General features: G+C 34.2%; 2 protein-coding genes and 2 pseudogenes across 2 annotated transcripts; 3 read left to right on the forward strand and 1 right to left on the reverse strand.

Moving 5' to 3' along the window:
• The first annotated feature begins 22,151 nt into the window (after positions 1–22,151).
• Positions 22,152–23,405, forward strand: LOC120191944 (aspartic proteinase CDR1-like). The gene has a single exon (XM_039194808.1). It carries the CDS (start codon positions 22,161–22,163, stop codon positions 23,403–23,405), a length of 1,245 nt encoding a protein of 414 aa, XP_039050739.1. The 5' UTR covers positions 22,152–22,160.
• A 1,273-nt stretch (positions 23,406–24,678) lies between these two features.
• On the forward strand, positions 24,679–26,416 carry LOC120191878 (annotated as a pseudogene).
• Positions 26,417–27,465: 1,049 nt separating this feature from the next.
• Positions 27,466–30,655, reverse strand: LOC120191705 (annexin D5-like). The gene is made up of 6 exons (XM_039194622.1): positions 30,474–30,655; positions 29,946–30,091; positions 29,542–29,760; positions 28,641–28,856; positions 28,479–28,568; positions 27,466–27,955 (listed from the first exon to the last, which is right to left on the reverse strand). The coding sequence occupies exons 1-6, from the start codon at positions 30,547–30,549 to the stop codon at positions 27,752–27,754; spliced, it is 951 nt and encodes a 316-aa protein (XP_039050553.1). The 5' UTR covers positions 30,550–30,655; the 3' UTR covers positions 27,466–27,751.
• A 14,020-nt stretch (positions 30,656–44,675) lies between these two features.
• On the forward strand, positions 44,676–50,364 carry LOC120192013 (annotated as a pseudogene).
• The last annotated feature ends 21,725 nt before the right edge of the window (positions 50,365–72,089 follow it).

Here is a 72,089-nt window from a genome sequence, read left to right on the forward strand (position 1 = left end):
TAATAATTAATTATATCATTTCTCGATCTAGTTGTAAGATAGGACGGCTGTTTTGGGTCATTCTGAAACCTGTTATGATTCAATTTTTAATTAAAACGTTGCAAATACGGTAATGGTGCGCGTGAATAATGTGGGTGCTTGGTTGTCCATTTAGGTGTCTTTGGCACGTGGTCTAAGATAAGTGTGTGGACTGTGGACCAACCCACCTAACCGTTTTTGTGAGCTTCCTAACCGATTTTAGATTTATTCAAATTTTAAACGTTAGTTTGGTTTAAGTTTTTTAAACGTATTTATTATCAACTTTATATATTTGTCTAGTGAGAGATCAATTGAAATATGAAAGTTATATGCTATTCATCCTTACTAGTTTGGATGGAGAGTTGTAATCAATAATAGATCTATTTTTGATTACTGTTAAAGTATTCTGTCCCCATGAGGAGGTATAACAAAGGGGAATAAAGGTGAGGTGATTTCACTTAGGTCGCATCTTTTCTTGCTCAATAGGTTTTATAGTGGTCTTAGTGTGTGTCAAGTATTTGATCATGATGACTATTCATAATTTAACACGTTGAGTTGATACGGTCAGGTGGCGATAAATTAGACTATGGTAGATCACATATTCCTATTAGAGGTCATATCAACTAGTTACAATTTCTTGAGGGATGTTTAGATATTTGAGATCCTTCCTCTAGAGTCATTCTCTCTGTCTTTCAAAGTTTCCTTGGTGCCAGATGGCTAGGGATGTTTGAGGTCCTCTGGTGGTTATAAGGCACGAGAATGATGTGTGTAGAGGACCTTTAGCAGGGATACAACATTTCTCCCCCTTAATTGAGGCAATGTCATAAAGTTGATCGTTTGTAGGTGTTTAATAAGCCATTTATTTTGGAAACATTGTAATTATTGCTCGTCAAACAGCTCAGAGGTTTTAATGTGTAGTTCCCTGTGTTTGTCACAGTTGAATGTCGTGCTATTTTCACTGTTGGAGGACGTGTCGTTTCGTCTAACTATATAAATCTTTGCTCTCCTCGCATCAATTTCTCATGTGCTTGTTGTCGTAGTGATGAACACAAGTATTGTGAAGAAGGAAAACAATTTTCAACCTAGTGAGGTGGCAGGAGAGCATCAGGTAGGGGCTTTAAAAGTGATAGCTCGAATTTTGCCTCATGAAGAGTACTCGATTGATAAAGCCTTCGTAGAGGTTCAAGGTTTAGAAGATAAGTGAGACGAGCACGAGGGTAGCTTGATTCGCGTGTTTCGAGTTGCATTTTGTTCCCACTTTATCTTGAAGTAGAATTTCCAGTGTTTTGAGCGTTTTTGAGGGGGATTTGTCATTCGACCCCTGTTCTGGATGAAATTTTAAGGTTTTAAAATCCTAGAAGATTTTAAGGAATATTAGAAGCCCTATGTTCTGGATGAGACTGCCATAAATTCTTCTTCGAATTAGGGTATGGGGATTTCCGGAAGGGAAGATTCAATTGGTGTTGTTATTTATTTAAAGGATTCTATTGGGAATCCTCTAACTTAGCTTTTGTACCAATTGTTATAGCAATAAAAATTTCATTCGGCTAAAGATGGTTATGTTATATACTAATTAGTCAAATGATGAGAATAAAGATGATGCTTCAGATGCAACTTGTTAGTTAGAGTTTTTTTCTCATACGTAATTGCTCCAGCTTCAACCATAACATAGCGATAGTCTTCTCCTTCAATGTGCTCTATAGATTTTCATTCGACATATGCATATATAATTGGGATAAGGTCTTTCAAGGTTTATGTCGTTTTTTCATTGAGCGTCAATGATGAACACATCTTATCTAACCCTAGTAGCGCATCATCCAAATCAATCTGCCCAAGAATTGTCTGCATCTTTACCTGCCACAAGATGAATCCAGTGTTACAATCCAACAATAAAATTTTACACTTCATAAACACCATTACTGTGATTGAAATCAAACATGAATGTGCTCTTATACCAACCTTTTATAAGATAACGACAAATATAATTAACATATAGTAAAAGAGATACTAGGGTTTTACATGAAAATCCTAAATGAGAAAAATCACGAGTAGGAGAAATTTACTAATATATATAGAAAAAGAAGAATAAAACGGATTTCTTATCTTAATTTTTAATATCTATTTATGGGAATAATTATTTGATTACAAAAGAAACTTACATAACAAGAAATCTATTCCAACTACATTTTCTACTTTTAATAAAAAAGTAATATAAAAATATAATTATGTCAAAATAAAAGTCAGGTAAAACTCTAACATTAACCTTTTTTATATTCTAAATTATATATGGACAATCTTCAATCTCAATCTTTCTAAGGACAATACCGATAGAAACCGAGTTAGGATACCAACTTAAGGGCAAAAAGTATAATAAACCATAGAAAATGAGAGATATAATATAATTAACTATAGAAAATAAAATGGAGTAAAATCAAAATTAACTTAAACTACGAGCTTTAATTTAATATTTAACCATGAACTGATTTTGCAGTTCAAAATCACTAATTTGAAGTGATTTTAGGTCTACCATGAGCAAGAATGGGATAAACTCCAATGATTGGCAATCTTCAATGTGTAGGCACTGTAAAATATCTAACCAAATAAAATAAAATGAAATAAAAATACACAAAAACATGGGATGTCATATCATCGATTGTCATGTAAAACGTTGCTTGTGTTTTTTCCTTCCCTAATAGAGGATGTTTGGTTCACAAAATATAAGATTATCTTTGAGAATACGATTATTATAATATAATATTATTTTAAAAATGTTATATTATCTTGTTTGGTTTGCTTAGCTATAATATGAGATTACAATATTTATAAGATTATAGTATTTAGTTGGAAGAATATAAGATTACTTGAATGCATATTTTACCAAATTATCTCTGTGATATATGATTTTTTTTCAACAAATTAAACTTTAATATTAAATTAGAAATATTTGAATGAAAATTTATAAAAATATTTTAATTGTTACACTATCTAACTTTTGAGAAAAAATTCATTTAACATATATAATTAGTATATCAAAATTATATTTTTAAATAATTTTCATAAGTATCTTAATATATTACTTTTCAATGTATAATATTCATTTTGTTTAGTAACTCAAAGTTAAATATTGATTTAAATAATATCATTTTTTATAATAATATCATTTTTTAATCTCATAAAATTATAAAATAATTAATATATTAAATATTAAAAACATAAATAATATTGACTATTCGAATTTATTAATATTTTACTAAATTAATATTTTTGTATATTATTATCATGTTATAATTTCGAGTAAAACGCAAAGAATAAGAATATAGAAAAATCCATATGAAAAGAATTCATTATTTCAGGGGTATTATTGTCCAAAGTGACGAGAATTATGTATTACTTAAGAATTTAAAGGTAATGACATTCCTACCATTTCAACAAAAAACTGTTATTATTGATAATAAATTATTATCTAGTAATGATCTTTTTTGTAAACCAAACGTGGGAATACAGTTTCGAGAAAAATTATTTCCCTTGATAATAATTTTTTTCGCGAACCAAACATCTCCATATGATTTCAATGTATTACCTCTTTAAAGTGAATATTCTTTTTGGTCATATTTTAATGTAAATATTAAAATGTAAATATATACAAAATAAAACAACGTAAATATTCTTAAGCACTTAATGAATCTATTGGCATGGTGATTATTAATGAACAGTTAAACAGATTAAACTATCATAGTCGAAAATTTTACACAAAAGAATTTGAATTCATGACCTTTGGGATATTGGGGTATTGGATGGAAGGATAATATCACTTTAATTATTTTTCTTTCTGTCCCATCAAAATGTGTTTCTTTTGGTTTTTAAAAATATTCTATTCAAAATGTTCTATTATAAACGTCAACAAACAACAATACTTATATTTCCTTTTTATCATTGCATGTCCCACTTTTTTACACCTATCAAAATAAATCTAAGACGTGCATAATCAATCTGAGACACAAATTATGTGCATAGTCAATCTGAGGCACAAATTATGGGACATAGGGAGTAGCTAAATTGACATTAATTTATAATGTACGCGTGGAAGGGATTGAAGTTTTTATGAACGATAGACTCGATTAAGATAAATAAATTCTATTTAATTTGAAAAATCGATACAATTCAAATTTTATACATTTGATTTGATTTGAAAAAAATTAAATAAAGTTTGAATGATAAAATATAATTCGTCAATTCGACTAACTCTAAATTTTTTAACTCAAATCAACTTGAGTAACTTGAATACTTACCTCTAATTCCTCATACCTTAGATTTCTTCGTCATTTTAATTCTATTTTTGAACTATTCCTCTAATACTAAAGAATATTTATGTAACTCCAATTCTTATTTTTATCAACAAATTTACTCTTTTTGTAATTTAATCTTCTAATTTTGCATTTTATTAAATTTGCTTTTTACTATATTTTCTTTACAAATTCTTTCTTTCCATCCATTTGTCGATTCCTTTATACTCTAATCAATATTTTCACCTCAAAATAACCTTTTAAAAAAAATAAATTTACAAATATATTTTATAATTTTAGATGACATTTGGTTTATTAAATAACATCATGTGAAAACAATATGAAGAATATATAGGTATATGGTTAGAGAGATCATTAAATTGGATCATTTCATACCATAACTTTATATTATGTTTATAATTATATTTAACAAAAACTCGAAAAATTCGACTCAACTCGAAAAAAATCAAATAAAGTCTGAATCTTGAAATTGGACTCATCAATTCAACTTAAATAAAAAAATTTAATTCAACTCGACTCGATCAAATACTCATACTCAAACTTGCATGTTCATTCGAGACCTCCTTATCACTAACCAAAAAGCCCAATGGACAAGTTATTCCGACAATCCGCATAAAATTGTTGATTTCAGTCATACAAATTCAATTATGATTTAATAAGACCTCCTACCTCAATTTAATTTACCTTCATTGATAATATTTTATATTGAAGGCTATCCAAAATGTTAACAAGAATAAAACAAATAAATTCTCAAAATCTCATTTTCTTATAAAAGAAAAATCTAATTTTGTCCTTGAAAATTTTATAAATTTGTTTTTCTTAGAATTTTATTGATTTACTGCTAACATAAAATCATATGTTGGTCTCTGAAGTATACTTTTTATAAGAGAGAAAGAGAGTTAATATCCCTTATCCAACCATGCATAGTGACTTATATATTGACCCTTAGTGCTAACGTTAGACCTATGGTCATGATGACTATTTGTAAGTTGATAGGTTTTTTAGATATTTCTATCTCATAGAAGATTTGGCTCTGAAAGATCACATGGAATTTCCAGTGATCATGTCAATAGACTATAGTAGTCCGAAGGATATTTCACTTTGGAGGCTTTTGAAACTCTAGAGACCTTGATATGTTAACCAAGCAAAATTTAGTAGAGCACAAAATATGATGTATAACAGTAATTCGAGACACATACATTGTCGACACAATATTGTTAACCAAGCAAAATTTAGTAGATCAAGGTTCAAAGGGATAACCTACTTGCATAAACATTATGAGGTCACTGTGGGAGATTCTTATCCCTAATTCATTCACATGATGTAAACAGTGATGAAAAGAGAGGTATGTTAAGCAATGCGTTTAATGATCATTGTGTTTAGTGTGCCGAACAACATAAGTAACCTATATGAGAGTGAAGTGTGGTTGTTTTAAGGAGACGAATGGAGCATAGTTCTTGTATAACCATGATATGTCCACGACTATATGGACATAACTATGAAAACTAAAAATCTTGTCATTGAGATAATCCCTAATTCGTTCACATGATGTAAACAATGATGAAAAGAGGGATATGTTAAGCAATGCGTTTAATGATCATTGTATTTAGTGTGCCGAACAACATAAGTAACCTATATGAGAGTAAAGTGTGGTTGTTTTAAGGAGACGAATGGAGCATAGTTCTTGTAGAACCATGATATGTCCACGACTATATGGACATAACTATGAAAACTAAAAATCTTGTCATTGAGATAGTTGTATGAGGTATATCATCATTTACATAAACAACATAATAGTTCAATGACATCATGTCTACTGGTCAACTAGTAAAATAATATACTTACACAAGGGAAGGTTCAAGGGTTGATGCCTATCTATCTTATGCAATTATCGATCGTAAATTCTATCACACACAACGATTTATTGTTTTAATTAAATAATCTATTTCATTCATATGGGAGATAGTTGGAAAATGTCTTTTTTTAAAAAAAAAAAATTAGAAGCATATTTTCAATGGGTAAAGGTGAAGGTTTGAATCATAAAATTATATTTTTATATTCTACTCCATAAGATCTTTACAATGATATATCATATAGTCAAAATGCTTGAGCGATGAATGAGAAATTGATGCTCAAAGTAAATTTATTATGAATTATATGTTGAGGAAAATGGAGAGCTTATATCTCACATTGATGGGATACTAAGTGTGCATGTGTATATACATGAACAAATTTGAGTGTTGGAGAATGTGAAAGACATGACTTTGCTTCAGGCATAGGCACATGGGGGTACAAATCGATGTGAATCTAAACCAAATAGGGTCATGGGTATGACTTAGGGTCCGTTTGTTTCATTGAAAACAGTTTTCAAAAAATGAATTCTGGAAAATGAATTACATTTCCAGAAAACATTTTACATTGTTTGGATGTTGCATTGTAAAATGTTTTACACTGTTTGATTAGTTTCTCTGAAAACAATATACGAAATCTGTTTTTTTGTAAAAATGTATATATTTTTATATTTTTCTTTATAAAATTTTGAAATTAAATGTTTTATTTCTATAAGTACACCAAATTAAATTTGTAGATAATATAATAATTTATGTTGATTGTGTTATAAATACACAATTTTAGGTTTGAAGTATTCATGATACTTTATTTATTAGTATTTTTAAAATTAAATTTTAACTTATAATTAATATTATATGTAGGTTTAATTGATATAATCTTGATAATGTATTAAAAATATATTATCAAAGTAAATAATTAAAATTAAATCATTATTAAAACAACAATAGTAGTACATTTTTAATAGTATTACACCACATTAAAAGTTCACTTCTTAACTTTGCGGAAATTTTTGTAATAAGACAAATATAAAAAGATGTTCAAACATGGATGAAAAGAGAAGAATAAAAAAATGAGTTTACTTAATAGGAATGAAATATAGGAAGAAAGAAGGTAAGAGATCATTTTCTATTCTTATGTATTAAAATAATTCATTTGAAGTGTTTAGACAAAAGAAAAATGAAGAAGTTAAAAGTTAAATTTACATTTCATAATGTTCATATGTCACAATTGAACTTCCACGGTTACATTAACTATTCTTCAAATATCGAAACCCATGCTTCACTCCTTAGTATTGTAGCACACTAAATACACAATGGGCCGAAAATTGAGGATCTACTTATACGAAAGCTTCCATACCTCCCGTAAATTAGAGGATGCTGTGGCTGGTTGAGACTTCTCCAAAAGAGTTGCATTTACATTTGGGATGGTGAGACACCGGAGTACCACAACATTGAAGTCCTGAAAATGCACTTCAACTGCACCCTGAAGACAGATAAAAATGATGATGAAACTTTACCAAATACTCCCATCACAACATAGTTTGGTCAAGTATGCATGAATTTACCTTGAGACAAGAAAATATCCCAGGAAGTCAGTGGCCACATCCAAGCTGAAAACAATTAGATGAAACTCAGCAAACAAAACAAGCCAAGATATTAATGACATCTATCTAGACCTATATTCACAAATTCAATATTTCAAGTCATCATTATTAGGAGTCAAATCTATGAGAAGGACTATGTATGCTAGAAATATTAGAACGTTAATAATGTATTAAAAAAATTCATATGCCACTCTAGTAATATGAAAGTACACTTGCCATATTCAAACCAGAGGGACCTGAAAATAAAAGCAATAAAGCATAAGCTACACTGTTTTATGCAGAAATTCATCAAACACAAAACCAGTACGAAATAAAATTTCCCCTGAACAACATAAGGGTGTTTGCCAGTATCCACGGTAACACATAAGTTAACTAATCGAACTATTAGTGTTTCAAAAAAAAGGTTGGAAGTAAAAACCAATGACTTTTTGCATGCATGAATTATTGTTCCACTTTGTTTTTTTTAAGAATATTCAGTAAACACATAGCAACATGGCATTTCACTAGGGACCCTAATAATAACACAAACAATCTATCAAGTCGGTGAGGATGGCAATCAAGATTTTAGAAGTGAAGCCAATATCTTGGAGTGCTATTTTTGAGCCATATAAAATCAATTAGAATTAGGAGCCCACCTCTAACACTCGTTTTCCCTCAAGTGATAGATGATCATTTTGAATCTCGGATTGCAGAGCTTTAACAATCTATCTTCACCACATGTTCGTTATTTGAAAAGATGCTCAAAATGTATTCATCAGAACAAGAAAATCAATATGAGAGCCAAAAATGAAGTATGGTAAAAAGATAAAAGAGAAACATCATTACAAACCTTCATAGATTCCAGGGACTAAATCAGAGTTATGCAATCCAAGAACCTCATCAGTACTCACCCTTCCCTAAAGAATGGAAAACTTAGAGTTTAGCATGTTCGAATTTATAAAGATACTATCAATCTACAAAAGAACTTTGATAAATTTAATGGATTCTTATTCATTTCTAAAACTACTTCAATACAAGCTTCATTCTTGTTCTCTTTAATAAAAAGAGGTTCAAAGGTTCACCTTAAGTAAAGTAAGGCCACCTAAATTGACAGGCTCCATAGTGTAATTCACATAAGAAGAAATATACTTCAAATACAAAATCAACAAATCAAAAAAATGTTTAATCAAAAATCAAGGTTAAAAGTTTAGAAATAGGAACCTCCGAGGAGAGGACTTCGATGGAGGAAGGAGGAGGTTGCAGCGACGGCTCTGATGACTCCAAGAACCCTAAACCCAAACTAGGTTTAACATCAACAGATGAAAACAATTGAAGTTATTAGGAATAACTCTGATTTGCAAGGAAAAACATAAACAAATCGAGGTTACAGATTTATCTGAAAGAAGAAGAACCAAGAAGATAAAAATGAAGATGAAAAGAGAGATTTACCTGAGAAGATGACCGTCCGCCTGAGTCAGTTTCGCCGGTGAGAAGGAGGCCACTAGAAAATCGCGACTGATTTTGGGTGCGGAGACAGGGAAGGGAAAATGTGAAGGAGCGTCTGGAAAATGACTTACCCTTTTTCAAAGGGTAAGTTGTTTTATGGAGTTTAGGGATGGAAGTGAGACGAGACAGATCACGAGTTATTCGAGATTGATTCGATCAAGGCTCGATAAATATTCGCATCGAATGGACTCGACTCGGACTCGAGCTCGAGTTCTTAACGAGCTAAAACGAGCTACTCGATATTCGACTCGAAAAGCTCGTGAGCAGCTCGAAAAATATAATATATTAAGATTTTATTTAAAAAAATAAATTAATAATAATAATAATAATAATATTTATGTATTGATTTTTTTTAAAAAATATAGTAAGATTTCATGTATTTAAGGTTCATGTTCGAGTTTGAGTTTGAGGCTTCAATCGAGTTAAGTTTAAGTTTTTTTTTCATTTCGAGCCTTTTCGAGCTGCTCACGAGCTTCAGTTCAGGATTTTGAGTTCGAGTCGAGCTTGAAAATTTTAAGCTCGTGAGTTTTCGAGTCGAGCTTCATTTCAGAGTTTTCGAGTCGAGTCGAGCTCAGTAATACTCGAGCTCGACTCGGCTCGTTTACACCTCTAATGGAGTTTGGGGAGAAGTTTTACGTTGACCGTAAAATAATTTACTTTGACTCCCCTCTTTTACTTGAACCAAAAATAGGAAAACGGGAAAAATATTTTCCCTAAAATGTTTTCCCCAAACAAACGGAGCCTTAGGCGACCTAAATATTTAAATCGATCGAGCCCTCTGAGGGGCCTACGGGTATTTTAGCCCAATACGAAAATATTTTTAAAGATCATATCTTGTAAAAAATTCTATTTGCAATTAAAAATGACAATCAAATTGAATTTAATCGTTATTTAATTTAGATATTATTTTAGATAATTGTTACCTCAATTCACAAGATGTAAATATTATACATTAATTGACGAATATAGTATGCATTAACGGATGGAAATATTATGCATTAATAAATGGAGAAAATAACCTCAGTGACCAAAAATGCCTTATAATATACGATTTTAACCAACTTTTTTTGGATTTGCCAAAATGACCAACTAAATCGCAATGCGATCGATAATTCGCAACGCGATCTCCGGTATCGCAAATCAGTTTCCAGATTCGCAACACGATTCTGATTATCGCATTGCGATTTTCCAAATTCGCGTTGCGATTTTCCGACTATCGCAATGCGAATATGTAAATCGCAATGCGAATATGTAAATCATAATGCGATTCTGACTGTCGCAACGCGATTCTGACTGTCGCAACACTGAATTTCAAATTCGCAACAGGTTTTAGTTTCGCAACACAAATGTTTTGGGTATATAACTACGCAGCAGAAGCAACTCATAACCTAAATCCCTAAATCACAACTCATTCCATCTCCATCTATCACTCTCTCCGGTGACATCCGTTCCTATATCCAACGACATCCTTCCCCATCCGGCAACAGGTTTTAGTTTCGCAGCTCGTTTGTTTAGTAAATTAATTTACAATAATGAAATCATCTAATGTTGATCATGTTTGGATAGATTTGTGTTTTGGAGGGTCATGGGAGAATGTTCATGGTGTTTTACAATATATGCCTTTACCCATGAATCTTCAACTAAAATTGTCATTAAAAAAGTTAACTTATGAAACTCTAATGTTACGTGTTGCAAATAAATTGAATTTAGAGCCCTTAAGTGGATTTAGGCTATCTTATCAGAGAAAAGGTAAAGTTTATTTGTTAATCGACAATGAAGATGTTGAACGATTCATTGCTTACATTAGTGTTTCGCAAGATGATGTTACATTGTATGTTGTTGAACCTAGAAGTAGTGAAGTTGGGTCAGTAGCGGGTAGTAATCAACTAAGTTTTTCAACCCCAGTTTATGGTGCTCAAAATTTAATGGTTCCACCACAATTTCATCACTAAGCAAATTTTATTTCACCACATTTCCAATACCAAACACAATCTCAAAACCCACAACCTTTCCCTAATCCAAATCCCAATCAACTTTAAGCACCAAATTCCAATTTTCGTATTAACCAGTTAGACGATGATGAGCCAACAGAAAAAACTGTGAGTACTAGTCGGTATTCGAAATTTGATCTTGGTCAATACCCGGACTTTGATCTTGGTCAATACTCGGATTTTGATGATGTTTCAGAAAAAGAAACAGACCCCGCGTGTAATGATTTTGATATTGATCAATACCAGAATTTTGATGATGAAACAGCCGCTGCCGAGGAAGATGTTGTTGATGATAATGAGGAGGAAGTTACGACTGTGAATGAACATGTTGAACATCCATTATGTAATTCATATAACCCTGAAGAAGAAAAAGAAGAAGAAGAAATCCTCGAAGAAAATGCCACGGGAGTATAACTGGAATATGCCAGAATTACTTCAGATACCGGAAGAAGAGTTGGTAAAAATAGCAGTTGATTGTTACACAAAAATTATTCGTATCAAGAAAGATGATTGTTTTGATACAAAGGAAGACTTGAAGATAGCTTTGTATACGAAATGTGTGGAAGATGGCTATCAACTAAAAGTTAACAAATCAAGCAAATATCGTTTCGAAACAAGGTGTATGATTGAAAAAAGCTGTACGTGGTGTATGATTGCAAAGAGGATAAAAGATTGTGAAATGTTTCAAGTTAGGACTTTTATTGATAAACATACATGTTCAAGAACCCAAGTTTTTCCTCACCATAGACAGGCAAACAAAAAGGTGTTGGGTGGTTTTCTGGCTGAGTTAATGTTTTTTAATGGCAGGGTATATTGGGGACATGAAATTATGACTGACATGAATGCTCGGTTCAAGAATATTATCTCATATTCTCAAGCTTGGAGAGCCAAATGTTATGCCTTGGAATTGTTGAGGGGGTCGCCAGAAGCATCATTTGCCCAACTGCCGGCTTATTGTCACAATTTAAAGCTGAAAAATCCTGGGTCGGTAACTCATATCAAAACAGATAGAGATGGACGCTTTGAGTTGCTGTTTATTGCCATTGGTGTTGCGGTTAGTAAATCAATATAATTTTGTTGACTCATTTTTGTTAGTTACATGCATTTCACATTTAAATGATTATATTTCTTGTGTATATGATTTTGTAGATTCGTTCATTTATTCTTGCATGCGCCCATTTATTATAGTTGACGGAGCACATTTAAAAGGTCGATACCTTGGAGAAAACTTATTAGCAGTAGCCATGGATGCTAACAATGGGAACTGCCAATAGCTTAAGGGTTGGCAAAACTGAAATCTCTGATTTATGGACATGGTTTATGGGGCATCTTAGGGATTGCATAGGTCCTATTAGCAATCTGACAATCATATCTGATAGGGCAAACTCAATTGACAACGTTGTTAGAAGGTGTTTCCCAGATGCTTTTCATGGACTTTGTGGTGTTCATTTATATAGAAATCTAAAATCAAGGTCTGCTGGTATAAAAAATCACAAATGGACATACTGGAATTCTGTAAAAGCTTATCGGGAAGTGGATTTTAATAAGCATATAAATTGTTTAAGACGTGTTTTGCCTCAGTGTGCTCAAACACTATAAGATGTCGGGTTTGAAAGATGGTCAAGAGTACATCAACTTAGAGCAAGATATGGTTTCATGACGTCTAATAGTGCAGAATCAATCAACGCTCTAAGTCGTCATTCCCAGAAATTACTCATTACTATGTTAATGGAGTTTTTTCGAGCCTCTATTCAACAGTGGTACTACAAGAAAAGAAACCATGCAGGTATTATTTCTTTAAATTCGTAACTTATCATATATTTTACTAAGTATTATTTATTTAAATTTACAGGAACATTGGAACATCGTGTTACACCATGGACTGAAAAAAAGATAATGAAACTTGTTGTGAAGTCAACGTCATGAAGAGTTGAATCATGTTCAAACACTTTGTTTGAAGTACTGGATAATAACTTAAATGGGCTTGTCGATCTAAATGCAAAGATGTGTAGTTGTATGAAATGGCAAACATCTGGTTATCCGTGTGGACATGTTATAAAAGTTGCTCTTCATCTAAACCAAGATGATTCAAGCGCATACATTATGGATTGCTACACTACAGAAGTATATCGACAGACTTATGCCGAGATTATCTACCCTATTCCATATCCTTCTGAGTGGGATATACCAGATGACTTACAAACAGTTTTTCCACCAGCCATGGACAGAAGGCTACCTGGCCGACCAAAAAGTCACGATCGTATACCGTCTAAGGGTGAAGAGAAGAAGAGATCGACATGTAGTCGGTGCAAGGAAAGTGGGCATACAAGGTTGACATGTGGATTACCAGTGCCATCACAATCATCTTTTCCTCTACCAAAATATGGATCCTCATCAAAATCAAAAGCTCATATGGTGTCAAGAAAAAGGCAATCAAAATCAAAATCGAAATCAAAATCAAAATCTCAATCACAACCGGCTTCACCTTTTGGGACTATTAACTTAGGTGATTTTTAATTGCAAACATTGTATTATGTGTAAACTTTTAACATTTTCAGTTAGACATGTATTAGTAACTTGAGTTGGAACATTGCTATGATCTATTCAGTTGTTATCACTTATTACACATTCATCTGAATTTCGCAACGCGAATTTGACTATTATGTGTATTTTATGTGTAAACTTTTAACATTTTCAGTTAGGCATGTATTAGTAACTTGAGTTTGAACATTGCTATGATATATTCAATTGTTATCACTTATTACACATTCATTTGAATATCGCAACGCGAATTTAACTATCGCAATGCGAATTTGATTATCGCAACTCAAAAATCGCAACACGAATTTGTCTATCGCAACGCTAATTTGACTATCGCAACGCGAATTTGATTATCGCAACGGCTATTTGACTATCGCAACGAGAAAATCGCAACGCGAATTTGATTATCGCAACAGGTATTTGACTATTGCAACGAGAAAATCGCAAAGCGTATTAGACTATCGCAACGCGAATTGACTTTCGCGTTGCGGTTTTGTCTTTCGCATTGCGATTTTGAGTTTAGCGTTGCGAAAGTGTACCTCCAACAGGTCTTTTGCCTTCAATATGATGCAGATTGAAATCAACAAATCAACTTTTACATTTCAATCAATTAAACAAGCACAAATAAGAATTATTTACACATCAATATTAAACAAATCAACTTTTACAAATCAATTTTTATAAATCAATTAAACAAGCAAAAAATGATAATAATTCTTATTTTCCTCATCAATTAAACAAATCAGACTTTTAAGAATCAATTAAACAATCAAAAAAAGTGTACCCCAGACAGTTGTTTATGCACCCATACATCAATTTCATGCAGCTCACTTCAGGATTAACCTGCAGAAACCAAACATTTGCTCAAATAACACTTTCTACACATCTAAAACCAGCAAACAACAAATTATTATTGAATTCTAGGTACTTAACAACACTTGCATTTGACTTACAAATTGTTTATGGACACTTTTATAACGCGGATGCAGGTAGGCAACGTCTCGAATATATCGCTCTAGCCATAAAATGCCGAAACCACAAGCCTACTGCACCTCTATCTCTATCGGTGGGAGGTAGAAACTGTGTACTTCCTGTCGTCAAACGCTCCAAGCACATGCATACGAGAGGACCACAATCCTTTCTGGCTTCCGGCATTTGTTGTGGCACTGTCTCGTCTCTAATAACTGTAACATTGAACTTCTTTGGCTTCTTGTTTCCAGAATAAGTCCAATAATTAATCGCATCCAAGAATTTAGCCAAATGAGAGCTCCATCCCTTAATAATATCTCTCAAATCAAACAATGATATGTAATTTATCATGCTGTCATATACTATTGTCTTCAGGGATGGGAGCTGAAGCTCGACGAGAAGCCAATGAGTACGTTCCAAAATAGGGATAAACACCTGCAATCATAAGTAATAATTCAAATTGCGCACTTATTTATGAACACCTTTAAAATATTTAAAAAAAATAAATACTAACCTTATCGACCTCCCACCATGCAGGATAAAGTTTAGCTTGTCCATTAGCCAACACATATGATTCCTGTCGTTGATTCTTCAAGTGAACTACGTGAAAAGACGTCGACATAATTGTATATCGCGTATTTTTTTATTTTTATTTTTCTTCAATTTCCTTACTATTAGAAGACGTGACACACATGCATCAATATGTTGTTTTACAAAAAAAAGACATATATTAGTGAATTAAATAAATTTAAAAAAAAATTAATCAAAATGAAATATAAGAAGAAATATAAGACTTACCCCCATCGAAATAGCCATTGTATTCAACCCCTAATAACACACCCCACCAAGACCGTTCAATCAACAAATGCATATCATCTTTGAGTTTGTATATGTCAGCGTAACACCCTTGGCTCCGCTCACGTAGATAAAAATCAACTGCGGTCTTAGCCCAAAGGGTATTATCCAGAATTGTTTCCGGTAGTTGTTTCCTCTCCACTTCATCTGCCGGAATGGTACTGGCCGGTAACTTATACGAAAGCCAACAGTCATCCATCATGTCCGGCACGTGAGGGGGTTTCTCAATAATTCGATATATTACGCCGTGTGAATCGGGCTCTAGAATGTTGGGAGGGACCTCTTCAACGATGACAGTGGCCTCTTGAACGGTGGGAGGGGACTCTTGAGGGATGATAGGGGCCTCTTGAACGATAGGGGAGGCCTCTTGAACGATGACAGGTGAATCGGGCTTTTTCTTACGGATTCTTCGCACTATTGGGGTGAACGGAGACTTAATGGCACGTGCACACCGTCTGATGCGTGAACTCCGTCTTGCAAGAAAAACCCGATGTAGAGTATCCACCTTAGCGAGCCGCTAAAAATAAATTAATACATAAATCAGTAAATAAACAGACATGATATTAGACAGTGAAAACAAAGACAAATATATTTCAAACTTGCACGGTATTCACCCAAGTCATTATTCTATCATTGTTCACAAAATGCATCAGATAACATTCCAGAAGTAATCACTTATATAAACATTTAAAAGGACAACAAATAGGTTTAGTGCAGGCTCAATGACAACATAAAGAGTAGTAGTTTATTCTTGAAACTTAAATTTTCAATACTGTGAAGTTAGTATTTGTCTTTGTCTTTTGGTTGAAGTAATGCAATTCATTCAAGTTTCAATTTGCAGAAGAAGAATAGAATCTGAAACTTAAAATCGCAACACGAATGACTATCGCAATGCGAAAATGACTATCGCAACACGAATTTGACTATCGCAACGAGAGAATCGTAATGCGATTTTCATTTCGCATTGCGATTCTTTTGTTGCGATAGTCATTTTCGCGTTGCGATAGTCATTTTCGCGTTGCGATAGTCATTTTCGCGTTGCAATAGTCATTTTCGCGTTGCGAAAGTAAACTATTCTTCTTCTGCAAATTCAAACTTGAATGGGTTGCATTACTTCAACCAAAAGACAACCAAAAACAAATACTAACTTCACAGGGTTAAAGAATAAACAGTTTAGTAGTATTGACAGCAACCGGATGAATTTACTAAGCAATCTAAGTGAAATGGTTAATCTAAGTGAAATTACGAGTAAATTTATCATCAAGTTAAATATGAAAAATATTAAACTTACCTCGTTGCGTAGAGTATGAACCTCATTCTGCAACGATGCTACCATCTCACGTAGAGCGGCTACCTCACCATGTAAAGTAGACACCTCAACACGCCATGCACCATTGTCATCGCGTAAAGTATCGACCTCCTCACGCAAGGCATTGACCTCATCACGTAACTACCCTAACTCATCCCATGGAGGTAGATGTGGAGAACAGGGAGATAAACGTCGTGGCATCTTTGCCAGTCGTCTATCATGAGGTGATGGTGGAGAAGAGGCTCGATGATGTGACATAATAGGTGATGGCTCTCGTTGTGGAGGTGTATAGTCGGGTCGATCAGGTGATGGCTCTGGGTGAGGTGATGGCTCTCGAAGTGGAGGCTGCTCATCATCCGTGTCATCAAAAAAATGCTTACTAGCTTGCCACCAATCAGTGGCAAGCTCAGCTTCCGTGGGTGTCAGCCTCTGTAATGGAGTGTTGGACTCCTAACAATATAAAAGCTCAAACAAAGTTAAACGTGTACTAATAATAACTTGTTTATAAACATATGGTAGTATTTGTGTTAACTTACATTATTTATTGTCGTATACGGTAGTAAATCTTCCCATTGCTGCAAGGTCCATTTCCTCTTCCAGGAAATAGCCCTAGGAATATCATTAGAAGTTTTTAATGCATATGTCTGCATGGGGGGAAAGGCCTCAAATATCCAAATCTACAAACAATATAATAACAAACATTAGTAATTGTTAAATAATAATTAATTATAATTTTGGAAACATTATATAAAAATTCTTACCTTAAAAGCCCAAATAAAGCCTGACAAAGTGTATTTGGAACCATCGCCACGTAAACTTTTTCGATCATCAAAGGCAGACGACAACTTATTCCATGTAGCTTTCCATAGATACGAACCCCACGGAAATAGTTCCCATGCATTTAGGTCCTCTACCAATTTAATTAGATCATTAGGAATAGGTTGTCTGGCCTCTCTGCCTAAAAAACCGGCATGCAAAAGTATTAGAAGGCATACTCGGACAACATCGACGTCATCCATCCGAGTAAAACCATCTTTCTTATTCAATAATCTCGTCAAGTCTTCCACGTGTAAATTCGGCTTCTCCATTGACAGCTCAGGAAAAACCCGGGATAACCATGATAGGCGGGTAATATGTCTAGTGTACCAACCTACATCATCGTGTTCGAAGCTTAGACCGGCGATTAAGCAAAACTCCTCCCGCCCAAAACACGTATACGCCGGTGGAAAATCAAACCATATCTCTTCATCACAACGTTGTATAGTCTCTGGTAGATCGCTAGTAATGGTTTGAAGAAACAGATGGGTCAACATAACATCTCCACCCGGATGTTGTACTTTCAGCCATGGCCCGAAGCAAGTATCCTCAAATATTTTTCTTTGTGCAGGTGAAAGCTTCGACGCAATTGTTTTGGCCAGGCTTAATTTATTTCTTAAGGTCAATTGAGCTGAATAAAATTTCTACAAAAACAATAAACATACCAAGTTAGATATACCAAAAACTACACTGTGAAAATATACCAAGAACAATAAACATAAAGAGTAGTAGTTTATTCTTCAAACTTAAATTTGCAACACTGTGAATTTAGTATTTGTCTTTGTTTTTTTGTTAAAGTAATGCAATTCATTCAAGTTTCAATTTGCAGAAGAAGAATAGTTTCTGAAACTTAAAATCGCAACACGAAAATGAAAATCGCAACACGAAAATGACTATCGCAACGCGAAACTAAAATCGCATTGCGATTCTGTCGTTGCGATTTTCATTTCGCGTTGCGATTCTCGGTTTCAAATACTAAAATTGAAACTTAAATGGATTGCATTACTTCAATCAAAAGACAAAACAAAGACAAATACTAAATTCACAGGGTTTAAAGACTAAACAGTTTAACAGTATTGGCAGCAATCGAATGAATTTAATAAGCAATCTAAATGAAATGGTTAATCTATTATTGAAATTACCAGTAAACTTATCATCAATTTCAATATGAAAAACCTAATAATAATGTACAAATTTCAAAATAAAAATAATTAAAAAAACTAACTATCGGTGGTTGATTTGGTTGATTTTCCATTTCTGACCGTGAATGATTGTGAGGGTGGCTCTGAGATGGAGATAGACGGATTTCGTCGGAGATGGGGACTGATTTCGTCGGAGATGGGAACGGATGTCGCCTTAAAGAGTGAGAGATGGAGATGAGACTGAGTTGTGATTTAGGGTTTTAGGTTATGAGTTGCGATTACGGGATATACTGTGGACGGTTCAGTGTTCCGATATATTAATATTCGTATTTGGAATTTGAAAAAGAAATACGCGTTGCGATAATAATGGCGCTTTGAAAATCGCATTGCGATAGTCAGCATCGCGTTGCGACAGTCAGAATCGCGTTGCGATAGTCAGAATCTCGTTGCGATAGTCAGAATCGCGTTGCGAATCTGGAAACTGATTTGCGATACCAGAGATCGCGTTGCGAATAATCGATCGCATTGTAATTTAGTTGGTCATTTTGGCAAATCCAAACAAAGTTGGTTAAAATCGTATATTATGAGGCATTTTTGGTCACTGAGGTTATTTTCTCTAATAAATGAGAATATTATGCATTAATGATTTCTTGATTCTCAAATATTAACCGATCTATTATTCAAACTTTCCAATAATTCTTTAGTGTGGATTTCCTATTTAAACCGTGTAAACCTTCGGGGGTGTTTGGATCAAGGAATGTAGGATTCCCATGGGAATGGAATCCACATTCCCATGTTTGGTTGGCTGGGAATCTCATTTCCGGTAATGTTTTATTACTAATAGTAGATTTTTTGGGTATATTACTGGGAATATCATTACCTCCCTTTCCTTAGATATTGTTGGATTACCGGCATTTTGGACTAAAATGCCCTTAAATTTTTTTTCTTCAAAAATATCATTCTTCTGTCATTGAATAATAAAATTTTTTCGAATATTAAATTACAAATTTATCCTTAAAATATTTTAGATTTACAAAAAAAAAATCTTTAATTAAAATTTTATATGAAGTTCAGGGGTTAAAATAAAATTTTACCCTTTCATTAAACATTTTTATATTTTCAATTTTATAAAAAAAATATAAATTTTATAAATTTAATTTTTTTAAAGAAAATATATAAATATTATATAAATATTTTCCAACTTGTTAAAAAAATAAATATATAATAAGGACAATTTTGTCAAATATACATTCCAATAATCTTTTATTCGTCTAACCAAACACGGTAATCTTACATTACTGCTAAACAAACCAAACACAAAATAAAACATTCCCAGTAATCATATTCTCTGGTAATCTTATATTCTGTGAACCAAACAGACTATCAAGGTTAGACATGCATTAAAACAATTATTTTCTCTACTTTCAAACATTCCCAGTGATAAAAAAAAGGTGAGATTACAGTTCGTTGTGCACTGCAACTGTGCTACTGCTTTGCTCATATTGTTATTCTATCTAGGAAGACAGTCGACCAACGGTTTTCCTGTATCATATGAGTAGCTAAATCTATCTTAAGAAAATTGTGTAAACAAACCTCAAAATCTCAGCTCATCCAATTTTATGCCTACACACGCGTAAATGATTTCTTATTTTATCTCATTTTTCTATTTGAATCAGATATATTTTCTTTTGACTATTATTACCATTTTATTTTTCGGATCTTGTATCCTTCCTTTCATAATTGATGCCTGCATTTGTGCTTAAAGCTGATACTTCCTTCCATCTTCAGAATATTACATTTTCCATTTCATTAAATATTTGTTATGTTATATATTTGAAATAATTTAATTAGAAATGATATATTTTTTTACAACTTAATGTAAAATTTAATTTTATCATCTAATTATTTATTTCACGGCTCGACTTTTATGATTGCTTTTATTTTTAAGTTATGATCAATCGTATTTATTACGTAAAATATAATAATTTAGAAAAAGAAAAAAAGGAGAGACGTTTAGTTTTAACTTTTAAGTTAACAAGAAGCAAGCACCCGAATTATGACCGCAACTGATTCTGTATAAAAGGTTCATACGATTGGAATTTATTATTTTTTTAAACTCATTTTCATTGTACAATACATGATTTCTCGATACTATGTAATAGTTTTAAATTGTAAAACTCGTTATACGACTCCCTGATCTTGTTGCATTAATATTACCCTTCGATAATTTTAAATATTTTTATGATATGGTAGTTAAATTAATTTAATAAATTATAATAAAAATAAAATTGAAAAAGTTGTCAATTAGTACTATCAATTGAACGAATCCTTCGATTAGGGTTTGTTCTCTTTTTTCTCTCTTTTTTTTATAGTTGTCGTTAATTTCTTTTCTTCTTTATTTTTATGATTGACGGCGACACTAATCTTGGTACAAATTATTGATCGTCGGTATTCATTTTTTTTCATTTGCTTTATTATAGAGTATCTTTGTTTTTTTCTTATTTTTATTCTTATTTATTATTTCATTTTGACACATATTCTTCTTCTTTATGACACGTTTTTCTTTGTTTCTATGGCACGTTTTTTGTTATTTGGTCGTTGTTTTTATTTATTTTTTAGGGTTGGATTTGACCTCACCGTACTGATCAAGATGACGTTGATTTGTTATCATGATGATCTTCCCTGCTTTGGACCCTCGGATTGAATTTAGATATGTGATTTACGTTCGTGGATAGTATTTCCACATCCCTCAATTCTGATTTGCGGTATGTCATTGGACTTTCAATAACTTTATTCACTTTTGTGGTTCATTTGTTGATGCAGTCAGATCTATTCATATTTATCTCTTGTTCGAGTTTATTTGGACAGGTTTTTTTAACATTTTCCTTGCATGGTCCTTGTGTCATCTTAAATGGTTAGTTTTTTGTGTTTGGGAAAAATATTAATATTATATGTTTAGTTTACAGTTGTGGTTGTAAACCTTCATTGCAATTTGAATATTTTTATTTTTAATAAAATTAGCGTATTCTATAAAAAATTAAATTAATTTAATAAATGTTAAAAAGTAATAATAATTAAGGCACGTTAATTATAATATAAAAAATTATTTTATGTAAAACTATCACATATATAACGTGAAAGAAAAAGAGAACATACAATTTGTTACTGGAACTCTATCTTATCTTTCTTCTCAGTTATTTAGTTTGTTTTATTATTGTAATGAAGCAATATGTATATCAACTGTTTATTTTTCTCATTGCTATTTTGTCTATCCTAATGGTTGAATTAGAATCAGTTGTTAAAGCAAATACACCACCTGGTTTCAGTGTTGAACTTATTCATCGTGATTCACCACTTTCTCCTTTCTACAATCCATCTCTCACCTCCTTAGAGATCCTAACAAATAATACCATTCGTTCAAGGGACCGAGTCAAACATTTACAGTCTTTGGTTAACCAAAAGGTCATCCAATCTGTCGTGGCTCCAGTTGAAGTGGGCGTGGATTACATGATGAAGCTCTCTTTTGGAACCCCACCTGTTGAATACTGGGTGGTGATAGACACCGGAAGTGACCTTTCATGGATACAACGTGTTCCATGTACTAAATGTTATTCTCAAAGCTCTTCTCTTTTCGATCCCAAAGCATCTTCCACTTACAAAGCGTTTTCCAGTGATTCACAGACTTGTCGAACTTTGACAGAAACAAACTGCTCAAAAACCAATGATTGTCAATACCATGTTTACTATGGAGACATGTCAAGGACTATAGGAGTCCTGAGCTCTGATACTTTGAGTTTTGGTTCTCAAAAAGCCACATTCCCCTTGTCTATATTTGGTTGTGGACATGGTAATCAACTTACAGTTGGAATTGCGAACCCTGGCATTGCTGGACTTGTTGGCCTAGGATGGGGGAACTTTTCCCTAGTTTCTCAAATCCGAACTCAAATTGATCACAGATTGTCCTATTGTTTTGTTCCACAATCAGCAAAGTCCAGTGGTAAACTGTCGTTCGGGCAAGAATCGATAATCTCTCGTCCTGGAGTTGTTTCAACTCCGCTTGTGTCCAAATTTCCTGAAACGTATTACTACCTTACTCTTGAAGGTGTTAGCATTGGAGACAAGACCGTGCGGTCATCATCAGGACAAGGGAATATCGTAATTGATTCTGGAACAACAATGGCATACCTAGAACAAGATTTGTATGATGGCTTAGAGGCTATGCTGAGAGATGTCTTTGGAGAAGAGCCGGTGCAAGATTTTTCAAGCATGTCTAGATTGTGTTTTAGGACTGACAATAACATCAGTGTTCCGGAGATGGTGTTCCATTTCACTGGTGCTGACATTCGATTGCAACCTGTCAACACATTCGAGGTTGATGGAAACTTGGCTTGTATGCTGATATTTCCAAACCATGATATCCTTTCTATCTTTGGAAACACTGCACAAATAAATTTCCAGGTGGAGTATGATCTTCTAAAGAGGACTATCTCTTTTGCCCCAACAGATTGTACCCAACAATAAATTTGTAGCAAGACTAGGTTTCTGGCTTTATTTCACATATGAATAAAGGTCTTGTCGGTCAACGAGTAACATGAAAGCTATTTCAAATAAGACTTGATGAAAATCTAAGAAAAGAAAAATGAAGAGATGATCCTAAAGAAAAAATTTATTTGGAATTAAATAGGATGAAATGAAATGAAATTTGACACTTTAATTTAGATATTATCTTAGGTAATTGTTATCTTAATTCACTAGATGCTAATATCATGCTTTAATTGACGATTATATTATGCATTAACGGATGATAATATTATGCTTTAATAAACGAGAATATTATGCATTAATGATTTCTTGATTCTTGGATATTAACTGCTCCATTATTCAAACTTTCCAATAAAACAATTATTTTCTCTACTTTCAAATGTATTCGGTGAAAAAAAAAGGTGAGATTATAGTTCATTGAGTACTGCAGTCGTGCTAGTGCTTTGCTCATATTGTTGTTGTATTTTGAGAGGCAATCGACGAACGTTTCTCCAACATCGTATGAGCAGCCAAATCTATCTTAAAAGAATTATGTAAATAAACCTCTACATCTCTATTCATCCAATTCAATGCATACATACGAGGAGACGATTTCTTATCTTATACTTTTCTATTCGATTCTGTTATAATTTCATTTTATTATTATTATTACCGTTTTATCTGTCTGATCTTGATTTGTTGACATAAATTTGTCAATTTCATGGATTAACAACGCGTGTCGGTTTCCTTGCTTTCACAATTGAAGTCTGCATTTGTGCTTAAACTTGATACTTCCATCTCCAGAATATTACTTTTTACATTTCATTAAATATTTGTTATGTTATATATATATATATATATATATAACAATGACAATTGATTTCATTACTAAAAACAATGAAAGGACTCAAAATTACAATGCACTTAAACATAGAAAGAAAAATAGGGACAATAATCATTAAAAAGCTCATACGTAAAACAAATATTAAACCCAAGGATACGAAGAAACACAAAACCTTTTATTGAGAATGTTGTCTATTATCAAAAGAACTCGGTAACTTTCATAAAAACTCATTGTCTTTGTCGATCGAGAAGCTTTATGAAGTGATAAAAAAGTTGTGAGCGAACCAAACAATTTGGCGGGGTGCTTCGCTATAAAAATTTAATTATATCGGCAAACAACCTTTTACCAAAGAGGGGATCTGACAATACATGACTACCGACAAACCAATCAGAAAACAAATATCGTGAGAATTTTTGTGTGAGCACCAACATGACCGCAGAGGTATACGAAAAGTGTACCAAAAGCCATAAGAAACATGCTACAAGAGCAGAGAAAAACGTGTCACAAACGATTCTTATTTAAAATTAGAAAACTAAAAAAAAACAAAGAACATAATATGAAAAAGAATAAGAAAAACAATAAACACCGAAGATCGACAATTAATATTAAGATTAGTGTCGCTGCTGGTTAAACAAAATTAAAAAGAAAGAAGAATGTGACACAAGAATATTGAAAGAAAACTTTGTTGTGTTATTAATTTTGAAATAATTTGATTAGAAATGATATATTTTTTCAACTTAATGTAAAATTTAATTTGACCATCTAATTAATTATTTCACGACCCTACTTTTATGGATGATTTTATTTTTTAAAGTTATGATCAATCGTATTTATTACGTAAAATATAATAATTAAAAGGAAAGAAGACAAAAGAGAGATGTTTAGCGTTTAGTTAACAAGAAGCAGGCACCCGAATTATGACTGCAACTGATTCTGTATAAAAGGTTCATACGATTGGAATTTAATATTTTCTTAATCTCATTTTCTTCGTGCTATACTATTTCATACTTATCATTCAACTAGAGAAAATATTAAAAATATTTTAACCCATCAATGCCTACTGTTGCAGTCTCTGCTTCACCACAAAAATCAGATATATAACATGAAAGAAAAAAGAGAACATACAATAACTTTGAGAAAACAAAAAAATCCCCAACTAAATAACAAATCCTGTACAAGTTGTAGCTTATGCTAAGTGACCTACACCTCATACGTATGGTAGAGATTCATCATATCATCTACATCTTATCTTTCTTCTCAGTTATTTAGTTTTTGTTTGTTTGTAATGAAGCACCATCGAGTGTTTATTTTTCTCACTTTGATTTTGTGTCTTAATGGTTGAATTAGAATCAGTGGTTAAAGCAAAGACGCCGCTTTGTTTCAGTGTTGAACTTATTCATCGTGATTCACCACTTTCTCCTTTCTACAGTCCATTTCTCACCTTGTCTATATTTGAATTTTGTTTCTCAAAAAGCCACATTCCCCTTGTCTATATTTGGTTGTGGACACGATAATCAAGTTATATTTGGACCTGAAAACCCTGGCATTGCTGGACTTGTTGGCCTAGGAGGGGGGAACTTTTCTCTAGTTTCTCAAATCCGAACTCAAGTCGATCACAGATTCTCTTATTGTTTTGTTCCACTATCAGCAAAACCCAGTGGTAAACTGTTCTTCGGACAAGAATCGATAATCTCTCGTCCGGGAGTTGTTTCAATTCCGCTTGTATCCAAATTTCCTGAAACGTACTACTACCTTACTCTTGAAGGTGTTAGCATTGGAGACAAGACCGTGCGGTCATCTTTAGGACAAGGGAATATCGTAATTGATTCTGGAACAACAATGACGTACCTAGAACAAGATTTGTATAATGGCTTAGTGGCTATGGTGAAAGAAGTCTTTAGAGAAGAGCCGGTTCAAGATCCTTCAAGCATGTCTAGATTGTGTTTTAGGACTGACAATAACATCAATGTTCCGGAGATGCGTTCCATTTCACTGGTGCTGACATTCGATTGCAACCTGTGAACACATTTGAGGTTGTATGCTGATATTTCCAACCATTGAGACCCTTTTTCTCTTTGGAAACTATGCACGAATAAATTTCCAGGTGGAGTACGATCTTCAAAAGAGGACTGTCTCTTTTGCGCCAACAGATTGTACCCAACAATAGATATGTAGCAAAACTAGGTTTCTAGCTTTATTTTATATATATGAATAAAGGTCTTGTCAGTCAACTAGTAACATGAAAACTACTTCAAATAAAGACGATGTTATGGTTATTTATTATTGAAATTAAAGATTTTCAATGGGACCAATACTGTTTTTTTTTTTGTAAAACCATAGTTCTATTGATCGTTGCAATCAAGGATACACTAAGCATTGAAGTACATCGCAGCAAGGGCCAAGGCTGATAATAAAGAACAGCCAAAAACAAAAACTGATACTGTCCAGCACACTATTTATGAAACCATAGGAGACTCTGAAGGTCACCAGTCTATGAAGGTGCATCAAGCCCGCTAGCATGGGCGGTGGGATCGTGAAGTAATTCGTGTCTCATCTCTGATGAGAATAGGCGGGGACAAACGGAGGCTTCCATCAGCCGATTCAGAGAGCTGGTGCGAAGTTTTGTCAGGATTTAACAGTAGAAAATGAGAAGATATTCATTGAAAAAAATAAAAAAATCAATCTCAACTATATATTCACTCTTCGCCGTTCTTAAATCTATGTAAAACTAAAGAGTTTTATATTACATAGGTTAATCCTAACTCATAAAATTGATAATATATAACCAATTTCATAGATTGGCTTAATGGTTAGACACTATTTTTTTTTGAGGAAAGGTCCTCGATTTGAGTCTCAGTTTTAATTAAAATTTCTTATTTTATGGTGCTAAGCAATGCAGATTTAATATAAGTCGCGCTGAATTATTAACAATTAACTTGCTTGGCCAGCTTTTGTTGGAGAGCGTGGGTTCAAGTCACAGACTTTGCACTATTGGTTAAATAAAAAATATGATTTGTTTACTGATGTGGAAATTTAAAAAATACTATGTCAATATGTCTGTTAAGAATTTAATGGAAAAATATTAAAGTGAAACAAAAAGTAAACGTTAAGTATCTTTTTGGAAAAAATGAAAGTTGAAGTACTAAAACGAAACAAAAATGATAATTTAGGTACTAATGTGTAGTTTACCCTAAATGAAAAGCGAGACAGGCAAAGAAACGGAAAAGCAAGCATTCAAACAATATTATATCCAACACAGGCATTCTCGCTCTACAAGGGTAGCCATCATTCACACCAACTGCAGTTCAAGACCTTCTAACATGGTTCCTGATCACCTAATCAACAACGCAATCACTTATAATTCTACCAAAGCGATATGAGAGGAACTCGACCAACGGAAAACATCATTCGAACATATGGTGTTCCGGTTGGTTTACTTATTTACAGACAGACATAACTCGCAATATTGTATATAAGCAAACCGTATTCACATCCCTTACTCTTAACAGTTCGGTCCCAAAAGTGCGAGAAGAAAAGTCCTATAGTGGCCTGATGTTTCTGAGTGAACTGCATCGTTCAACGTCTTTTTATATTTCCTCAGGTACTCTGATTTTATATATTGCATATCAATCTCGGTTCGTGTCACGATTACCCTAATCAGTGTAGTGTCATCTGTTCCCAGACCTTTCATTGCCTTACGCAGTACCTACATGGTTTCACATTTCACAAAGGAATAAGATTCGTAAACATGTAATTTTGGCAACAAGCATGTGAATAGTAGCATTGTAATTCCCAGAAGATGTATTCCTATAAGGTTTTAAACCCATATTACAGAATGTAATAGACAAAATCAGAGTTGACCTCGGTGTTGGACAAGAAATGGAATCAATGACGGGACAATATCTGACAATACAAAGTGGAAGTATAGGAAAGAGGGTCGACGATATAAACCATAGAGTAGATAAGTGAAATTGATACGAAGGGTTTTGTTTGAAAATTTTGTTAAACACCTACAACCATCACATCCACAGGAGTAGCAACTGTAGCATGCATTCCAAATTCGCCGTCTTTAACTTACAACGGTCTCAACTCAACATCGTCGGGACTATTGAACAAACAAAGATGCAATTTCAATCCTTTTAAACTGAACTACTGCCGGTTATATTGTTTTGCTAATCATATACAATAGCTAAAAGCCAAATGCAGCATGGGACACAAACTATATCTACCTTAGCAAAGTACTTTGCAGGATTCTCTGAGCATCTTAAAATTGTCAAGAGACCATCCTCGAACTTCCCAGATGTTTCACGCTTCACTGCCTGGAAAATTTCAATTTTGTTAATCATCGCAACAAGAAGTTAAATAAAAGTGGTGATAAGTGTAAAATTAACCTTTTTCAAGGAGCTTCCATACATGTCACGATAAGCAGCACTGATAGCTGCTAGCTGTGCCCTACTTCTTTCGCTAAATATGCGTATAAAAGTTTTCTCATCTGTTCCCCATCTCTTCTCTCCTGCTTTATAGAGGTCCTTCACATCCTTCAACGCCATCTCTCTATCAACTTCAAAGCCTTCATATCGGGGGGTGCTTACATATGCAAGCAAGAGCTGTACAAAGTATTTGAATCACAACATCAGTGGCTTTAACTTTCTGCCTACGAGTGCTTTTAGTTTCCCAAATATAGGGAAAGATGGATAACAAGTTGCTTGTGACGGGCTTTCCATCCGGCTTTTGTAAACCATCCACAATAATAGGGGCACTCTTAATCAAGACGAAGGATTATTTGACGATATTTAAGTAAATGTTCTCCCTCTTTACGACAACATCCGGTGAGTGAGTTTGGCTCTCGAGTCTTAACATACTAAAGAAGTAAAGAACTAAGTATATCCCCACTCTGTATGATCAACTACATCAACCATATTCACCATTATGCCCCTTCCAGCCATAAAAGTGAGGTCCATTGTAATAGTTTCCATCCATATTGTTTATATCTTACTCTCCTACTTAAGAGTTATCAAGTTGATAAGCCATATATGACATAAAGGGACCATATTGACCAAAGATTAAAAAAGCGAGACTAAAAACAGATATTTTGGAAACTTTTAGACCCTCTCCATGAATAACAGTACCATAGTATTAAAAGAACAAATGCTTGTTGAAAAAGAGAATGAAAAGGTGATCTGCTAATCAAGTATATTAAAAAGTTGGTTTCTATACTTTATTTTTTGAAGATTACCAAAATAGGGCACCTAGGAAGGTCGGCATACCAAAATTGATATCTGGAAAATGTACCTTTTTATGATCACCGGAGGTATGTCTTTCGATATCTTGCTCAAGAAAAACCCCAAACTTTGACTGGTAAATTTGTTTAATCGTTTGAATCTGGGATGGGGTGCGCGAACATATAACTTCCGTTGCAGCATCAAGATTCGTTACATCTGGTAAAAGTCCCTGCCTTATGACTATCGCATCACGTCCTGCTGGATCATGCATCCACAGCAAGACAGCAGTCTGAAAACTCAAATACAAGTACCAAGGTGAAAATCAGGACATTCACATACACCGCACACAAATACATAGATACACACATACCATTTTTTCCTTGCAATTCATATATGCAACACACAAATACATGGATACACACATACCATTTTTTCCTTACAATTCATATATGCGATACACACAAATACCAGTACCTCTAGTTTTCCATGAAGCTCCGAGACCAGTCGTTTGAGAAGGTCTTCAGAATACATTGTTCTATACTCGTGTTGAATCAAAGAACGATGAGTTGCATCTCGATGGGCGAGAATATTGATCACTGCTGCAGTATCACATCCCAGCCCTAGAAGGAAAAGTAAAACATGAAAAAATTTCTTAAACTAATATATCAGAAGACTATTCTTAAATACTTAAAATTGAATGAAAAATTAAAAGGCAACATAAAAAAGAATTTCAAATTTACAAAGAAATTCCTATATTCATGATTCTAGAAATATTCAGGATAATCATATTTTTATATGCTAAATTTGAAATCTAAATCTCCAAGCAATTTAGCAAATGCATCCTAACACCATTTCTCCACAAATTCCTTAGGTGGTTCATAAGAATTTTCGATTTGCAAGACAAAATTGAACAAAAAGTAAAATGTACAAGAAAATCCCCATTATCATGAATTTAAGAAAACAAAAAAGCGATAGAAAACCCAGAAAGAAAAGAAAGGTTACCCTTAAAAGCACGGTAAAGCTGAACAGCATCGTCTCTGGGGGAGGTAGGAACCGGCGGGAAGTTTAAAGTCGACATTTCCTTTGCTCGTCGATGAAACTCAAAGACCAACAGAGTCGAATGTTTCAAATTTATGGTGTTTGAATTTAAAAGTTGAATCTCCCAACCGCTCTGTTGAGATTAGTACGCCACGGTACCCCGACACGCCATGCCACGAGTTCTCCATTTTTTTCTCTTTCTTTCTTTCTAAAACATTAATATCCATTGCTTTTATTACACCTGTTCTTTTACAACTTCACGTCACGTGTATTTATTTATTTATTGTCGTTTTTATATCTATCAAGATATACATTTTAAATTTAAGAATAAAAAGATTTCTCTCAATATTTAATATTTTTATGATGTCTTTTTTTTCTCTTTTGATTTTTGTTTAATTATCGGTGATTTTAATCATAATGTTAATTGTTGCCAATTCTCACTGATTATTATTTTTTTATATTATGTCATCTATTTTTTTCATTTTTTAAATTTTAAATAAAAATCTTTGTTCTTATTACACATTTTTTCACTTTTATGGCACGTATTTTTTTTTTATTGTGACACGATCCTTATAACTTTTGGTATGTTTTTAACATATATTTGCGGTCTTTTTGATATTTGAACAAATGACATTTATTTTATTGTTTTATCAGTTGTCAAGTATAGTCAAATTTTCTCTTTGGTAAAAGGTTGTTTGTCGATATAATCAAAATTTGATATCGTAGAGCCTGTCATATAGTTTGGTTCACTCACCACTCTTTTATCACTTTGTAAAGTGTGTCATTCGATAGAGACGATAAATTTTTATAAATGAGTTGTTTTGATGTTGGTCATCATTTTTAAGGGAATGTTTCTTTTTTCTTTATATCTTTGGGTTTAATATTTTTGTATGAATTTTTATGTGACGATTATTCTAATATTTCTTTCTATGCTTGGGTGTGTTGTAATTCGGATTCATCTTTTTATTTTTATCGATGAAATTTAGTTGCGATCGTTTAAACAAATAAAAATAAAAATACCCATCTTTTATGTGTATATATACATATTTTGTATTAAAAAGTGGATAAATCATTTTCCGACACGAAATGGTATTAAGGAATTGCGTATGATAGGATAATAGTTGTGATTAGCTAGCTGTCCATGGCTTCGGCCTTCCATTTTTACCCATATGTTCTTGGTATGATTTATCAAAAACACCCATAATCATGTTGATATCGTTTAATATTGGAATATGTATTCCAGAATACATTGCATTCTAAAATATGCAGTAATATATGTATGTGCTGTTGATGTGAGCGTTGTGTGTGTGAGTGAGTTGTTATAGCTGTTAAGAAATATTGGATTATCTTATGAGTTTGTTATAGAGGTTGAGTACACTTAAAGTTACAGCTTCCATATAAGCTGGTTGTAACGTAGTTAAAAATGAGCTTTATGAAATGTTATCAGAAGTTATTCATTGAATTCTATCTTCTCAACATGGTATATTTCGCTACTGATCTTGGGAGGTTCTTCTGTTCTTTCGCTGCCTAAGAAGGAAGTATGATGAACGGTGACAATTTTCCTTTGCCAATGTAGATTCCTTCAAGAAGCTCTAAAGGTTTCTCCAACAAGAGAGTTAGTGTTATTCTAGATGAAACTAACTTTCTTTTATGGAAGCAACAAATCATGTTAACGGTTCGTAGTCACCATTTGGAGAGATTGTTGTTGGGATCCATGCATGTGCCACCAGTGACAGTATTTGTTGAATCATGTGAAGCATTACCAAATGAGGTGTATGAGGACTTTGTAGCTCATGATAGTGCTCTTGCATCCTGGTTACTTTCAACGATTAGTCCATCTCTTCTTCTTTAATTCATAGATGCTGAGACAGTTTTTGCTGTGTGGGCTACAGTGCTGCAGTTCTTTACAAATAGGTCTACTACTGTTGTTGGTTGTAAATGGCTATTTCGAATAAAAAAGAACCCTGATGGGTCTGTACAAATGTATAAAGTCAAATTAGTGGGAAAGGGTTATTCACAAGTTCCAGGTTATGACTTCAATAATACTTACAACCTTGTTGTCAAGTTTCCTACATTGAATGTTGTGTTGTCTATTGATGTGGAAAGGAAGTGGTGCATAAGACATATTGATGTAAATAATACTTTCTTAAATTGTGAGTTAGTTGAGGATGTTTTTATGGAACAACCACCTGTATTTGAGGAATATGCTGCTGATAGAGGTATTCTTGTGTGTAAACTCAATAAGGCATTATATGGCTTTAGACAAGCACCAAGAAACTGGCATGACAAGCTCAAAGCAAGCTTGATTCGATTGGGGTTTACAGAGTCCAAAACTGATGTTTCTTTATTTGTTAAAATTGATGCAGTTTGTCATAGATACATACTTTTGTATGTCGATGACATTATAATTACAGGTGACTATTCTCTTAGTATTGATCGTATTGTTCATGCTCTGAGTCATGACTTTTCTTTGAAGGATTTAGGGAGCTTGGCTTACTTCTTGGGAATTGAGGTTAAGCGTACAGAAAAGGCATTGATATTGTCTCAATGCAAATACATTCTTGAATTGCTGGAAAATACAAGCCTGTTAAATGTTGCACCTACAGTTACTCCAATGATTGGAGCCTCGAAATGACTCAGGAAGCCGGTGAACTGTTAAATGATGCCCGGGAATATCAAAGCATTGTTGAAGCACTTTTGTATGTGTGCCATACAAGGCCGGATATAGCATTCAGTGTCAGTAAAGTAGCATAATTCCACGTGAATTACATCTAGTTGTTGTTAAAAGGATACTCAGATATCTGGCAGGTACACTAAATTATAGCCTAACATTTTCCAGTAATGGTGCTTCACAGGATGTTGTAGCATTTGCTGATACTGACTGGGGTGAAAACTTGGATAACAGAAGGTCAGTTTCTGGTCATGCAGTATTTCTTGGCCCATGTCCTGTGATTTGGTGCTCTAAGAAACAGAAAACTGGATCGAGATCTACCATGGAAGCTGAGTATCGAAGTGTAGCTGATGCTGCTGAATAAGTAACATGGATGAGTTTATTGCTATGTGAGCTTGGTATTGAATATCGAAACATGCATGTTGTGTGGTGTGATAACACTAGTATTGTGGAATTAAGCACTAATCTTGTCTATCACTCACGGTCCAAACATATTGATATGGATGTTCATTTTGTGCGTGAAAAGGTGGCAGCAAACCAGCTTCAAGTCAATTATGTGCCTGCAACTCATCAAGTAGTAGATGTACTTACAAAGCCACTAACAAAAGGAGCGTTTGATTTGTTTCGAGAGAAGATGTGTGTATTATCTTACTAAAAGAAGAAGATGATGAAGAGGGGAGAATATTGGAATATGTATTCCAGAATACACTGTATTCTAGAATATACAGTAATGTGTGTATGTGCTGCTTATGTGAGCGTTGTGTGTGTAAGTGAGTTGTTATAGCTGTTAAGAAATATCAGATTCTGTTATAAGTTTGTTATAGAGGTTGAGTACACATGAAATTACAGCTTCTATATAAGCTGGTTGTAACGTAGTTAACAATGAGCTTTATGAAATGTTATCAGAAGTTATTCATTGAATTCTATATTCTCAATATTTAAATAAATTTTGAGTTTGAGATCCTGTATATACATAAAATTCTTGTTTAGAGACTAATTCACTAAAATTAAGTTTGTAATACGAGTCAGTCAAAATTGGTTATGATAAAACTTTAAAAACCAAGAGAGTAACAAAAAACCATAACCTAATAACTCGGTTTATATATATATATAAATTATTAAATTAATTACTAAAATTACTCATATTTTTTTCTTTTTCTTTTTTTATTACAAAGGGAAATTCAGAGAAGAAACGTGTTCATATATTTTGTAGTCTATGGGGAAAGAGATTCCACTTGCATCAATATCCAAAAAAGGAAGAATTTCTGCAGGTGGTGAATTAAAGATTGCAAGTTCTTCGTTGATGCTACATCCCATTTTCGAAAGGATATTGGTATAAAAATTCCCATCACGAAGAGTATACTGAAAATTTATCTCCCAGCCACGCGTTCTCAAGCTTCGTATATTCATAATAATTGTCCCCATAAAGTGTAAGTTGATATCATCCGCCTCTACAACATGCACATTACTTGAGCATCCAACTCATACTCAACGGCTCTAAATCCATAATCCCAAGCAATCAATAAACTGATTCTAATGACAAGAAATTCAGCAGCTACACTTGTGCAAACACCCATATTACACATATTTCTAGTTATTTATCAAAGTATCATTTTTTTAGTGTTAAACAAACTAAAGGAAACTGCAAAGAGAATATATTTAAAACGTCCATATAATGTTTCTCATTTATTAAAGAACCGATGTAATATATTTATATAATGTAGGCTAGTCAATGAAGCCTATAACTGCATAAACGTCAGCATAATAACTATGCATACTAGCTCTATCAGACTGCATAATAGACTATTACTAAATATACACGCTACCACGTGACTATTATTCATGCTTCAACATTCTCCCCATCCCCATCGGTTGTTTTTTTATAAGCATCAGCAACTTGAACTTTCTGTCGAAACAAAACATGAGCAGACTTTGGCAAGGGTTTAGTTAACCCGTCTGCAACTTGGTGCTCTGCAGGAACATAATTCACCTGAACATTTCCATGAGACACTTTTCCCCACACAAAATGTAGATCCAACTCGATATGTTTGGAACGAGCATGAAAGACGGGATTAGCACTTATCGCAATGACACTCATGTTGTCACTCCATACAACCGGAGTCGTAGACACCGACTCACCCATATCAGCTAATAAGGATTTAACCCATACTACCTCAGATAATGTATCAACAATGCTATGATATTCAGCCTCGGTTGTCAACCGAGCCACCGTCTTCTGCCTTCTAGCACTCCAGATTACACCCAATGAACACATATGACCTAAAAACAGACCGACAATCATCTACATTACTTGCCCAAATAGCATCGATAAATACAGTTACACAACAAGCTTAAGAGGAAGACGATGACCGAAACACCAAACCATGATCAACTATTTCATTCAAGTAACGCAAAATTCTCTTCACAGCAAACCAATGACCGTCATAAGTACGATGCATATACTTCACCACACGATTAACACTAAAAGCTATATCTGGTCATGTGTGACTTAAATATAACAATGCCCCAACAACACTACGATATATCAAAGCATCCACAAGCAACTTCCTAGCATCATAAGTCAACTTGGGTGAAAGGTTAGGCACAGGTTTATAGCTGACCATACCTGTTCGTTCCAATAACTCTCGAACAAATTTATGTTGGAACAAAACCAGTTGCTCAGATGTTCGGTGAACCTCAATGCCAAGAAAATACCCAAGCTCACCTAGATAATTCAACAAAAACTTCTGATTGAGCAACCGAACAACATCATCAATAGCATCACGAGACTCACTCGTGATAATAATATAGCCAACATACACTAGAATAAGCGTATAAGCTCCACCATTTTGACGAATAAATAGAGATGTATTAGTCGAAGTTCCATAAAACCCAAGATCCAAAAAAATGACGCAACTTGGAATACCAAATGCGTGGGGCTTGACGCAACCCATACAACGCCTTATTCAACCTACAAACCAATCGAGAGCCATCATTAGCCACAAGTTCGAAACCCGATGGCTGTACCATATACACTTATTCTCCAAGATCACCGTTAAGGAATGCATTATTGACGTCAACCTGTCTAAAGCTCTGTTAACTTCCTAAAAAGGCTACTTTTAAGGCCTTTTTACTTAAGTTATTGTTTGTTTAAAAGAACATTCTAGTCATTTTAGGATCATGTAGTTGCATATAGTTGCATTTTTGTGGTAGTGATGTTTTATTTCTTAATAGTGTTGTATGAGATGAAGGTGTAGTTGTTTGTTGTGTGCAGGGAATAGCAGGAAAAAGAACCCTTTGGGAAGCAATGCCGCGGCATCACACGTTGCTGAAGCAGAATGAAATGCGTTGATATTTCCGATACAGAAAATGAAAAAAGATACAGCTGGCGCTGCACGTGAAATGATTGTTGTAACTGCCTACTAGAGGACCACTGTCACCTGGAGGATAAGGTTCACGCTTATGGTGTGATTTTAGGGGTATGAGGGGTATTTTGCACCCAACAAACTAATCATTACCCCTAGATGTTTTTTATTATATATGACACCTCAAGGGAGAGAAGGAATAGGAGGCAAGAGACACACGCATAAAGCAGAAAAATCATATTTTTATTCTTCTTTTTCCATTCTTCTTCCTTGGGTTTTCCTCCATTGATAAAGCTTCAAGGAGTGGCGAGCTAAGCGCCGAGAGGAGCTAGCGAGCTAAGATGGTTTATAGTGGCCGAGGAGACCTCCAATGGCATGCATCGAAGGCTTCTTCTCATTTCCCTTTGCTGCTATTGTTTTCCATTTATTTGTGGGTTGTTGGAACGAGTATTTTCATGACTTTGTGTTTGGATATTTTGAACCCCACCATGAACTAACTTATTTGGTGGTGGTTGGTTTTATGGTTGTTTAAACTTTATTTTAATGGTATATTTATGTTTATCTTGGTTATTTGCTTGCTTTGCTTGTGAATACTTCACCATTTAAGCTTGTAAGAGGCATGATAGTGTCCATTTCTTAGATGAAGGTTAGGTGTTTGAGAGAAACCTAAGCTAAAAATACTTGTAGTATTCGAGAGAAATGCAAGACAAGATCCTCATAAGCAATGGGCTATAGTATTTTCAAGGGGCTTTGAACCAACCTAGGAATACTATAACCTAATCCCTTAGATCTCGAGAGAGACTATGATAGGATTTCAACGACTAAAAAGGGTGTCTTTATCAATAGGGTAGGTTGGCCAACATCGTTGAGTGAAAGTAGATGCCTTGGCATCCTATTCTGTTAGGTTCCTTTGCGAACACTTTAGGAAAGCCCTGTCGAGTAAGTGAAGTCCATAAAACTTAAATATACCTGAGAGATAAATTTAGCATCCTTAAATCAATCCCTACCATTCATTCCATTGGAAGCTTGTCACGTGAGGATTATATTCTTATCATTTTATTTGTTTTTTATTTATTGTTTTTACCATTTTTCATTGCCTCGACATTACACCATTTTCAGCACTAAACATCTTACCTTGCCACTGCATTTCCATTCACTACACTATCAGACCATCACTCCATATCCACCTTCATACACTTTTCATTTGTCATGACATTTGTATATATCAAGACTAACTATACTTAGATAAATTAGTGCTTTGCTTTGGTTAGACTTTTGTAATTTCACCCAATCCCTGTGGAGACGATACTCACTCATCACTGTATTACTTGAGCGATTGTGTATACTTGCACATTATTTGCGTATACTTTTATAGTACTCACAACACGCAACAAGCTCCATCCTCGAGTAACGGCTAACGAAAGAACAATATTTACCGTGGTAGTATTTACCACCGAACTAAACATATCATTGAAATCATGACCAGGCACCTAAGAAAAACCTCTCACCACAAGACGAGCCTTATACCTTGAGACAGACCCATCATTATGATACTTGACCTTGAATAACCATTTACACCCAACTGTCGTTCGCCCAACTGGAAGCGGCTCAAGCACCCACGTACTATTCTTCACAAGGATATCATACTCGACGAAAACTACTTCCTTCCATCGAGGGTCTCAAAGAGCCTGAACAATTGTGCAAGGCTCACCATCACCCACTTGTTTTTTAGCAACAAACAACTTTGGTTTAAAAGCTCCCGTTTTACTACGAGTGACCATCGGATGCCCATTTCGAGAAGGAGGAAGAGTTAGACCATCCTCAAAATTCCTAGAAGCACTACTAGGAATCGGCTCAGCAACTGACAACGCACCATACTGCTATGCATGATCTTGCACAATAGTCGAAAGACGATCACTGCTCCCACTTGCATCAGAACCAGCACTGTCACCAGCCTATTCCACAACAAGACCAGGAACCCCAGTTTAAACATTCACAAACGTTCTTGCTTCACAAACTGGTACACAACCATATTCTTACACCTTGGGTTGATTAAAACGTACACTCGTAGCCACCTGTGAGAACCATCACAGACACATCGAGCACCAGGAACCACAAAAAGTAAGCTCCACCACGTTGATTGACCTCGGAAAAAACATTCGTCTGATCCATTCGAGCAACAAACAGAAACACCTGCTCATAAAAAGTAACATGGCGAGACACATAGACTCTCCCATCGGGCGCTAAACACTGATAACCACTATGGTGCATGTTATATCCCAAAAACACACATGGTTATGACCTGTACGCAAGCTTGTATGTTTGAAATGTTCATAAGTGTGGAAAACAACGACAAGATCGCAGACGTCTGATACCATGTTAAACAAACTAAAGGAAAATGCAAAGAGAATATATTTAAAAACGTGATTATAATGTTGCTCATTTATTCAAGAACAATTGTAGCATATTTATACAACATAGGCTAGTCAATGAAGCCTATAAGTGCATGAACGTCAGCATAACAGCTGTGCATACCAGCTCTAACAGACTGCATAACAGACTATTACTCAATATACATGCAACCACATGACTATTATTCATGCTTCAACATTTAGAACAAGTGTGAATGATCGGACGCAACACAAATAATCAATGTTACTAAAACCGGACCGGACCGGCCGGTTCGACCGGTTGAACCGTGAACCGGTGGCCTGTCCGGTCCGGTTAACTCCCAAAATCGGATTAGCACAGAACCGGAAGAACCGGTTGAAAACCGGGGTGAACCGGCTGAAAACCGGTAAAACCGGTTTGAACTGTTGGTTCACTTTTTTTCTTTTAAAAAAAATTAAACCAAACAACGTCGTTTGTTCAACGAGCCGAGTCAAATTCGAGTATTGTTGAGCTCGACTCAAACTCGAAAACTTTAAAAGTAAGCTCAACTCGACTCAAAAACTCACGAGCTAAAAATTATCAACTCGAAATATAATATTAAAACTTGAAATCGAAAAGGCACAAACTCAAAAAAAAATTTAGAAGTTCGATTGAAGCCTAAAATTTGAGCTCAATTGAAACCTAAAATTTGAGCTCAATTGAAGCGAAAGAATAGTTCACTTTGTGCTCACCAAAAAGCTCCATGATTTTGAATGTCAAATTACCTCTATTATTTATAGAAGTAAGTTGGGATGCTCTTCTATGTTTCTTAGCCATGTGGGATTGTTTTGTTATCATATTTTTACTCTTTAAACTTTTGGGATACTCTTCTATGTTTCTTAGCCATGTGAGATTGTTTTTTTTAAACAATTAAACCAAATGACATCATTTGTTATGATTTTTTTAAACCCCAATTTTATTTTTTTTGATTATAATTATATAATTATATTTATTATTTAATATGTTTTACCTTAAATATTATGTTGTAGTTGATTTGAATCATTTTGTTTCACTTGATTTTATGGTTTTTCATTTATACATGTTATGACTTGTGATATTTTTATACCTTTTAATATTGTAAACTTAAAAAAAGTGTTACATATATATTAATATTGCTTTGAATATTATGTAAAATTAAAAAAATATATTATTTTATATAAAATCCGGTTCAACCGCGGTTGAACCCGGTTGAACCAGTGAACCAGTACCTTCACCGGTTCAATGTCCGGTCCGGTTTTGAAAACATTGCAAATAATTGAATGCTATTTTGCATACTTAATAAGATTAGCCGGTAGAACATGTCATTCATGAGTTTTGAAATAAGGTTGTAATGTTAAAGGATCAAAATGACAAAAAAAATAAGAAATATAATATATGTCGAAGATATATATTGACACGAATACAAGTTGAGTGATTACAGCGGCACACGTATGAAAATTTTATCTTCAATCACTCAATAAAATTATATTTAGAATACTATATTTAAGCACCTAAAAAATCAATATCTAATCAATGTAGGAGTTGACAATACAAAACTCACATTAGTTAGATATTGTAATTTTTCAAGTATTTAAATTAATTTTTTAAATATTTTTTTTGAGTGATTGAAGATAAATATATACGTGTGTTATTACTACTGTTTGATTTGAACTCGTGTTAACACGTGTCTTTAACACGTACTCTATTTATTATTTTTCACTTTGAAAAAAAATCGTACATTCTTTGTTGCTTTTTCTATAATAGTCTTTGACAATACAAACTTATTTCAAAACTCATAGAAAGCAAACTTCATCAATCATACCTTTCTAAGAACTTACCATGTACGCAAAAGCGTGTTCAGTTTATAGACAAATTTATTTGGGCCTTTTAATTCAAATTTACGCTTATTGAGGTCTTGAAAATAAATAACAATTGAGATTTTATATCAGAATTTTAAGGTTCTCAGTCTCATTTTGTTGTTAAACTTTTGAGTGGTAGTTAACCGTTGGGGTTCGAGTCTTACTGAGCTTCGGGTCATGAAGTACGCCTGTTGGGAACTTCATATTTTAGTTGGAGAAAGAAATCTCGATATAAAAGGTCGACTATTGGTTTTTAACGATAACAATGACAAAAACATTAATAATGATCATGAGTATAACAAATATTTAAATACTAACCCAATGGTACTTTTTCGACATACAGATACATAAATAGTGTAATAGCACAAAAATTAATGATCAATTCTTCGTCATTGTCGGGATATAAGTCTAACCAATCACCAACATCCCTCTGTTACAAATAAGACTGAAGTCTAAACAATATACTTACAAATATTATAGACTCTATGACATGTCAATTGTATTCTAAACTCGACAAGATAACCATGGGCATTAAAATATTCACATGAACATTACTTATCATGTTGCCATCACTTGTGTCATTTAATCATTAAATTATTAACAAAGTAATTTATTATTCAATTTAAATTATAAATAAAATTAATCTTGATCTTAAAAATTTAATTTATCAAAAAAGAATTTTTCGATCATCGAAATAAAAAAAATTAAACTAACTAATTTCGGGATATTACACGATTCAATTAACTTTTATCTTTTTGAATATATATATATATATATATATATATATATATATTATTTCATTAAAGTTTTACACACCTCTAATTATATATTCAATTGGGGTGTGTTCGGTTTTAGAAGCAGAACTTCGGGACATATATGTAGGGATGTGTATAGCTTGGGAGTAGGGTAATCGTCGTGTGGTGATTGAAGCGGGCAGTTTGAAGACCACTCAATTGGTGAAGGGTTTGAAAGAAGTAAATGGAGGTCCAAGAATCTTGTCATTCATTCAAGAGCCGAGGAGGAAGATATAGGAGGTGAACTTTTCCCGTGTTAGATGTTCTGGTTATACTGTTATACGGATCAGCTTGTCAAGCTTGCACGTTTGGATAGTTTGGATACTGACACGTACACTCAGCCTCCTCAAGAAGTGCACGAGTTACTGCATGTTGATGCTACGGATGGCACACTTACGGATCGAGACCATGAGCTTCCTGGGGATTAGCTAGTTTCCACTAGTTTGAGCTTTAGTTTCGTTTTGTTGGTTATTTTATCATTCTATTTTGTAATGTTTTTGTCATTTTCGAGGTTTTTCAACTTAAATTTTGTAATGCTATCAAAAGTATTATTTTTAATGAGGCCTTTGATATTATCAATTTTTTATTAAAAATAAAGTGATGTTTATTCGGTATTTTTTTAACATATCAACAATACACATGTTACTTGTCAATATATATATCTTACAAATGTACTTGCCAAAACTTAAACAGAAAAAATGTCACTTTTTTTTATCATAAAAACCAATGGCTGAACACAGTTGAGGCATGTGGGGCCATTGCTACATCAACATTTTAGAAAATTTAATTTTAGATCCTTAATTATTTTAAATAATTTAATTTGCCCCAAAATGTTTAAAAATTCATACTAAACTTTAAATTTTTGAATGTTCTTAATTAAAACATCTCCCATAATTTTTAAAAATTCTCATTAATCCTCTCAAATTTTCAAAAATTTTAGTTATACCCTAATTTTATTTGAAAAAATATAAATTGTACCATTTAAAATTTATAATTTAAACTTCTAATTTTTTTAAACTTTTAAGTTACCCCAAAACTCTATCATCAAGTTTTGCCACTGATAAAAATTGTTCAATAGATATGAGCAAGTACATTTGGTTGATTGATAAAACTGCTCATATTTAATTAAATCATAGGTTCTAGACTCACTACAAACACTCTTTTTTCTTCTTCTAAAGTCTCCCTTCCTCTTTCACTTTCCTCTAGTTAGGATTATGATTAGATTTAAAATTTATTTATATTTTTCTTTTTTAATATATTTTATCTTTAGATTTTATAATTCGAGTTTAGTTGAAGATAATAATTAGTAGTTAATCATATTGTTTTATTGTCTTTTGCTAGTGTCCGCTGTCTAACCCTCGTCTAAGCTCTCATAAGCTCGTTGTCTTTTAGCCTTTTTCTTTCGTTACCTTTGTGTTTTATTAATAAAAAATAATTAATTTTATTTAATAAATAAAAATTATAATAAATTTTAAATCTTAAAATAAAAGTTAAATTAGCCAACAATAAGTTGGTTTAGTGAGATGAGAGTTGAGACACTAAATCTCTTAAGCAAGATCAGAGGTTCACAAATGCAAGGTTAGAAGGGTTGCTCTCGTCTTTGTAGTATTCGATCTAAATTAATTAATCAATAGATCAGATATCGATAGTTATATAAAAATAATTAAACTAATCATATTAACTAATAATACAAAATTTTATAATTTAATAATGTTATTTTTATAAATAATAATACACCTCGTGAACTAAATGTTTTTTAAATTATATTTTTATCTACTAAGAATAAAGGGAGATTTTGATTGTATTGATTTGGAATAACTTTTATGCAATGATATTCGGGAATGCTAATGATCATTGTAGTAGTGGCCCGTGAAAGATAATGGACCACTACTTGATTGTGCAGAATTAGAAATTTCACTCGCAAATACTAATGATTATTTTCGATGACGGATTTAAAAATATATTTTTAAAATAAATAAATATATATATTAATAATATTTTTTTATATATGATAAATATAAATAAAATTTTAATATGAGCAGCGTCAATAGAATAAATTACTAATATAAAAAAAATTAAATTTTAAAGACTACAGTTACCACTGGCTACTTCTACTGCCACTTAGATACTTTAGGGTAAACTACATATTTACTATCTCAATTATTATTTTTATTTCATTTGCTTGTTTAATTATCTTTTTTATTTTATAATCATATTTAATATTATATTTTTATTTTATTTTTATTACATACTATTAAAAAATTAAAATAATATTGATCTGTCATCATAAAATAATATCACATTATTATTAAAAAAATTTAAAAAACATAACAACAACAATTTTATTATTTTTTAATAATAAGAGGAGAAAAAAACGTAAGCATTGGGTGGATAAGAATTTCCAAAAAAAAAAATGTATGGATGGGTGTGGGTTATGTTGTTGAACCAATTAATATGGCCAGACATTTTATAAGATTAATAAAGAATAATTTTAATCTTAGTACGTTAGAGTTTATGTAAATTTTATTTATTTATTTTTAAAAATATAAATAAAAAATTACCCGTTATATGTTTATATTTAAGTGAGTAATAAAAATTTGAAATAAATTAAACAAATTTAAATATTTTTGTAAAATTATAAACACATCATCCACCGGCCTCCACTACCTGTCCCTATCCTGACATTGCTTGGTGGAGCTTTTACCTGTTGGTTCTCCGCCCCGTAAACCGTCATGTGTTTCGCCTTAGCCTTCCGACACGTGTCCCATCAATCTTAACGTATTTCTTTATTGTTTTTCTTATTCCATTCAGCCCCCACCACATGTAATTTCCAGAACCATCAATTTACACAAACTCTTTATAACGTTTTTCAAAGATTTTGATTCGTCTCCCGACGACTTACCCTATGTTGAACACACATTTTTCGTTCCGTCAACATTTGTAGTGTAGTAAACTTGAAGACAAAACCAAAACCAATTTTGATTCTGTTTCTTCATCTCTCCACCATAAATTCTTGTAGATAAGCTTCCAATTTAAAAATATCAGTTTTTTCCATCACCATCCACCTTGCCTTTATATTTGTTTTTCTGGGTAATTGTGTTTTAGATTGATTTCGTTTTTCCAGAACTATAGTGTAGGGGAGAAACAAAACTCTGGGTATTTTACATTTTTTCTGTTCATGATCTGTTCATCAACTAGAACGGTTGTAATACCCGGAGTAACTAAGTTTCAGTATCCTAAAATTTACAAACATTCTCATTTGCATGTGAAAACGAACGTTCAACATTTGAAACCCAAGTTTGTATCCAAGGATTTCAATCGCTTAATCTCGTCCGCTTTTAAAAGAATGGCGGTGGAGCCTTTAACCTCTGGTGCGAGTGGTCGTATAAACGCGCTGTTCTCTTTGCGTGCTTTGAGGAGTTTCTTGTTGCTGTTAAATGCTTTCGTTTTGATGTTGCTTTTGCCGTTCCGGGGAACGGTACGCGCCTCCGCGATCGGTTCCGGGGAGACAGTGGGGAAGGAAGAGAAACAGGAGAGTCGGAGGAAAGGTTCTTCGTCTTCTTCGGCTGTGGTGAGGGTTTCGGTGGCGATGTTGCCACGTAGGAGCGAGGCGGTGGTTGTGGACCAGGAGGCTGTCGCGAGGCGGTCGCTGGCGATTCAGAGGGTGGTTCAAGATGATGATCACGACGGTGAGGGAGTTTTCTCTGTTCACTAGTGCAAGAGGTGACACGTTATTCACTCAGTCTTGGACTCCAGCTTCAGTCATAGTCAGGTCAGTTCTTTGATCAATTAAAAACACCAATTGCTCACTTTTGTTCAAGCTGATGCTAATGGTTTCTTCTCAATTTAATTTAACTACTTAGAAAATAGCTCTGGAAATGTGGTTTTTGAGATTGAGTTTGAGATTTTTTATTTTATTTAATATAGGAAAAATGATTAAAATATGCTAATTTGAATTTGCTGCTGCTTCTGCATCTTTGAATCTGAAAAATCTTAAAATGCAACAATTAATTGAAGAGAGACATATCTGAAAACTGTGGTGAAATTTCCTCGCTTTGGGATGTTGACAGAAGCCTGCAGAAATGGCCGAGTTTCCAATGACACCAGTGGTTAAAACTATGCATAAATAGAAACAATGTCTTGTTTCTATTTCTGCCCTTATAATCCCTGCAGCACGAGGGTGCCCCAAAGATTGCTCTTACTTTTCTATCTTTTTGAATAATATGTGGGGATAGCAAGGTAGTATCTATTTTAATCTTTCTTAGTCACTGTCAACGCCCACATCCCGTAAGCGTTGTTGCTCAAACCTAAATCCTGGAGAATAACATTCCTTTTTATCATTGATGCCACTTAAAAGATTATTCTTGCCTGGAAAATAAAAATTAAAAAGCTGTTTTCTTTCCCTTAATTGCTTGGTAGAGTAGCCATAGAAGGATGGCCTCTTCCATTCTACCTAGTACACTCAAAATTTATTTTGTTTCTGTTTTTTCAACTCACCTCTTTCCATCCTTTAACTTTTCTGCTCTACCAAGCACACCCATGACTTCTGGTTATAGTCCCCTGCCTTCTTTTGCCTGCATATTGGTAGAATATTTTGGCAGTTGGTAAGGAGATAATATTTCCAATACTGTCTGCCATAGTTTGTCACATATTTGTGGAATGTTCTGCAAGTTCCTTATCATCTTCCAAGGGAGTCATCATTTGTCACATTTTCCTATTGAATTGGACTTTTTCAAAAGGAAAAGCTGATAAAACAAAATGCTTTCGTCAATCATCACCAACTGTTCCGTGTGTAAAATTTATTTTGCTTATACTAATGAGCCAATAGGAACTGATATTCTTGTTAAATTCTTGAGAATTAGTTAATATCAAGCCATAACTTTTTGAAGTGTGCTGGAGACAATGTAATAAATTAAAATGAGCAAATGGAAATGTTGAAAGAACTTTTACTAAAAATGTAAAAGCAAGAAACAAAATCGAACTTTAACTGCCTGAAATAAGAATATCCCTGTATGAAGAAGTTTCAGTTCTATCTTTGCTTGAAGTGAATTCGACTGTATGGATAATTTAGATGTTTACATGGCTGGGAGGCAAATACATTTATGCTTTGGTGTTAAGAGTCTTTGTCGGCCGACTTGATAAGAATTTATGCTTTAGGCCATGTTTTCAATATGCTCCATGGGATGATAAGAATTTGAGAAACTGATTAAATATGAAATTAGAATTGTTAGTTTCTAGCTTATCCTTTGACAACTAAGCAACTAATTGAAGTGTACTTCACATAGACTAATGTGTGGGCATTTTCGTTGATAAATGATCTACATAATTCATGTCTATGTGATTACTTGTATGCATTTGAACTAGCAAACTAATTAAGTGCATTTCTTATTTGATTTCTTTATATTTTGCATGCTTGTTTGATATATTTGTTTTCTTCAAAGTTTAGAATTTAAATGGTACACCGACTAATCTTGATTGCTGCGAAATGGTCTGTTGCCTAACTAACCTGAGCTCAGTCGTTAGGTTTTGATAGGTGGAACCCTTAGATTTTGTTGACATTTGACTATTAACCTATCCTCCTTGAATGAACTGCGAATACATATGATATACCAGACAACTTTAATCATATGGGCATATTTGTCACAGTGAAGCTTAATGGGGTAAGGATTTGCTTGTATTAATTTCTCTGCAATAAGTTTTTCCTTTTCATATTTACAATCTGAAAGTTTAACAATTAAATAAACTATTTTTCTTTAATTGGCTTCATGTTATAGTCTTCTACAATTTGTGTCACCCTGTTTTTGTTTACTGGTTGCTTTATTATTCACTTTGATGGTGATGTTATTTGAATGTCTTTTTTCAGGGGAGTAGTTATTCTTTTGCATGGCCTGAATGAACACAGATTTTTTATTTCAATCCGATGCCATTGTAGAGGCCCTGTTCAATTGATTCTGTAGCTTTTTGTTTCTTTCTCTTACAATTTTTCAATATTTACAACAGCGGGAGGTACAGTGATTTTGCGAAGCTTCTAAATGCTCATGGATTCAAGGTCTATGGAATGGACTGGATTGGTAAGTTCTAGTTCCATGCAAAATCACATTATGCTTGGCCCCAAATTCTGTTGCGTGCCATTTATTTTTGACATAAATGAGTAGCATGAAAATCAGAGATCATATTGTATGGTTGACTTGACCCATTTCTGGTAAACCAGTAGCTGTTCCTACATTTTATTTTCAATAATTCTTACCATAAAGAATGCCTTCCATTGTACATCTCTTGTTAGAGTCCTCAAGGCCCCCCTCTTACATGTATATGAATTTTTATGGTGATTTCTTTTGGTCGTAATGGCAAGTGATAATATGATGCTGGCCTCCCAGTAGAAAGGAAATATTGGGATAAAGGGATATACTGCTCCTGTTACGTGCTTAGAAATTTGTGTCCTTATATATATATATATTCATGTTGTCGGGATTTGTATCCTGATTACTGCAACTAAGATTCCGATGCTTCCTTTCCTAGTACTTTTTCGACACTAATCAAGTCAGTGTATCCTTTCAAGATAACTGTTAAATATTATTTAGCATTAAGGGAAGAGATCATGTTTAAAAAGGAATTAGAAACTAGAATTGGAAAAGTGAACTTAAAAACGAAGGTGACTTCTACCGGTTTGTCGAACATCAAGGACACTTTTCAACTATTTTTTGTAAAGTTTTTGAATTGCTAATATACAGCTGCCTACTTATATGATTTGTGGAGAAATGTGTTTTCAGCCTCAACATAAAAGAATGCTTTGTCTTCAAAGGGCATTTTAGCTGCTTATGTTAGTTGAATATACCTTTAGTTTTCGATTCTTGTGTAAAATCATTTTTAAAATTCCATTCCTTAATCCTTCACAGGTCATCTTCTATTTAATGTTGTTCATAGTCTAGAGACACATATTCTTCAACAATGCATCTATATTTGGATGTTGCAGGGGCTTGAGTATTTCCATTGGGGGAAGCCCATTGGTGCCAAAAAAGTAACATTTGAAGCTCGTCATAATAAGTAAGCTTACTTTTAAGTGTTATAGTAAGGAGGATCTGGAAGAAAAAAAAACTTCCTTTTTAGATGACCTGTAGAAACAAGAAGTATTGTTTTTGCCGATATTCTCCTCGTCATTGGCTAGTTAGATTTCAGTTCAGATGAATTTTCCACAGTACTAGAAAGTTTCCCTGGTAAAAAAATGTCGAAAAGGAGAAAACATTCTTCGACTAATGTTGCATCTTGCAGCGTGCTAGCTTATGCCTAAAACAATAGATAACTGAAACCTCTATGATAAAATCAACCAAGACTAGTTGAAAATATGGTTTCCAACTTCATCTACCATCCCCCGGGTTATGGCTTGCAACTTTCTTCTTTTACATGGAAGTTGTTTGTTGTAAGCTTTTATCTTTGGTGGTCACTTCATTTTGCTTTTGTTTTCATTCTCAAATTTATTTGCTCTTCATATCCTGTAGGACATGGTGGAAGTGATGGGCTACATGGATATGTTCATTGTCTTGATTATGCTGTCACTGATATGGTATGTGGTATGTTTTAACATCCAGCGACGAAAGTATAATATTTGAATCGAGTATTGGATCGAATTAAATCATGTTTGTTCGTCTTCCACCTTGCTACAGAAAATGTTCCTTGAAAAGGTTTTAGCTGAAAATCCTGGGCTTCCATGCTTTTGCTTCGGTCATTCAACGGGTGGTGCGATTGTCCTTAAGGTAAGGTTTCATAAAGAACAACAATGCCCCTGTAGTTTTTGAATCAAATATTACTACCGTTTGTTGCTTTTCTTTAATCTGTGTTCATTATTCATGTCTGTTTACCGAAACTGGAAAAGCAAAACCGTTCAGTCTTGATTTTGTACCACTTAACTTATGACTATTTCCGTTTTAGGCTGTACTTGATTCGAAGGTCGAAGCCAAGGTATCAGGCATTATAACAACTTCCCCAGCTGTTGGTGTACAGCCATCTAATCCTGTTTTTGTGGTAAGCATTTCCGTTAGTTATATCTTCTTTCCAACTGGTTTACCATCCTTTTGTTAAGTTCGGAAGAACATGATGTAAAGCTGTGAAACAGTTCGACAGAGGCATTAGTTTAAAACGATGACGAAAATGATGAGTAATTTCATTGTGTCTTCTACCTATGACAGGTGCTTGCCCCAGTTGTATCATTCCTATTGCCAAGGTACCAGGTCAGTGTCACGAATAAGAAGGGCTTGCCAGTTTCTAGGGACCCGGAGGCGCTGGTGGCCAAGTATTCAGATCCACTGGTGTACACGGGACCCCTCCGGGTGAGAACTGGTTATGAAATTCTTAGAATCACATCCTACTTGCAGCAGAGTATGAACAGATTGAGTGTTCCTTTATTTGTTCTCCACGGCATGAATGATACGGTAACCGATCCTCGAGCTTCCCAGAAACTGTATGAAGAGGCTGCCTCAACCGACAAAACGATCAAATTGTTTGAAGGTCTGTTACATGATCTCCTATTCGAACCGGAACGAGAAACCATAATGGATGACATAATCCAGTGGTTGAATTGTAGAGTGTAAAGAGAGAGTGTCGAAAGAGAGAAAACCGATAAACTCTTCTACTACCATAGATGGACAAAGTAGAAATAGGAAGTCTTATTGCAGAGAGCAATTCAAGAGATTGCTTCAAGGCAAGTAAAACATAAGCGAATTGAATTGGCAAATAAAGATTTAAGGTTTTTTTCTATCTTCATTTTCTTTGATGATTACTTGGTGGTAGTCTGTGTTCGTATTGTATCGTATACAGATTAATATGTTCGTGTTTGCATTGTATCTTATTTGTATTACATGTTTGAGTCCATATTGCGGGATTCGTTAAATGCAACCGATTGATTTAGTATCAATAAATAAATACAAATTAAATAAATAAGTTGATCATTGTTATGAATATATTGTGTGAATGTCATTACTGTCCTATTAGTTAATTTGGTTTTTAGTATTCTTCAATGAATTGAGAATATGAAATGTTGGAGGATTCGACTCTTTATTTATATGTATTATATTTAATAGAGTATTTTTTGCCCCTATATGTATGGGGTTTATGTACTCATCAAAATATAAAAATATAAATATATCATCTTTATTTTCTTTCTCATATATCTCATTTATTTTAAAAGATGTTATCTGTCATCTATTAAGTTATAATCTATTATTATTGTTAAAAGAATACGTGACATGATTTCTTTCATTGAGATTTAATATTTAAGTGACATTTTATAAAGAGATGTATGATTTTGCATATTTTTTTTTTATAGTTTTGACACGTGTGAATAGGTTTATTTTACGTTTTCCTTTATTGTATATTATTTAAGTCTTGTCTATTACTTTATATATATATACAAGTTTTTTTTTATAATATACAAGTCTCTTGTTTGTAATAGTGATTTAATCTAGATATCTCGTATATATTAGCTTAATTTATAAAACATGTTTTGTTGTTTGATTTTCTTACCATCGACCACCATGATTAGATTTTATCTATTGCAATAAAGTGTAGATTCTGAAACAATAAAGTGCATTTGCTATATAATCTCTTTAAATTGCCTTTTATAAAATGGAGAGCATCTATTGCAAGAATTAATCATCAGCTTTGAGTTTTTTGAAGCAACTTATTGATACCTTTTTATCAGTCAACTAGCTAGTTTGAATATAAATATTTATAATGAAAAATTATCTAATATATAAATTATATAAACTTTAATTTACACTAGTTCATTTATTCTAATGATATATGTTCTATTTAGGATTTAAGATTTAAGAAAATAAATCTAAGGATTTAGAATAAGAATTTATGTTTAAAATTTAGGAATTAAAGTCGTACATAATGTTAAAGTTTTAGATTTTAGGATTTAAAATTAAAATAAAATTATGTGAAAATGAATAACACATATATTCTAAAAACATAATTATTTAAACTCAATATCTAAAAAAAACTTTTTTAATTATTGAAATTATTTAATAGGTTCGAGATTAATATTTTATATTTAGGAACTGAAATATGGTAAAATATAGTGTAAGTGGAATGATAATGATCAAAGGATTTTGCATATACTGAATCATATTTATATATAATGAATGAAGAATTACGTATATCATTTCTATAAATACAAATTCCATACATTCATTATCATTTTGCGGTTGGTCTCAAATCATGCTTCTTTTTATTTTTGTTAGAACCAAATTATAATAAATATGAAATCAAAATTTAAAATTTAAAAATATCAAGAATAAATATAATATATTGATGAAAGCGTACATGAATCTATTGATGTGATTTTAATGCTAGCAATACAATTCACTTGGAAACTGCTGAATTTTATTTTACTCTTGAAAGAAATAATTAAGTCCACAAATTTTCATTGATCGTACTAAACTCTATCAACTTATGTTTATTTTTAATTATTTAGGTTCTAATTTATGGATTTTATTGCTATGTTTTATGTTTTGAGGGACAATTTACTATTACTTTTATGAGACATTTTATCATCGGATATTTTAACTGTTTGGATTTGGATATATGTTTTGGACATTATAATTTTTTTGAGACTTTTTTTCTTCTTTGAAGAAAATTATGAAAACATGTCAAAGGCAATTATCATTGAATGATGAAGATTTATACCTAGCAGACTGTACAACTACTCACACCATACTCAAGATAAGAGATATTTTCTCACTTAATAATAAAAGAAGGAAGTGTGAACACTATATCTGGTAGTACAAACATTGTAGAAGGTTCCGGAAGAGCAAATATAATATTGTCAAAGGTAACAAAGTTTGAAATCATTGATGTGTTATATTCCCCTAAGTCTCAAAGAAATTTATTGAGTTTTAAAGATATTCGTCAAAATGAATATTATATTGAGACTATAAGCGAAGTAAATTAAGAATTTTTCAAATACGAGAATCAAGGAAAATATTTCTTGAGAAGTTGCCTACATTCTCTATTGGTTTTACTACACAAAAATCAATTCAATAGAAACACATGCTATAGTAAAACAGAAGCTTACTGATAACTTTATTGTTTGGCATGACTGGTTAGGTCATCACGCTTCAATTATGATGCGAAAAATAATCAAAAGTTCACGTGGACATTCATTGAAGAGCCAACATATTCTTCAAAATATTTTTTCATGTGTTGAATGTTCACTAGACAAGTTGGTAATTAGGCCATCACCTGCAAAGATAAATTATGGATCAATTAATTTTCTGGAACGAATTCAAGGGGATATATGTGGACCTATACATCCCTCTTACAGATCATTTAGATACTTTATGGTTTTAATCGATGCATCAACTAGATGGTCCCATATATCTTTGTTATCAACTCACAATCTGACATTTGCAAGGTTATTTGCTCATTTGATTTGATTGCGAGCACATTTTCTAGATTTTTCTATTAAGACAATTCACTTTGGTAATGTTACAGAATTTACTTCTCAGTCTTTTAATGACTATTGCATGTCCATTTGAATAAGTGTTGAACATCATGTAGCTCATGTTCATACCCATAATGGTATTGCAGAATCTTTAATTAAGAAACTTCAATTGATAGCAATACTATTACTCATGAAGTCTAAACTCCCAATCACTGCTCGAGGCATGTAATTTTACATGCGGCGGCATTGATTCGTATCAGGCCAACAAGTTATCATAAAATATCCCCATTACAAATGGTTCATGATCAAGAACCAAATATATCCCATCTAAAAACTTTTGGATGTGTCGTATATGTTCCAATAGCTACATAATACAGAACTAAGATGGGTCCTTAGAGAAGGTTGGTATATATGTTGGATTTGAATACACATTGATAATTAAATATCTATAACCATATACTGCAAATTTATTTACTATTAATTTTGTGGATTATTTTTTACGAGTCATTTTTCCAACATTAGGGGGAGCGATCAAACAACTAGTAAAGGAAATTAATTGGAAAAAAATTATTATTGTCTCATCTTGATCATCGTACTAAGCAGTGTATATTAGAAGTTCAAAAGATTATTCATTTACAAAGTTTAGTTAATGAATTGCCAGACGCATTTACTGACCCAAAGAGAGCGACTAAGTTACATATACCAGCTGTGAATGCCCCAATAATGCTTGACATCCTAGAAGGACAAATTCTAGTTGCTAATGGGTCTAATGCATTCCTGAAGTGTGGTAGACTAATTGGTTCCAAAGATAAGAATCCTCGAAAAAGAAAAAAGAAAAGAAGAATGATGGTCAAATCGAGGAAACAATGCTTTTACCAAGATCTCCATAAGATAATTTAGAAATAATTGGGAAAATAGTTTTAGAAGAAACTCAAGTACCTGAAAATGAAGAGATTCCTATTGAGTATGTCATGTCCGATATTAAATGGAACCGAAATCAAATCGACGTCGATGATTTTTTTGCATGCAATGTAGCACTAGATTTTATGAATGGCAACGAGGATCATGAACCAAAATCAATCGAGTAATGTAGACAAATAGATGATTGACCAAAATGGAAAAAAGCAATTGAAGCTAAATTGAAATCACTAGCGAAAAGAGAAGTGTTTGGACCGATAATATTTACACCTACATGTGTGAAACCAGTGGGATACAAATGGGTCTTTGTGCATAAAGAAATGAAAAGGAGAAATTGTGAGATATAAAGCATATTTGGTTGCACAAGGATTCTCACAAAGACCTGGAATTGATTATGAGGAGACATATTATCTTGTGGCGGATACAACATTTAGATATTTAATAAGTAGGGATATAGAGAATGGCTCGATTTACACCTAATGGATATATAATATTTTGTATAAAATCAATCGAGTAATGTAGACAAATAGATGATTGACCAAAATGGAAAAAAGCAATTGAAGCTAAATTGAAATCACTAGCGAAAAGAGAAGTGTTTGGACCGATAATATTTACACCTACATGTGTGAAACCAGTGGGATACAAATGGGTCTTTGTGCATAAAAGAAATGAAAAGGGAGAAATTGTGAGATATAAAGCATATTTGGTTGCACAAGGATTCTCACAAAGACCTGGAATTGATTATGAGGAGACATATTATCTTGTGGCGGATACAACTACATTTAGATATTTAATAAGTATGGATATAAGAGAATGGCTCGATTTACACCTAATGGATATAATAATAACTTATTTGTATGACCCACTGGATATTAACATTTACATGAAACTCCCTGAGGAATTTAAACTGTTAGAAGCAGTGAATTCAGGTTCTCGAGACCATTATTCAATCAAATTGAATAAATCTCTCTATGGACTGAAACAATTCAGACACATGTGGTATAATTGCCTAAGTGTGCGTGTGTGTGTGTTTTTTTTAAAATGGTTATAAGGATGAATAAATTTGCCCATGTATTTTGATTAAGAAGCGTGGAATTGGATATGTTATTATTGCAGTAAATGTTGATGATTTAAATATCATTGGAACTTATGAAGAGATTCAAATTATTGTTGATTGTTTAAAGAAAGAATTCAAGATGAAAGACCTTGGAAAAATGAAATTTTGTTTGGGGTTACAATTTGAGCACCTAAAAGATGGAATCCTTGTGCATCAATAAATGTATATAAAAAAGTGCTAAAGCAATTTTATATGGATAAGGCACATCCAGTGACTACCCCAATAGTTGTAAGAGCACTTGAACCGAGTAAAGATCCTTTTTGTCCTCGGGAAGATGATGAAATTTTTCTTGGTCTCGAAATATCATACCTCAGTGCAATTGGGGCATTTATGTATCTTGCTAGTCATACCAAACCTGATATATCATTTTCTGTAAATTTGTTGGCAAGATTTAGCTCATGCCCAACTCAAAGACGTTGTACTAGAGCCGAGAAAGTATTTCGTTATCTCCAAGGAACAAAAGATATGAGTCTTTTTTTTCCATAATAAATCCAAAATAGAGTTGATTGGTTTTGCAGATGTAGGATTTATGTCAGATCCTCATAATGGTAAATCATAGACAGAATATGTTTTTACATATGGTGGTACAATAATCTCTTGGCGCTCCATGAAGAAAACGATTGCAACAACTTCTTCTAATCATGCATAAATCTTAACAATCCATGAAGCGAGTCGTGAATATGTATATCTAAGATCTATGATTTAGCACATACAGAATAACTGTGGTTTATAATCTGGAAAAAAGTTGCTACTGTCTTGTTTGAAGATAATACAACATGCATTGAACAACTTAAGAGTGGGTACATCAAAGGTGATAGAACAAAACACATTGTACCTAAATTCTTCCTCACTTGTGACCTTTAGAATTGTAAAGAGATAAAAGTTAATCAAATCAGTTCAAGTGAGAATTTGGCATATTTATTCACTAAGGCACTTCCTATATATGTGTTTCAGAAGTTAGTACACTACATTGGAATGCGTCACCTTAGAGATCTCAAGTGATGTAGCCATTAGGGGGAGTAAATATGCACAATACTATTTTCCCCTTAACCTTGGTTTTTCCCTCAAGGTTTCCAGGCAAGGTTTTTAATGAGGCAACATGTCAAGCGTATAATTATGTACTCTTTTCTTTCACTAGGTTTTTTTCCCACTAGGTTTTTCCTAGTAAAGTTTTAACGAGGAACAATTAGATAATGGACATCCAAGGGGGAGAGTTATGAATATTAATAACTCCGTAAAAAGGTCGTATTTTGGGACCTTTTCACTTAAGTTATTGAATGTCTAAGATCTCATTTAGGACCATGTAGATGCATTTAGGAACATATATTTGCATGTGGTGGAATTCATTTAGCCGCGGAATTTTATTTTGTCATCAGTGCTGCTTTATGGAGAAGGTGTTTGTTTAATAATGTGTAGAAATTGAGAGCAAGGAAAAGAGAAAAGGAAATGCCATGCCATTAGGAGACCGCTAAGCAGAATGAAAATACCGAGTTAGATTGGTATTTCGAAAACGAACAAAGTACGAGAATATATATATTTTTGAAGCCAGTTGTCCCCCATTTTCACCAAGAGCGAGAAATCCACCTGGATTAACACTGCACAGACCATGCTGCACCATGCTGACCATGCTGCCCATGTCAGGTGCTCAACCAACCACCCAGTATGGGCCATTTCCAGATGCCCATGCTGGACCACTGCCCAATCCTCACGAGAATCAAGCAAAGTTGGGGGTATCGTAGGAATTTCAACACCAATTCCTAAGTTTTTTTTCTCCCCTTATATATAGAGGATGAAGCCACAATGAAAACGACTTTTGGTCCCACGCCAATTTGAGCTTAGAAGTTAGAGAGAGAAGGTCTTACTTTTCTCAGTTAATCCTACTTGTCGTGGCATTTCTCCGTGACAAGCTTGAGGGAGTGGCGTTCTAAGCGTCCGAGAGGAGCTAGTTCGCTAGGGGCAGTTCGTGGTGACCGAGGGATGCTCCAGTAGTGCACGTTGAAGGCTTTTCCTCCTTCCCTTAGTTCTTTGCTTTCATATTTTGTTATTTGGGTTGTAAGGAACGGATGAAACTTGCTTTGTGCTTGTCTATTTCAAACCCCACCATGAACTAATCCTATTTGGTGAGAGTTCGCTTGGATGTTTAAGTTTTTATTTCAATGAATGGTTGTTTTTCTATGCTTCAATCTGTTTTGTTTATGAAGCTTAATGCCTTAAGGTTGTAAGAGCTACGAGAGTAGCCTTTTCTTAGGAGGTTTTGAGGGTTCGAGAGAATACATTGGCAAAATATCCTTAGTATTTGAGAGAAACTAGGGAGGAACTATATAAACAAGGGGGTTCTAGATAGTAACTAGGCCTAATCCACCTTAGAGATAATGCTAGGATTTCATTCGACTTGAAGGAGTGGTGTATGAACGATAGGTTAGATGTTAATGCTGCCGCAAAAAGGTATTGCCGAGACATATCCTGTTATCTGGACTTATAAGATCACTGCAGGGGTTCACGCCAATCGGTTTTGCCACGACATCTTCAATCTGTCAAGTCCCTTACTAGAGATAGCATAGGGCACCTTAATAGACTCTGTCGGGCAGACTAGGCATAGAATTAAGACCATTCGGAGAAATAGACTTAGATTTTCCCAGTGACTCCTATCACTCACTTCCATAGTAGCTTGTCGTGTGAGAAAGCTAAAGTCCTATTAATCAAATCGTATATTTACATTTTATTTTGTCTTGACATTTCCATTTGTTTGCACTTATCACAATTGAATTTGCCACGACATTTCATCCAACTTGCCACGACATATTCAATTGCGACCACACTACCACCATTTCATTTTCACATCATTCATTCCATTTTACCACAACATTCTCATTTGTACATACCATCACTAACTTTACTTAGGTGACGAAGTAAAGTGCCTTGACAAACCTATTTGATTTCCCCAATTCCCTGTGGAGACGATACTCAACTTATCACTGTATTACTTGTTCGATTGTGTATACTTGCACATATATCCGCACCCATTTATAGTACTAAAAAATAGCGGATAAGTTTTTATCGCCGTTGCTAGGGAATTGGCAACTGGAAGTTAAATTGTTTTGTCATAGCATTTTGATTTTGCTTATTTATATTTATTTTCTATAGTTTTACCTTTTATTTTTCTTATCTTTTTCAGGTTTTTCGTGGTGTATGACCAGAAGTAACCCTGACAAGCCATTAGAACCAATTGAACCGGAGATCGAGAGGCTTTTTAGGCAAAGAAGACGAGCTCAATGTGTAAACATGTACCAAATCAAAAATCAAGGCATTGGTCATGAGGAAGATTAGAATGCCGAGGCAAATCTAAATGGTGGGAATGCAGCCCGACCTCGTGCTATTCGTGATCGCATAAACTCGATCTTAGATGACTTAAATCCTGAAATAGTGGCACCAGAGATTCAGGCAGCCCACTTCGAGCTCAAACCTGTCATGTTTAATATGCTGAATTCCATATGGTAATTCGGGGGCATGCAAAATGAAGATGCCAGGCAGCATGTTCGTAACTTCTTGGAGGTATGCAATTCCTTTCGCCAACAAGGGGTGCACGAAGATGTTCTGAAGCTAAAATTATTTCCATATTCTTTGCGTGACCGAGCAAGGGCTTGGTTGAGTGGTGTTTCCGCGGGTTCAATGGAGTCGTGGACTGATCTGTGCAAAAATTTTTTGTTGCGGTATAATCCTTCGAACATGAATTGAGAAATGAGGAACGACATTGCTTTCTTTTGTCAAGCTGATGACGAGTCGATGTATGAGTGCTAGGATCGATACAAGGCATTGCTTCGTAAGTGCTCAAATCATGATTTTCAAGATTAGACACAAGTGGTGATGTTCTACAATGGTGTAAACGCACCCACGAGGATGATGCTAGATGCCTCGGCAAATGGGATGCTGCTTGACAAATAACCAGTAGAGGCATTTGACATTTTGAATAAAATTGCCACTAATAATTATCAGTTTCCATCCACACGGCTTGGAGCTGGGCGCAAGTCACACAGAGCTTTCGAGCTAGATTCTAACGATAACGTGTCCGCCCAACTTGCTGCAATCACCAACATGTTGAAGAATTTGCAAAGGCCAAGTGAAGTGAGAGAAGTGAAGGCAGCTCATTCAACATGTTTATTATTCCACGACAATCACAATGAGAGTGACTTCCCAACCAATCAAGAATCCATCAAATTTGTAGGCAACTTCAAACGAGGCAACAACAACCCCTATTCTAACACATATAATCTTGGATGGCGTCAACATCTAAACTTTTCATGGGGAAATCAAGGAAACATCAATGCTCATCAACCAGCTTGGCAACAGAATTACAATGACTCCCAGAATTATCAATCGAATATGCCATGGCATAATTCTAACAAGGGAGGGCCATCTTCATCAAACACTAGTTCTTTGGAAGCCACAATGCAAGAGTTTATTGCAATAACTAAGACAATGTTGCAAGATCATACGACCTCCATCAAAAATCAATGGGCCCTACTTCAGAGCCATAGTTCGTCGCTGAGGGTGCTGGAGAGTCAGGTTGGTCAAATTGCTGCGGCATTAGAAGAACGCAGAACAAGACATTTGCCGAGTGACACTGAAATCACCAAACCTCATGTTAAGGAGAGCTGCAGTGTGCTAACCCTCTGAAGTGGTACACAAATTAATGTTGAAGACAAGTTTTGGGGAAGATCGAAGGATGATTCGCCCCCTATAACTGTGCAAATAAAAATGTCGAGGCAACTTCTGTTCGCACCCCGTTAGTACAGGAAGCCAGACCCCCACCTCATTTTCCACAAAGACTGAAAAAGCATAACGAGGATATTTAATTTAGAAAATTCGTTGACATTCTGAGTCAACTGCAAATCAATGTTCCTTTTTTAGAGGCCATAGAACAAATGCCAACGTATGCTAAGTTTCTCAAGGAAATTGTTACCAAGAAGAGAAAAGTAGAGCAGTACGAGACAATTACCATGGCAAAAGAATTTTGCTCCTCCTTAAGCAAGCTGCCCCCAAAGAGACATGATCCGGGCAGTTTTATCATCCCATGTTCGATAGGCGACAAGTTTGTTGGGAAGACACTATGTGACCTTGGCTCAAGTGTAAACTTGATGCCTAAGTCAATTTTCGTAAAGCTTGGGATAGGAAATGCGAGACCCACATTTGTCATTTTGTAATTAACCAATCATTCAAATGTGCGTCCTGAAGTGAGAATTGAAGATGTCATCGTACGGGTTGACAAATTCGTTTTTCCTGTCGATTTCTTGATTCTGGACTGTGAAGTCGACGCTACAGTACCCATCATCTTGGGGAGACCCTTCCTAGTTACTGATCATATTCTCATCGACTGCGAGAGGGGCAAGCTAACCATGCGAGTGGCCGATCAACAAGTCACTGCCAAGGAGCAGCAGGCTAGCTTCCTCAAAGCTAGCCCAAGTACGGACTTTGAATCTCTGAATTTTGAAGAATTTGTTCCTCTCAAGCCCTCATTGCAGCATGCTCATACCCTAGAACTTAAGAATTTTCCATAACATCTTAAATATGCTTATCTGGGTAGTAACAAAACTTTACATGTGATTATTTCCTCTGCCCTTTCCCCTAACCAAGAATCTAGTTTGTTAAGTGTTTTGTCACAACATAAGAAAGCGTTAGGATGGATGATGACATATCTGAAGGGAATAAGTCCAACAATCTGCATGCACAAAATCCTGCTGGAGGAATTCCACGACAAATCCATAGAGCCACAGCGAAGATTGAACCCAATCATGAAGTAAGTTGTGATGAAAGAGATTCTCAAATGGCTTGATGCTGGAGTGATTTACCCCATTTCTGATAGTTCTTAGGTGAGTCTCGTTCAATGCGTACCTAAAAAGGGAGGCATCACCGTGGTGACAAGCGAGGACAATGAATTGTTACCTACACGCACAGTCACCGGGTGGCGAATCTGCATAGACTACCGCAAGCTCAACAAGGCCACTAAGAAGGATTATTTCCCTGTGTCGTTCATCGGTATAATCAGATTGCCATCGCACCAGAGGACCAATAGAAGACAATATTTACGTGCCCCTATGGCACGTATGTTTTTCGAAGAATGCCTTTTGGACTCTGTAATGCCCCGACAACTTTTTAGCGCTGCATGCAAGCCAAATTCTCTGACATAGTTGAGGGTTTTCTTGAAATTTTCATGGATGCTTTTTCTGTTTCTGGGGAAGACTTTCAAAAATGCCTTGGTAATTTGGCAAAGGTACTGAAGCGATGCGATGAGGTTGATCTCATGCTGAATTGGGAAAAATGCCACTTCATAGTAATCGAAGGCATTGTTTTAGGCCAAAAAATCTCTGCAAGGGGCATTGAGGTAGACAAAACCAAGATTGAGGTGATCAAGAAGCTACCCCACCAACTTTTGTCAAGGGAATTCGGAGTTTCCTTGGACATGATGGATTTTATAGACGATTTATCAAGAACTTCTCCACGATATCCAAGCCCTTGTGCACCGTGCTACAACAGAATTAGTCGTTCATGTTCGATCAGAAATACCATGGCGCATTTAAAGAGCTGAAGCAAAGACTTATCTTTGTACCGATCGTGGTTCCCCCAGATTGGATGGCACCGTTCGAGTTAATGTGTGATGCAAGTGATTTTGCAGTGGGGTATGTGCTTGGGCAATGTAGAGGTAAAATCTTTCATGTTATTTATTATGCTATCCGTACCTTGAATGAGGCACAATTAAACTATACTACTACTGAGAAAGAATTACTTGCCGTGGTATTTGTATTTGACAAGTTTAGGCCATACTTGATAGGCACCAAAGTCATAGTTCACATTGATCACTCAGCTATAAAATATTTAGTGAACAAGAAAGATGCCAAGCCTAGACTTATTAGGTGGATATTACTACTGCAAGAGTTCGACTTAGAGGTAATTGATAGAAAAGGTACTGAAAACCAGGTTGCAGATCATTTGTCTAGGCTAGAAAACATTTCAGAATGCCATGACATTTTTGATATTAAGGAAGAATTTCCTGATGAGAAAATATTATATGTCACGGCAATTCCGTGGTATGCTGACCTCATTAATTTTCTTGTTAGTGGTGTTTTTCTATATGAATTGAATAGCCAGAGCAAAAAGAGGTTTCTGCATGATGCCAAGTTCTATTTTTGGGACGATTCGTACTTGTTCAAGCAATGTGCCGATCAAATTGATTCGATGGTGTGTCCCCGAAGAGAAGCAATGCGATATCTTACACCATTGCCACATAACACCCAGTGGAGGGCATTTTGGAGGTGCGAGGACTACTGCTAAGGTCCTCCAACCAGGCTTCTACTGGCCATCGCTATTTAAGGATGCCCACGAATTTTGAAAGGCCCGCGATATATGCCAGTGTACTGGGAATATTTCCAGACGACATGAAATGCCGCTGCAAAATATTTTTGAGATAGAGCTATTTGATGTTTGGGGCATTGATTTTATGGGGCCGTTCCCATCTTCTTTTGGAAATTTATACATTTTACTCACGGTGGACTACGTATCCAAGTGGGTTGAAGCGATTGCGACACCAAGGAATGACTCGAAGACGGTGCTCAGGTTCATTCACAATAACATTTTCACTCGATTTGGAGCACCAAGAGCCATTATCAGTGACAAGGGCACCCACTTTGACAACAAGCTAATTGCCAAGGCATTGCAGAAATACAGAGTGCGACATAAAATTGCCACGGTATATCACCCACAAACAAATGGGCAAGTTGAAGTGTCCAACCGTGAAGTCAAGCAGATTCTCGAGAAGGTGGTGAACCCTTGAAGGAAAAGACTGGTCCCCAAAACTCGATGAAGCACTCTGGGCATACCGGATAACATTTAAAACACCTTTGGGAATGTTGCCCTTCAAGATGGTATTTGGAAAAGCCTGTCACCTACCAGTTGAGCTAGACATAAGGCATATTGGGCAATCAAGAAGCTGAACTTTGACGCAAAACTAGCATGGGAGAAACGGCTGGTCGATCTGAATGAAATGGAAGAGTTTCGAGCACAAGCATATGAAAATGCCAAGCTCTACAAGGAAAAAAATGAAGAAGTGGCATGACAAAATACTTTTGCCACGACATTTTCATGTTGGCCAGAAAGTGCTCCTGTTTAACTCTAGGCTCAAACTCTTCCCTGGCAAACTGAAGTCACGATGGTCGGGACCATTCGAAGTCCACCATGTTTACCCGTATGGAGCTATGGATATCAAGAACATGGATGATAGGTCCGTTTTTAAAGTCAATGGCCAGTGCCTGAAGGCATACCAAGGAGTCCCACCATTGCGTGAGAAGACTGCACTTCTCTTGAATGAAGCTGATACTGGCCCAACATCTTAAGGATGCTGTGACATTTTAAAATTACTCTTGTGCATAAATAAATGTTTATTTTGCTTCCTTTTAATTGACTATTTTATTTTTCTTTGCAAGGTTAGGGTCCATACAACCTTCAACCGTACTAGCATCAGATTCTGAACACTTCAGCCCAACATAATTTTGGAAGCGCACCCATCGCACAATCGTCGCACCACCACAAGCATGAAGTCAAGGTACCTTGCATTGCATTGCATTTCATAGCATGTAGTCTAGTTTTACCTTAGTTTTTAGTAAGCATTGAAGATAATGCTTCTCTCAAGTTTGGGGGAAGAAGGATTCTCCAATCATTGCATGATAGTGTTAGTAAAATAAATTTTCCATGACATTAGTAAATGCTTGAATAGTTTGCTGGAATTAGTTAAGGATGCCCGATGATGAAAAAAATAAATGCTAGGATAGATTGTACATGACTGGTTGAGGATGATAGAACCAACTCTAGGACTTGCTTCTTTGAAACCATTGAATACACGATTGTATGCTTTCCATGCTTGAGAAACTTAAAATTTTTTTATAAGAGAATTCTTAAATGTCGTGGCATAAAACTTTGAATGATGAAAACCCCATAAAAAAAGGAATGAAGTTGTGAATAAATGCCTCGACATATCTGTAGAGAGACATTCCGCTATGCCACGGTATTTCCTGGAAACTGCAGTTAAATAAATGGAAGCTATGGGATATGAGTGAATGAAAGAAGTCACAGGATGACACTACCTGACTAGCTCGGGGGTGGAAGGTATGCTCCCTTTTACTTAGAGTGTGGGATGGTAGGTGTGATAGGCTGACTCCCCTCGTAGCAGAATTAATGAAAGAAAAGAAAACAAGGTGGGCGTAAAAATTTGTAAATGTCATGGAAAATTAAGAACACTTGCTTAGAAAATTTTTAAGTTTGTTAAGCATGGACTGGATACAAAAACCCACACACCCACACAAAGAATCTTGCCCTAGGGGACAATACTTGATTTCTCGAACTAGTCTAGCATGTTGAAGCCAATTGTGCTGAGGGCTGAAATTTTATCTCAGATAACTATTCTACTTCTGAACTTGCTATAGTATGCTTGTTTTGCTTAATACTATCCATTGCTTGAGGATAAGCAATAGCTTAAGTTTGGGGGTGTGATAACTCCGTAAAAAGGTCGTATTTTGGGACCTTTTCACTTAAGTTATTGAATGTCTAAGATCTCATTTAGGACTATGTAGATGCATTTAGGAACATATATTTGCATGTGGTGGAATTCGTTTTTCCGCGGCATTTTATTTTGTCATCAGTGCTGCTTTATGGGGAAGGTGTTTTTCTAATGATGTGCAGAAATTAAGAGCAAGGAAAAGAGAAAAGGAAATGCCATGACATTAGGAGACCGCTAAGCAGAATGAAAATGCCGAGTTGGATTGGCATTTCGAAAATGAGCAAAGTACGAGAAGATATTTTTGAAGCCAGTTGTCCCCCATTCACCAAGAGTGAGAAATCCACCTGGATTAGCACTGCACAGACCATGCCGACCATGCTGCCCATGCTGCAGATGTCAGGTGCTCAGCCAACCACCCAGTATGGGCCATTTCCATATGCCCGTGCTAGACCACTGCCCAATCCTCACGAGAATCAAGCAAAGTTGGGGGTATCGTAGGAATGTCAACACCAATTCCTAAGTTTTTTTCTCCCCTTTTATATAGAGGATGAAGCCACAATGAAAAGGACTTTTGGTCCCACGCCAATTTGAGCTTAGAAGTTAGAGAGAGAAGGTCTTACTTTTCTCAGTTAATCCTACTTGCTGTGGCATTTCTCCGTGACAAGCTTGAGAGAGTGGCATTTTAAGCGTCCGAGAGGAGCTAGTTCGCTAGGGGCAGCTCATGGTGGCCGATGGAAGCTCCAACAATGTACGTTGAAGGCTTTTCCTCATTCCCTTAGTTCTTTGCTTTCATATTTTGTTATTTGGGTTGTAAGGAATGGATGAAACTTGCTTTGTGCTTGTCTATTTCGAACCCCACCATGAACTAATCCTATTTGGTGGGAGTTTGCTTCGATGTTTAAGTTTTTATTTCAATGAATGGTTGTTTTTATATGCTTCAATCTGTTTTGTTTATGAAACTTAATGCCTTAAGGTTGTAGGAGCTACGAGAGTAGCCTTTCCTTAGGAGGTTTTGAGGGTTCGAGAGAATACATTGGCAAAATATCCTTAGTATTCGAGAGAAACTAGGGAGGAACTACATAAACAAGGGGTTCTAGATAGTAACTAGACCTAATTCACCTTAGAGATAAGGCTAGGATTTCATTCGACTTGAAGGCGTGGTGTATGAACGATAGGTTAGATGTTAATGCTACCGCAAAAAGGTATTGCCGAGACATATCCTGTTATCTGGACCAATAAGATCACTGCAGGGGTTCACGCCAATTGGTTTTGCCACGACATCTTCAATCTGTCGAGTCCCTTACTAGAGATAGCATAGGGCACCTTAGTAGACTCTGTCGTGCAAACTAGGCATAGAAGCAAGACCAATAGGAGAAATAGACTTAGATTTTCCCAGTGACTCCTATCACTCACTTCCATAGTAGCTTGTCGTGTGAGAAAGCTAAAGTCCTATTAATCAAATTGTATATATACATTTTATTTTGCCTTGACATTTCCATTTGTTTGCAGTTATCACAATTGAATTTGCCATGACATTTCATTCAACTTGCCACGACATATTCAATTGCGACCACACTACCACCATTCCATTTTCACATCATTCATTCCATTTTTCCACAACATTCTCATTTGTACATACCATCACTAACTTTACTTAGGTGACGAAGTAAAGTCCCTTGACAAACCTATTTGATTTCCCCAATTCCCTGTTGAGACGATACTCAACTTATCACTGTATTACTTGTTCGATTCTGTATACTTGCACATATATCTGCACCTATTTATAGTACTCACAAATAGCAGACAAATATATTATGTGGATGTCATTATTACTCCTATTAGTTAATGTGACTTTTAGCATTCTTCAATGAATTGAGAAGATGAAATGTCAAAATATTTGACTCTTCACATGTATTATATTTATTAGAGAGCATTACTCACCCCTATCTATATAGGGTTTATGTATTCATCAAAATATAAAAATATAGATACATTATCTCTATTTTCTCTCCCATATTTCTCCTCTATTTTAAAAGAATCATGACATTATTTATTCGATTAAACTTTCAGAATCGAATTAAAGGTGTTACATGAATGGATTCTATTATCACTTAATCCATGCAAAAGTTCATTGATCTTTTGACGTTGCGCTCCGAACGCTAGTGGCGCGTGGAGTAATAGTTTGTAATACCATTATTCGTGTATATATTAAAACATCATCCAATGTACATATTTTTACTCCACGTATATATTAAAACATCATCCAATGTATATATTTTTACTCCACGTATATATTTTTATTTGTATATATTTTTAAATCGAGTTAATTGTATTATATGTTCTCAAAGTATGATCATTATTTTAATTTAGTCCTTAAATTTTTAAATGTTAAATTTTACCCCTAATTATGAATATCATTTTAAATTAGTCCTCAATTTTTGAACATTTCAATTTCATCCCCAAATTATGGCCTTGATTCTAAATTGGTCTCTAAACTTTTTAAACATTTAAAATTTATCCCAAAATGTACATATATACTAATCACATACCCTTCAATAAAATCATTAGGTCAAGTTTTATTATTTTATGTTTGAAAAAAATTAAAATTTAGGTTAAATTATGGTTGAAACTAATTACATATTTGGATGAATTTGGGGATACAATTTGAAGATCCAAAAGTTTTGGGACCAATTTAGAAACAAGGTCATAGTTTAGGAATAAAATTAGAATATTCAAAAGTTTAAGGACCATGAAGGTTATAGTTAGAGTAATATAATGCAACTAACTCTTTTAAATCTAAAATTTATAACTACTAACAATATAAAAGCTTATTTAAAAACATTAAAAATGTAATGAAGGCCTATAAAAAATAATTTACAATTTAAAAAAAGCGCTAAAAATAGGGTAAACTATATGTTTAGTACATAAACTATTACTTTTGTTCCATTTTGGTACCTAAACTTTCATTTGTTTCAAAATCATACCTAACGTTTAGTTTATATTTCATTTTGATGCCCATCATTAAAAATTAACGGGACTACTATATACATGGAATTTTTTTAATGGGTAAATTAATTCATTCATTACTCAACTATCTTCTCACTCCTATTTTGGTCAGTAAAGTTTAAAAAAAATTCAATTTAACTACTCAACTTTCAAATTACTCATGTTTTAATCACTTAATTTATTTTATTAATAATTTTTGTTACATGAAATTTATTATTATTATTTTATTAATATTTAACTAAAATAAAAATAAATTTGAAAGTTAAATAATTAAATTAAAAAAATTAAACCTTTATGACCAAAAATAAGAGAGAATATAGTGAGTGATCAATGATGTAATATACCCATAAAAAGTGCTATGTTGTAACTGTTCTACTAAGTTTTTAACGGTGAGGTACCAAAAGGAAACAAAAAGTAAATGTTAGATATGATTTTGAAACAAATGAAAGTTTTGGTACCAAAACGGGACAAAAGTAATAGTTAAGGTACTAAACGTGTAGTTTATCCTAAAAACAATATAACAAACAACTAGCACTTCATATAAATCTAATATTGTATAAAAAAGTAATATATTTCAATTATTAACACACAATAAATTATGTTTGTTTTTGGGGACCAAAACATCAATTTCTTAAATTAATGAGTTAATTGCATCATATGTCCCCAAACTATAATTCTAATTTTAAATTGGTTTTTAAAATTGTAAATATTTCAATTTCATCATCAAACTATGACTATCATTCTAAATTAGTCCTTAAACTTTTGCATATTTCAATTTCATCTCTAAATTATGACACTCTTTCTAATTTAATCTCCGAACTTTTTTAATATTCCAATTTCATCTCAAATTCATCCAAACATGTAATTAGTTTTAACCTTAATTTAACCTAATTTTTTTCCAAATATATAATAATATAACTTGACTTATCGATTTTATTAACAAGGGATATGATTAGTATATATGTACGATTTGGGATGAAAATGGAATGTTCAAAAAGTTTAGGGACCAGTTTAGAATGAATGTCATTGACAACTCTGTAAAAATACTATATTTTAGGTCTTTTTACTTAAGTTATTGATTGTCTAAAAGCCATTGACATAGCATGTTAGTTGCATATTGTTGCACGTAGGACTTTTTTTTGCATGTGGTGGATAAGTTTTGCGACAGACAGATTTTATTTAATTAAACTGATGTTGCTGATGAGAAGGGTTGTGTGCTGGCTATGATGATGCAAGTAATAGGAGATGACAGAGGAAGAATTTTTTTACTGAAGACAAAATTCTATGTCAGGGCCAAAGGAGTTGAAGACAATGACCGTGAGGAATAATTTTTGCCGCTGCGAGTTTTATCTCAGAAGTCTGACGTAATATAAGACCAAATTGCTGACATCGCATGACCAATTGTCCAATGAACCTCACTTGAACCCCTGACCCTGTTAAGAATTTGGGACCACTGCCAGCTACCATTTTATTCACACATTGGGTGCGAAATATATGGGTATTTAGGGAAATTCCAAGGGAACTAAACCATAGAAATTCCTACTATAAATATCACATTATACCCTCCAAAAGAAAGAGAGAGAGATACCCTACCACAATGGCTTGGAGAAAGGCGGCTGCAACTTCTTCATTTTTCGTCGTTCCACTTTTCCCATCCTTGGTGCCCTCTATAGCCATGCTTCACCGGAGCAACGACCAGGCCCTCGAGAGAGGCTGGTGCGCTAGATCAGTCATGGTGGTGGTCTGATGTCATGATAGAGCTCTATTCTGGAGTTTTTTCCTCATGTTCTTCATTTCTTATATTTTAAGAGCTTGTATTTATTGAATATTTTTGGGATGATATTAACCACACCATGAACTGTTTTATTTGGTGTTGGAAATACTTGGATGATACTTTATTTTACTATTAATGAATTCTTAAGTATGCTTTTGTTAAATGTTGTTTTGTTCACTTTTTTAATCTTTTGCCTTGACATTGTAAGAGCTTTTGAAAGATTGTCTAGTGCCTTGAAAAAACATTCTTAGTCTTTGTAAAAGCTTTTGAAAGATATCCATTTTTCTAGGAGTTGATACCTAATATTCAAAAGAGTTAGGTTAGATCTACATAAACAAAGGAACTAATTCGAGATGGTGAGGTTCTAATCTGCCTTAGAGATAAAGAGAGGGTTTCATTCGACTAAAAGGGATAAATGCTAAAGTAGATAGGCTAGCATTACTATTTATGCAGAGGAGTATTTACGTAGCAATAGTTTGACAAACCAAGGGCTTCAATTAACGCTAACCAGTCATGTTCTCTGTTAGAGATACTCTTGGAACATTGCAGTAAATCTTGTCGGGCAACATAGGCATTGCATACTAAGATCATCCTAGACATAGAATAATTTTTCGCCGTATCAAATCCAACTCAAGTGCTCTGTTAGAAGTCTGTTTGTGTGAGGTTTTTAGTATATATTCGAAACTCACCATTTTTTAGCCTTAGCAACTTTTATCCGTTTACTCTTGCATATTTTTCTTGCCACGACAAAACTTCACTGCTCACTTCATGCTTTTCTCGCCTCGACATATTTTTCCATCCGTTCATACCATTTGCCGCGACTTATTTTTCCATTGGGAATACCATTAGACAAGAAACTTATGATTAGTTTGTGACACCTAGTTCTAGCTGTAGCAAACTTCAAAGATTTCCCCCAATCGCTATGGAGACGGTAATTCACTTACTATTATATTACTTGCATTGATTGTGTATAGTTGTACAGATTTGCATGCCATAACACACATATTTACATACGATCAAGTTTTTAGTGCCTTTGTCGGGGATTGGCAACTGAAGAAATTTGGATAAGCTTTGCCATAGCAATTTTTATTTTCTTTTCACGTTTTTTAGTTAGTTTTACATGTTTGTTTTTGTTATTTGGTTTTGTAGATTTTTGTTGTTGCATGACCAGAAGATCTGCCGATGAACCATTAGTACCATTTGAACCTGAGATCGACCAATTGTTCAGATGAAGACGACATGCTCAGCATGCCAGAGGTAATATGAATCAACTGCAGTATCAGGCTGATAACCTTATAGAGGATCAGAGAGATATGCATCCCACAACAAATAATGTTCCCAGAATTGCTGCAAGACCACAAGCAATACGAGATCACTTAACCCTATTCTCGATGATCTCAACCCTAGAATCGTGGCGCTAGAAATTCAAGCAGCCCACTTTGAACTCAAACATGTGATGTTTAACATGCTCAATTCTATCGGTCAATTTGGTGGCTCACCTAATGAAGACGCTAGACAACATGTGTGTGTTTTCCTTGATGTGTGCGACTTGTTTAGGCAGCAAGGTGTGCACGAAGATGTGATGAAGTTAAATTTGTTCCCCTACTCTTTGCGTGATCTCGCAAGGGCTTGGCTTAGTAGAGTTCCACCTGACTCAATGGGGTCTTGGGATGACTTGTGTAAAAATTTTCTTCTTCGATATAAAACGCCTAACATGAACACCCATCTCAAGTTTTCGTCAAGGCGATGATGAATCTATGTACAAGTGTTGGGACCGATACATAAGTTTACTTTGCAAGTACAACAACCATGGATTCTACGATTAGACTCAAGTTATAATGTTCTACAATGGAGTCAACGTACCCACTTGTATGATGTTGGATGCGTCAGTGAATGGTACTCTACTTGAAAAATCACCTGAGAAAGCCTTTAATATCCTTAATAGGAAAACCAACAATGATTATCAATTCCTAACTACAAGGCTTGGAATTGAAGAAAAGTGTTTGGGGCGTTTAAACTTGACGCTAAGGATTCAGTGTCTGCCAATATTCTAGCGAGATGAAAGAAGTCAAGGTAACCATCTCAGCTTGTATTTTTTGCCATGAAAACCATCATGAGAGTGAATGCACATAAAATCAGGAATCTATCAATTTTGTGGGCTATTTCAATAGAAGCAACAACAAATCCTACTCTAATACCTATAATCCAGGATGGTGACAACATCCAAATTTTCTGTGGGGTAATCAAGGGACCAATAACAACTATGCATACAATTTTAATATGCCACAACAAAATATTTCTGAACCTATAAATTTTCAACATCAATAGATGCCCTGGCAAAATATTAACAAGGGTTCAACATCTTCCTCAAATTCAAATTCCCTTGAAGCTTAACTGCAAGATTTTATGGTCTCGACAAAAGATTTAATGGGTTTAAAAAAGGCCTTGATGAATGAACACTCGTCAATAATCAAGAACTAGGGCAATGGTACTCTGTTGCAAAGCCAAACATCTTTATTACAAATTCATAGCTCATCTTTGAGAGCATTGGAGAACCAAGTAGACCAAATTGCCACGACATTACATTCTCGCATGCAAGGAAGCCTCTATAGTGATATTGGGGTCACTAAGCCTTATGGAAAATAGTAATACAGTGCGCTTAAGCTGAGGAGTGGCACCCAAA

The sequence above is a fragment of the Hibiscus syriacus genome, unplaced genomic scaffold (assembly GCF_006381635.1).
Source record: "Hibiscus syriacus cultivar Baekdansim isolate YM2019G1 unplaced genomic scaffold, ASM638163v2 tig00116971_pilon, whole genome shotgun sequence".
Taxonomy (NCBI): Eukaryota; Viridiplantae; Streptophyta; class Magnoliopsida; order Malvales; family Malvaceae; genus Hibiscus; species Hibiscus syriacus.

Bases quoted from the DNA above. Each gene is read 5' to 3' on its own strand.
- LOC120191944 (XM_039194808.1), top strand. From the start codon at position 22,161: ATGGTTGAATTAGAATCAGTTGTTAAAGCAAATACACCACCTGGTTTC.
- LOC120191705 (XM_039194622.1), bottom strand. From the start codon at position 30,549: ATGTCGACTTTAAACTTCCCGCCGGTTCCTACCTCCCCCAGAGACGAT. The intron at 29,761-29,945 runs GTACTGGTATTT...TTGAGTTTTCAG, and splicing joins AGCTTCATGGAAAACTAGAG to ACTGCTGTCTTGCTGTGGAT. The intron at 27,956-28,478 runs GTAGATATAGTT...GAAACCATGTAG, and splicing joins CTGCAAAGTACTTTGCTAAG to GTACTGCGTAAGGCAATGAA.